This window comes from Schistocerca nitens, chromosome 1 (assembly GCF_023898315.1).
Source record: "Schistocerca nitens isolate TAMUIC-IGC-003100 chromosome 1, iqSchNite1.1, whole genome shotgun sequence".
Classification (NCBI taxonomy): Eukaryota; Metazoa; Arthropoda; class Insecta; order Orthoptera; family Acrididae; genus Schistocerca; species Schistocerca nitens.
This window is the reverse complement of record NC_064614.1, coordinates 1270085150-1270157238: the sequence shown is the minus strand read 5'-3', so window position 1 is coordinate 1270157238 and position 72089 is coordinate 1270085150. Positions and strand designations below refer to the sequence as shown.

The window sequence follows — 72089 nt, the reverse complement described above, 5'->3', positions numbered from 1 at the left end:
TTCATGCCTTTTGCCACTTCTGCCGACGTAAGCGGCCCACCATTCTCCAGCGCTGCAGTGTACACCCGTTCAGTGCCGGTTTCCGTTTGTTTCCTCGGTTTTGTTGTGTGCTAAGGATATATACCGCATGCAAAAATAAGCGTCTCTGTAAACAGGCACTTCCACCAAATCTGTCTCTCTCCCCCACTCATTTACACCAGAGCAAGAAATCGGTACTGGGTTTCAAGTACTACGAGAACTCTGCTCGCCTCTCTACTGCCAGCCCGTTACTTTCTCCGCGGCGGTCGTTGTCCTCCTCCATCCGCACCGCACGATTACCTCCGCTCAGGGAACGAAGTGATATGAACACATTTTAGTAGTACGTGCTCCTACAGGAATGTTGCAACAAACTTCTGGGGGAGGCGCGGCACATCATACGGACTGAGAACTGTATAGCAACCCATGGCCACGAACGTCAGGGGTAAGTGATGGCAGAGATCGAATATCGGAAAGGGAACAAGACAGTGATTCATTTGAAACATTTGATGGGCATAATGAGTACACGAGTTGTACGAGACGAATACAGCTCTAATGTTACAACAGATGCTCGAAGTTTGCACCACCAGAAGCCATGCTTACCTGATGTAGACGGACCATGACTGCCAAACACACCAGGAGTTCCTTTTGTCGTGGCAGCCGAGAAGACGATTCTTGCAACGGGATCCATATAACAGTCCACACGATCGCGATACATGCGAGATTTTATAGCTCCCCGCAAGAAGAAACCGAGGCTCGATAAATACTGCGAACGTGGGGGCCTGGGAACCGGTTCTGCGCGCCCAGTCCGTCGATGCGGGAGTGAGGGACCTGTTCGGACGCCGACCAACAGCCACTGCAAAATGAGTACGGGCCCCGTCATTTTGGAACCACACACTCGTCCTCACATTTGCTGAACACCTTCAAGCAAGCCGGGAATAACCTGTTCCACAAAGGTCTGGATCGAGATCGTAAAAGGTACGACCCGACTGAGCAGCCGCGACCAAACCCGCCCCACAGTAACTGTGAAGCGAAACTGTACTGCGTGGTACCGCTCACCGTTGGAGTCTTCTGATGCTCACAAATGCTAATTTTGGTGACTGAATACACCATCCCTACTCAGTGCGGCCTCATCAGTGAACAACTCATAAGCTGGGAAATGCACATCGCGGTCACTTTGTTGCAGAAACCATTGCGCGAAACGCACACGTGCAGGATGGTCATCGGTGTGCAATAGCTGCATCGTTTAGAGATGAAAGGCGTGTAGGGGACTCGGTGCTCAAAACATTCTTAACTCCGAGCCAACGGCACACATGCTGGTGCTTGGAGAAATCTCCACGGCATCCAACACAGTTTCTTCTCTAACGAGCAAACGCGCCGATTTAAATGACCACAGTAGCAAGTGTCTTGTTAAGTGCGACGAAAAAGCTTTTCTGCCCGGAATCGAACCGGAGACCTTCTGCGTGTTAGGCAGACGTGATAACCACGACACCACGGAAACTGCAACGCTCTGCGCTGCACCTCTAGTAGAACTTGTAAGACGGTCACCATTTTAAAGTAAAAATCACTTTGCGGAAACGCACAATGCAGGTATTTCGCATTCGTATCCAACAATACACAGCACCCTTTACTGTCTGAATGCCGTCACGAATAAGAGCTCAAGAAATCTTTGGAAATGCTCGCGGGCGAGTCCTCAGTAGCATCAGCTGTTCTTTCTTTCCGTACGAGGTACTTCGTTAGCGGCACGGAGCCGCACCATAACAGCGAAGGACAGCGCAAAGTATCTGGGGAGCAGCCTAGACAAATACATGTCATGGGAGCCACATGGAAAGGACATCAAGACAAAGGCTAAAACGAGGCTAAAACCACTCCGCCTACTTAGAAGCAGGACAAACGGGGAAAAATACCGAAACAATGATATACACATACAAAGCTTTTGTTCGGTCCGTACTAGAACATGCTGCACCAGTATGGAAGGCAAACAAAACTGCAGCAGGAAAGATAATGGCAACAGAAAGGAAAATATTAATAATAGCAGCCCAAATGAATCCCAGGACCTGAAACGAATTAGTCTACCAAAATATAAAAGTGCAACCCTTAAGGAAAACATGGCTCCAACTAACCGCCAAAATTGCTGCCAACCGTCTTCAGAACTTTACAGCAACAACAGAGCTCCTACAAAGAAATTACATAGTCCTAAGGTACTCAAAAACAAAAACCCCTATCCACCCATAATAATTAAAACTAGCATAAAGGCAATAAAACAGCAACAAATTTTACCGACACTGACGTACAAGAAGACATGATAAAACACCTTCAATATGACGAACCTGAAGACGAAGACGACACTTAAAAACAAGAAAGTAAAAACATTGACCACACGCCGAACAGACGCTGAAGAAGACAAATAACAGAGACACAAGATACAGAAGACGCAACAGATCGTTGCTGAGGTTTTAGGGAGGTTTCCCTCACCACTCGGGCAGGTGCCAGGATCTTTCCACCCCCCCCCCCCCCCCCACCACGCGATAGAAAGCGATTAGATATGAGTAGATGCTCGTAATAACAGGAGAAAAATCAAATATCATAATCCTATTATAAATAAAATGTGTGAAAACAGCATTTTAGATTAGATTAGATTAGATTTACTTTCATTCCAATTGATCCGTAGTGAGGAGGTCCTCCAGGATGTGGAACATGTCAGAAAAACAACAATACACGACAAATATTTACAACTAAAACAAGTAAGCTAATGTACCATTCCACAGGTCCCAAGTGGAATGATCGTCATTTTTTAATGAACACTAAGAGTCATTTTACAAATACTAATGCACTGAATTTAAAATAAAAAAGTTTATTTATTTATTTATAAGGTAATAAACATGTAATACAACTACTGTAATACTTATTTACAATGAACACATTACTGCACTGAAATGCTGCAGAAGTTAGACTATACTTACACACACACACACACACACACACACAAATTTTCAATGAACACATTACTGCACTGAAATTGTGCAGAAGTTATGTTGTACTTATATACAAATCAGTTGGTTTTACTAAGAAATTCATCAATGGAGTAGAAGGAGTTGCCCACCAATAAATCCTTTAGGCTTCTCTTAAACTGAATTTCATTGGTTGTTAAGCTTTTTATGGCCGCTGGCAAGTTATTGAAAATGTGTGTTCCTGAATAAGGCACACGTTTTTGTACAAGACTAAGTGACTTTAAATCCTTGTGAAGATTATTCTTATTTCCAATATTGATTCCATGAATTGAGCTGTTGGTTTGAAAAAGTGATATATTTTTAATGACAAATTCCATTAAAGAATAAATATATTGGGAAGCAGTAGTTAGTATCCCTAGTTCCCTAAACAGGCTTCTGCATGATGTTCTTGAGTTCACACCACATATAACTCTTACTGCACGTTTTTGTGCCCGGAAAACTTTAGCTTGGCTTGATGAATTACCCCAAAAAATAATCCCATATGACATTATGGAATGAAAGTAAACATAGTATGCCAGCTTTTTCATTTTTATATCCCCTATGTCTGACAAAATTCGCATTGCAAACAGAGATTTGTTAAGACGCTTCAGCAGTTCTGTGGTGTGCTCCTCCCAGTTGAATTTATTATCAAGCTGTAATCCCAAGAATTTAACACTGTCCACTTCTTCTATCTTCTTGTCGTCCTATGTTAGACATATACTCTTGGGACACCCCTTACAAGTTCTGAACTGCATGTAGTGTGTTTTTTCAAAGTTTAGTGACAAAGAATTGGCTAGGAACCAGTGATTAATGTCCACAAATATTTTATTGGCTGATCTTTCTAAGACTACACTTGATTTGCTATTTATTGCAATGTTTGTATCATCGGCAAACAAAACAAACTTGGCATCTGGTAATGTTACTGATGAAAGGTCATTGATATACACAAGAAAAAGTAAGGGCCCCAAAATGGAACCTTGTGGGACCCCACATGTAATTAGTTCCCAGTTGGATGATGCCTGATAGCTTGATACATGTCTTTTTCCTAATAACACCCTTTGTTTCCTGCCAGAGATATAAGATTTGAGCCATTTTGCAGCATTTCCCGTTACACTATAATATTCTAGTTTACTTAAAAGGATATTGTGATTTACACAGTCAAATGCCTTTGACAGATCACAAAATATACCAGTTGCCTGCAATTTTTTGTCTAATGAATTAAGCACATTTTCACTGTAAGTGAAGGCACCAAAGAGCAGTAAGCTCTCCATTTGACCGCCTGACCGCTTCTTGGAGAAGAATTAAAAAAAAAAAAGGTTGGGGCCCAACCATTTCTTAATGACCCGTACTCGCACGCATTTCGGTGCTGAAGTGCAAACGAACTGTCGTGCGGTTGATGTCCGTCTAGGAAGCGTTCTAGACATATGCCTCAGTTATTCGATACATTAAGCACACGTTTGGAAGCTCACCGTTCGTATTGCGTTCCACGCTCCTCGTATGCTCTCCAGCGCTCGATTGAGGAAATCCTCAAATTCCTATCCAGCACTCTCGTGTGCAGCAACTTTGCCTGCTCTGCACACAGAAAACTCTCCAGGTTTGTTGGCTCAGAGGCAGAGTTGCTAGCATGCTTTCAATCATTACTGTCCTATAGCATGACCGGGCCAATGCATCTATCATAAAAAGTACTTATTATAGAGAAGCATGCAGTATGAATATTCACGAATGAGATTTTCACTCTGCAGCGGAGTGTGCGCTGATATGAAACTTCCTGGCAGATTAAAAGTGTGTGCCCGAGTTCGAGTCTCGGTCGGGCACACAGTTTTAATCTGCCAGGAAGTTTCAGTATGAATATTGTTTATACAGTATGTATGTCTATTTACGATTCAGAATGAAGTTTTATATTCTTGTGCAAATGAGTATTACAGATTGACGCGCAGACATCAGGCACAAGATTTAAAATTCCTGTACATTCAAAAATGATGTAAATCCATGTACAATATTTCATGATATTTGTACTTACGAATGTAAATTCTGCATAATTCTAAGCTGTACATCAGGCAGCTCTTGATAGAGCTAGTGTGTGGAGAGCTGACAATGTTCTGTGTAAAGTTACATGAGCGCTTTGTTTGAAGTACTATATTAGCTAAGAGCGGCTGCGTAGTGGAACGGGAGGAGCACTACCTTTTTCTAGAACAGACATAAGTATATATAAAGTAATTTAGAAGTTATTGCCATAAATATCAGTATGAGTAGATTAGCAGCAGTCACAATTTGATGCCAGAAATGTCCTGTAGGGTCTGGTTCTGCCTGTTAATGTATAACGTGAGTCGTTCCACATCCTGAAGTCTCTCCTTCGTGATGGCATTTATGATACACGAACCGATAATGAAAGGATTGGAGTTGCACTTCCTTAGGGTTCTTCTAATAAAATTCAGCCTGTGGTCTTTATTGCCCTGGATGCAGTTATGTGATAGTTCCACCTTACACCGATACTCTTGCTAGCTAACGGCTCTGAATGATGCAAATACCTGACGGTTTATATATGCACGTCGCACTGTGCCTTCTAATAGTAATGGTCAGCGGCCGGTCTTTGTCACCTTGCGAAACACAAACTGACTGGATTGGCACGGTGGCTAAGAAATTGGACCGGCATTCCAGCCGACCGATCTTCCTACCTCCGCCTGGCCATCCAGATTGGGCCTACCTGTTCACCTGCGCTTACGGTTTGCAAGATGCCGGGTGTGAATAAGCTTAAAGATGACGTGCGCTCCTTTCCAGTGGCGCGAGGCCTTTCGCTGCGCAACAGATTCTCCATAAATTTGAGCCAGGAAAGGAGAAAGGAGAAAACTCCGTGGTATATTCTGTGTAAAATTTAATCGGAACTCCGTCAGGGCCTGGTGCATCGTTCACCTTAATTAGTCTTAACTGTCTTTCAAAGCTGGGAATGATTATGTCTATATCTCCCGTCTTTGATGCTAGGGGGCTGTCACACACCGCTATGACAGAACTCTCACACGTAAATACATTTTTAAATGGTGAAGTTGATATTTTTGCTGTCTGTCTGTTGTTCTCTGTTTTAAAATCAGATGGATCAACGAGGGTTGAAAGGGCAGACTTGGATCCGGTCATTGACCCTGCACATGACCTGACCTCCTTAGGATTTTCTATCTGTTAAGAAGTCTTGTATCCAGTTACAACTTCCTCAGATATTTCGTAAGCGTGAATTTGTTCACTACATGACGACGCGGAACTGCCATCTGCAGCTCTACTGACGGCAGTTAAACTTCATTTAATTGGCCAGTGTTGACAATCAACCGCCAAAATGCCCCCTGCCCTATTCCTTCGTGACGTTACGAGTCCCAACATGAGTTCCATGATGCCGTGTGGCAATAGAGCCATGCAGAAATAGTTGGTGTATACGGAATTGTGTTTACAATGGATCAGTGGTGTACAACACCATACTCACGAAGTTCACTTGCAGTAAAGGTCTTTAAACCATAAATCAGTCACGCTTCTAGAAGACTTTACCCAAACTCAATGGTGCCGTAAAAGCCTGAACCCATACAGATTCACAATTTCTAGTAATAGAAATGCGTTTTTGGTCTCGTGTATTTAGTTCCGCATCGACGGCATAGTCATTAGACACGGAGCACTATAGGATATCAAATTCAGCTGTCTAGTTTCAAAACGTTTTTTATTTGGCTACCAGTTTCAGCGTTTTACTACGCCATCTTCAGGCACCAGACCGACAGCTATAGAAACAATCTACTAATACCAGTATTGGTGGCCCCTGTTTTGATCAGAACCGAGGCAGAATGTTCCTATACGTGGGTCAGGAGCCTGAAGAAGGCGTAGTAAAACGCTGAAACTGGTAGCCGATTAGAATGCTGAAAGGTATTTAATTTGACATCCTGTATAGAACAGCCGAGTCCCCAATCATCTCTGAAAAGATGGACGTACAGAGTAAGGAGCACCATCTCTGATTACTCGAGGGCAAGGATAGAAATTGCCTGCCTTCTTTAAAGAGTATGGGCTAAGCACGGAAAAACTGAATCTGGATCGTCGGACGGGAATTTTAATGTCACGATTCCCGAATAAAAGTTCAATGACTTCAGTAGCTAGCCACTTTGATTGGTAAGTGATGCTAAGTACCGCGCAGAGCACGCGCATACGTCCTTGAGAAACAGCTGAAATCACAATTACTACTTTGCCGTCCGCACGTGTCGTACAAATTTATTCGCTTGGCGCAGGCAGAGCTAATTCGGATTACTTAGCTTGTCGCCGACCACTTGTCACCTTTCCTTTGATGACTAGCTTCAAACACATTGACTTTTGGTCGTTTGATTTTCCGGAAACCCTCTATTTTGCTGTGTCGTTCCACAAACTTGAATTTTCTTTCCAAGTAACTTCTCTGCAAGTTCTACACTGTTATAATAATTATCCATGTAGAGGTGATGCCACTTCCCATCAGAAGGTGTCAACAGTTCCATCACTGTATTTGCTAAAGGCTGTCCAGCGCCGGAATATATTTTGAATGAGGAAATGTATCCCGTACTCGAATCACACAGCATCCAAATGAGTACGCCATATTTCGTAATTTTCGACGGATTGTTGTAAACTTTAAAATTTAACCGTCCACGCCACGGTATCATTCCTTCATCAATTGAGATGCTTCGACTTCGATTAAACGTTTCTTTAAACTTTTTGGAAAAATAATCAATTACGAATTGCATATCCGGTTTATTGTTGCTGTCGGAAAAATGTAAAAATGAATCGGTTGCGAAACATCGTTTTGCGAAATATCGGTGCGTCTGTCAACGGATTCGTTGACTAATATCACCGATCCTTGCTTTTTTTACAATTCCCATAAGGATAGCAAGCCCAAACCATTTTCTAAGTTCGGGTCCCGTAACGTTGACAAATTTGATATTTTTTTAATCCAGTTTCCTTCTATTGCAATTTTGACTGTAGTACTTGTTGGTTTCTTTGCTAATATATTCAAATAGATCGTTCTCAATATATAATTCTACGATATCCTAGATGCTCTGTGTATCTTTGGGAAATGTGTTTGGACCCAGGATCCTTCAGATTTATTATTGGCCCTCGGTAAATCAAAGTCTGTGCACTGTCTTCTTCGTCTGATTCAGCCGAATAAGTTGGCAACCGCAGTGTTCGCCGAATTCTTCTTGGACGTATTTCACTACCTTCCTACGATTCTGCTTCACTTTCATTTTTTTGATATCCATTGTCTTCTTCCCAATCGGCCAAGTCGTCCGGAACGTCAGGCAAGAGGTCCGCGCATTCATCGTAAATAATCCTATTGTCTCTTCCGTCCGCCTTGATGAAAGGGCACAACTTCTTATAAAAACAAAAAACTTGTTGACGTGTGTAACTTATTGCTACTTAAACAAAAACCAAGAGAATGCAAAAGATACTACGCGCTGTCGCCGGCCACTGAGCGATACAATGCAGACGACACCACTGTGGTGTCACCAGACGGCATAGTGTTTAGTCATAAGAGCACCCTTCGAAGACGTAGACAAATGTTCAACTTTCGGATCGTCCGATTGATAACTCACGATCCAAGTGTCACAGAGACTTAGTTTCGATTCCATGTTGGACACCCAGTGTGAAACTGATACAAGTTATAGTCATCGCATAATATATTTGGTACAGAGTAAAATATTTCATTTTCAACAAGAAATTCCTGGATGCTACAAGGTTTCCAGCGTTCAAATTAATTTGGTATTAACCGCATTGCCTAACACCAAATAGACGAAATCAGGTAATTTAATGAGAATTCATACCGTGTTCCACATAATCAGCTTCATATCATCACATAAGTGATTTTATTCTTCATCACGATTCGTGAGATAATCAACTAGCGGCATGACAGACGCACACCAGCAGCATAAACCAGTTGGCGACGTAAATATGTCTACGCTCATATTAGTTTCAGAGTTAATACAAGACTTTTTCTAAGATTGATTTCTTTTGATTTTCACACTGATTATTAATATTGATAAATTTTAGACATCACGTGGAGAATTCGCTTAGACTCTTTGATTAAGCTGCTACAAACCATCAGAGTGCGTGCTCAGCTCGCTCATTTTCTTGGAGATCATTCCGCTTTTACTTCTCTGATTACAAACTTATCTGCTGATAGTAATAATGAAGAACTGAACTAATAAAATTTAATCCATAGATATCATAACAATGGATTTATGTATCTGTGAATGCGTGTCGAGACATGATGTCATGAACAATGAGATGTTTGAAAAACTGCCGGATCATGCATAACGTTTAAATTTATTACTTCTTTGCTACTAACTCTTTTCGCAATAAATTCCGCCGAGAGCATCCACATATGCCGCTATGTCATGGAACTCCACCTAGTTCAGGAGATATGACGTTATAAAAAACGAGATGTGTGAAAAACTGCCGCGTTGTGTATAACGTTTAAATTTATTTCTTCTTTGGTACTAACTTTATTCGCAACACATTTTGCCGACAGTATCCAACACATGCCGCTGAATTTACCTATAAAATTACGTCTATGTATGACACACAGTTCACGAGATATGGTGTTATAAACATGGAGATGCGTGAAAAAATGCAGCGTCACGCGTGAAGTTTTAACACATTCATTCTTTGCTACTAACACGCTCCAACAGTTGAGTCAGCGTAAGGGAATCCCAACACCCGGCATTGCTTTTGACTGATTTCAGTGGTGAAGCGCAAACGGCTGTAGGCGAAGGGAGTGGCCGTCTGTAGAGCTATGAAGCTGCGGAGACGTTTGGTACACACACGAAGCAGCTGAGCTCAGCGCACAGAAACTGCCCGAGAGCATCCCATACCGAGTCTACCGCATAATTTCAAAGATGTTTTCACGAATACATGAAAATTAATTTTTTTCGAGATAACACTACAAAGAGAGTCCATTTTTTGCATTCGTTTGTAATAGAAAATTACCAAAATGATTACTCGGGCAATGCCGGGTTTGTCTCCTAGTTATTCACATAAAATTCGCATTCTTTAGACATGATAAATTAGGTTTTGTAACTAACAACTAAGTGAAATAAGCTGTTTCCTGTGGCAGCAAATTTCAACTCCTTAAGAGGCCTTTAATAGCTGTAAGGAGGTCTTCACCTAAGTTCACAGTATTCCTATTTACAGAAATAACATCTTTAACGATTTTTCGCTGGTTGAAAAAAGCCACATAAAAAAATTTCACTGCCTTTGCTTGGTTTTTAGGCATATTTTCAGAAGTTGTTTCGTTGTAATAAAGACAGTAAAAGTGCTGTCCCATTACGCACAACAGTGTGCTAGAACGGGAGAACTCTACGAGACTAAGGCGCCGCGATGTGGGATCAAATATTGTTAATCATTGTTTGGGTGTCATTGTCGGCTATGCGCTGGGGAATGAGAGCAGTGAAGCGCCGTGATTCTTTGTTCGTAACACAGTTTGTCCATCACTGGTCACTGGCGAAGCGCGCGATATTTTGCGGCGAAGAGCAATTGCAATTTATTAGTCGACATGCTCTGAGATTTATAATAAAATAAGGATTATGTCATAAACGTAACAGTTCTCCACGTAGCACGTCGATCTGGTTTCGATTATTGGCGACAGCACCCATTTAAACTGATACACCCCTCACTGAAAAAATGGTGTCACCTACGTTTACGCGACGTCACTGCAATTCATACTTAAGTGCCTGGCAGAGGGTTTCTATTTCTCTACCGTTCCACTCTCGAACAACGCGCAGGAAAAACGAACACTTAGATCAGTCGGTGCGAGCTCTTGGTTCTCTTATTTTATTGGTTGGTTTGGGGAGAGGGGACCAAACAGCGAGGTCATCGGTCCCATCGGATTAGGGAAGGACGGGGAAGGAAGTCGGCCGTGCCCTTTCAAAGGAACCATCCTGGCATTCGCCTAAAGATATTTAGGGAAATCACAGAAAATCTAAATCAGGACGGCCGGACGCGGGTTTGAACCGTCGTCCTCCCGAATGAGATTCCAGTGTGCTGACCACTGCGTCATCTCGGTCGGTCACTTTTATTTCATTACAGTGATCATTTCTCCGTATGTAGGTGTGTGTCAACAAAATATTTTCACACTCAGTGGAAAACGATAGAGATTGAAATTTCGCGAAAAGGTCTCGCCGCAAAGAAAAACCTCTGTTTTAATGACCGCAACTCGGGTGTCAGATGAAAATCTTTGGGTCAACCTGTGAGCCACTCGAGATTTTTTATCTAGAAACATTTTGCTAAAAAAGAATGTTTTATATATACAGATTGAATCATCACCAATAGCGAAAACTGGCATTCTGAAAGTATAGAAACAGAGCCCAATTAGACGGGGACGTAATAGAACACTTTACACTTCAAATACATTTGTACTAACTAGGAGAATATTTGATACTGAAATTAGTGGCGGCTCTTAACTTTTCTGCTTCTACTATCGGATTTTCGCTACACCCTGTATGTATACGAGTTTTGCACATCGGCGCTCCGTAGCTTGACGCCTCGTCTTGGCTGTATACCGGCCCTGATTGCGGGAGAGAAGGGCAAGAACACACGTAGATATACCGTTGACGCTCTCCATTCTCACTGTCACGATCTCAGTGAAGGTATGCACACTAAGCGACAAAGTAGCGCGTCGTCGTGTACGAACAGTCCTGATAGATGGTATCGCGACAGTCACTACTCGTGTGTTAGGTCGCGCGTGCACACCTTCACAGTCGGCTGCGCACCAGGAGTCAGAACGTAATGTCCCAAGAAACTGCTCGCTGTGCTTATTAAAAAAAGGAAACGTAGACGTCACTGGAGGGGAACTCTATTTTCGGGACACATTGCTGTTGCTATGAACCTTCTCCAAACTTAAAAAAAAAACTAGACGATGGTATAGATTTCAGATTTTTTTTAAAGAATGTGCCCTGCCTATTTTTAAACATTTCTGCAGGTGGTGGGAGAAAAGACTTAGAAATATTCCACTGTACTTCCAGCCTCAGTCCAGCTAGCTGTCACTCCGGTTCCTTTAAGGTATTGAATCAATCACCAGGCTGATGTTTGCATTTAGAACGTCAAAAGAAGCGTTCTCATGCATCATCCAAGCAACTTGTTAATTCGCAATTAATTCTCTGAAAGGCTTTGTAAAAGTAAGAAATAATACTATTCTTATTGGTAGTATATTTTATTTTAACAATGATTTTTTAAAGAATACAACTTTGTCATCTATATTTATATTTATAAAATTCGTCTAATGGTATTAATATACAGACATCAAAAGAAGTTTTGCATCACCCCGGTTCCCAGAACTCCTGAAGATAGACATTCACTGGGGATGTTGTATCAAAGACACAGTCACTTTGACTGTTCAGAATGTCACTAAACACGCCCAAAGATGTAAACAACCAGCGCCCATTAGACGGAGAGGGTCCGACAGCCGATCAGTTCCAGTCATTCCACCAGGAAGGAGGTACACGGCTCGTGTTGTCTAATTCAACCATGCCTAGACGGACAATACTGCGGTTCGATCGCGTCCGCATTGTTATTTTGTGCCAGGAAGGGCTCTCAACATGGGAAGTGTCCAGGTGTCTCGGAGTGAACCAAAGCGATGTTGTTCAGAGATGGAGGAGATACAGAGAGAGACAGGAGATGTCTATAACAACCCTCGCTCAGGCCACCCAAGGGCTACCACTGCAGTGGATGACCGCTACCTACGGATTATGGCTCGGAGGAACCCTGACAGCAACGCCACCACGTTGAATAATGCTTTTCGTGCAGCCACAGGACGTCGTGTTACAACTGTGCGCAATAGGCTGCGTGATGCGCAACTACAGTCCTGCCGTATATGGTGAGGTCCAAATTTTTGGAAATTTGTGGTAAGTTCTTATAGCACCAAAGTGCTCAGGTTATCTGTCTCTAGGCTTACACACTACTTAATCTAACTTAAAATCACTTACGCTAAGGCAACACACACACCTATGCCGGAGGATTCGAACTTCCGAGGGGGGAGCCGTGCGAACCAGGGCAAGACGCCCCCTAGACCCCGCGACTACCCTGCGTGGCACGAGTTGCTCAAAATGGCTCTGAGCACTATGCGGCTTAATTTCTGAGGTCATCAGTCGCCTAGAACTCAGAATTCATTAAACCTAACTAACCTAAGGACATCACACACATCCATGTCCGAGGCAGGATTCGAACCTGCGACCGTAGCGGTCGCTCGGCTCCAGACTGTAGCGCCTAGAACCGCACGGCCACTCCGGCCGGCCACGAGTTGCGTCTTTGCAACTACTACACAATGCAGCGCGGTACAGATGCGCCCAAGAACATGCCGAATGGCTCGCTCAAGATTGGCATCACGTTCTCTTCACCGATGGGTGTCGCATATGCCTTCAACCAGACAATCGTCGGAGACGTGTTTGGAGCCGACCCGGTCAGGCTGAACGCCTTAGACGCACTGTCCAGCGAGTGCAGCAAGGTGGATGTTCCCTGCTGTTTTTGAGTGGCATTATGTGGGACCGACGTACGCCACTGGTGGTCGTGGAAGGCGCAGTAACGGTTGTACGATACGTGAATGCCATCCTCCGACCGATAGTGCAACCATATCGGCGGCATATTGGCGAGGCATTCGTCTTCGTGGACGACAATTCGCGCCCCAACGTGTGCATCTTCTGAATGACTTCTTTCAGGATAACGACATCTCTCGCCTAGAGTGGCCAGCATGTTCTCCACACATGAACCTTATCGAACTGGAATAGATTGAGAAGGGCGGTTTATGGACGACGTGACCCACCAACCGCTCTGTGGGATCTACGCCGAATCGCCGTTGAGGAGTGGGACAATCTGGACCAACAGTAGACTACAGGCATGCATCAATGCAAGAGGACGTGCTACTGGGTATTAGAGATACCGGTGTGTACAGCAATCTGGACCACCACCTCTGAAGGTCTCGCAGTATGGTGGTACAACATGCAATGTGTGGTTTTCGTGAGCAATAAAAATGGCGGAAATGATGTTTATGTTGATCTCTGTTCCAATTTTCTGTACAGGTTGTGGAACTCTCGGAACCGAGGTGATGCAAAACTTTTTTTGATGTGTGTAGTTTACTAATGAGTGGTCTCTGATTTTTGGACGGCAGTTTGACAGTGTTGCAGTATATAGAGAAAGGAAGAGCCGGAAGAGAATGAGTGATTGCTATTTGCCCTATAGGCTGTTGATTGCTAGGAATGGACTGGAGGTATTATTACCTCTGCACACTTGAATTCGCCAGCCTTCCATAATATCCCTGTTCTAATTTTAGAAAAACATCACCAATTTCTTTCTGAGCTAACGCAATTTCGGAGTGGGTTCTTCCGCTGCTTCTCAATTCATTCGCAGAATACTCTCCGTAAACTGTATATTCATCTCTACTCCGAACTGCCTCAGTTAACTCTTCTGTAGTTTATGCTTTCACTTGCGATAAAATTTTGATCTGTGTTTTCCCTCATTTTGATGTTGGTGGCCTTCTGAAATAGTTCGCAGTAATGTAGTATGTTTCCCGTTTCGATGGGGATCTGAGACTAGCGGCTTCTGTACCGCGACAGGCGCGGGAAGCGAGAAAAAACGACGTGAAGCAGTCCTGAAAACGGCGCCGCGACTTCCGCGTGTTCCGCCACTCTGCCGCTAGGCGTGTACTCGCCGCGGTCACGGGGCACTTGTATCAGTGGATTCCACCGGCGACAGGCGACCGACATCTTCCGGAGACGGCCGATCTTTTCAAATCATTACGTCACTACGCGTGCGGTCACAGTGTAGCCGATCCCATCACCCGAACGTACAGGTTTCTGACGACAGTCGGTGAAATTCAAATCAGTTTGCTTTTCTCGGTCATAACGGCCGACACGACACAAAACATGAACTGTGAGAAACTGATAAGTTCAGTCAGAGGAGTAGTTTCTGGCATCCTGAGGATGAAAAATATCGTAATCAGGATATATTTCGGAATCTATGGACTGAAATCGCAGGTTCACTGGAAACTTCAAGTAGGCAAAATCTTTATCACAAGTTTTAGATGTAGATTGGAAACTCGAAAAATAATTTGTTCAATTGACAGGAATTGTGTATCTTACGAGTAAAGTTACTGTAGTGGATCTTTTTGTGTTGTAGCAGGTGGGAATTAGCTGTCTACAAATTATTGTTAATATTTACTTCCGTTTTTATATCAGTAGGCTGTCACATACAGTGGTTTGTAAATGTGGTGTACGTACGTGTTTCCACTGTAGAGTGCTTTAGGTGTCGAAGTATCTTGATCCAGACTTTGTGTTTGTCTTTCACAGATGCCTGAATGACAGTGATTCAAGGTTAACTGACGTATGTCTGCACAACTTCATATATACTCCGCAAAACAGATTTCGAATGCTCGCCTACAGGTGCGATTTCAGCTCTGTTAAAAAATCCGATACTCACATTAAAGATGCAATCCTGTATCAAGTAAAACTAGTGATACATCAATATTTGACATCTGATAATTACATCTTTCCAGAGATTTACTGAAAAGTACAGTTTCAGAGTTTTTGTGTGATATATTAAATGCTACTTACGATGCCCTAAATACTAACTTAAAAGCTAATATGGTCACTTTTGCACCGCAAATATTACGAACTTTTTAATTTATTCTATACCGAGTTTTGCGTTTCGTACAAGTGCCCTAAACGACACAGTAATATATGTGATTTTCCTTATTAAACGCTACACTGAACCTGAGATAATACTGCCACCAGAAATCTTGTTATCTCCTTTCTCAAATCCACTGGGCGAGTGTTCAAAACGCAGCGAAGTTTCCAGTACTAGAATCTGATTATCTGAATACTTGCACAGCCAGGACTGCACCTGTTTTAGAATAAAGTGGGCTGTTGTGAAACCGCAAATCTACTTTTCGTTAATTAAATAATACTTGCTTACTTACACACGCATTTTGTCCAACAACAGGAACATTTACTTTCACCGCGTAAGTTAACCGTTATTTGCTAATAACTTCAGTGGTAAAAGCTTTATACACGGAAGTCGCCACTGTATCATATTAAACCATAAACCATACTCTGAACAGCGTGTTTTGGACAGATCCTTAGTGCTGTGTATCACTGAAATTACCAGTTCATATTTTCCTGAGACATGGGCATTTCATAAAAGTTGTCTGGGTGTTCCTATAACTGAAGACAGAGTGTACAGTACTCGAAACGTTCTTTTCGAGACATATTAGCTTATAGGCTCATTTCACACCTACCAGGCAGCCGACACCGCTTACACGGTTGTGAGCGTGAAGACCTTACGGCACTTCTTTACACAGTCACCTGTCCGACTCATGAAGTGGCCGACCGAACGACAGCCGACATTGGGATAACGGCGGGACGCGGCGGCCCCCACTTTGTAGCCCCGGTGTCGGCCGTCGTGGGGAACAAAAAATGGTTCAAATGGCTCTGAGCACTATGGAACTTAACTTCTGAGGTCACCAGTCCCCTAGAACTTAGAACTACTTAAACCTAACTAACCTAAGGACATCACACACATCCATGCCCGAGGCAGGATTCGAACCTGCGACCGTAGCGGTCTCGCGGTTCCAGACTGTACCGTCTAGAACCGCTCGGCCACTTCGGCCGGCTCGTGGGGAAGACAGGCGCGTGTAGTGGGGAGGGACACGCAACACAAGGTACTCGGCAACAGTCGTCTGCCGGTCTGTTGCGTCTTGCTTTGTTCTGCTGGATCGAAGTCTGCACAGATCTGAACAAAGGTTACGGACGGATGTGTGACAAGGATAGACACAACTATGGTAAGTATCTGTCTTTATTTTTTACATTAAAAACAAATCTTTTTTCGGTCAGTAGCACATTAAATTTTAGATAATTGCCATTTCACAGATCCCTCAGGTGTCATAAAATAGTCCGTCATCATTTTCCGTACACTGTTGCCAGAAATTCCCCCAAGTGCACGTTGTTGTAGCATTAGTGTTTAACAACAAAATGTGCAACACAACACGCGCTTTAGCAACGTCAAGAGCAAAATCGGGTTTTAAATTTACAGCTCTTTGGAAAATCTTCCATTTATTAGTCAGTATCCCAAATGAGCACTCTACGTACCTCCGGACTCTGGACAGGCGATAATTGATCACTCTTTTAGTAACTGTTACTTTGTGTCCAGAGACCGGTCGTAGAAGACTTTGATGCAGCCCAAACACTTTACTAGCGACAAAAAGAAATAAAGTACTTTCGAACTTACTCCTCTCGGAAGACACAGATCTTCAGGAATTACCAGCTTTTTTCCCATCAGTGATTTCCACAAAAAACATTCTTTAAGGTTAGTAGACTCACCCTCTTTTCCATAACAGCCGATATGTACGTAGATAAAATTACAGTCTGACGCTGCCACAGCCAACAGCACTATTGATGAACATCTTTTATGCATTGAGTTAGATGGATGAACGTTACGAATGTGCTTTCTCTCTACAGCTCCAATGCAGTGAAGAAAATTTACTCTTTGCTCAAATTTTGCAGCAATGTTTTCGAAGTCGTCTTTTGGTGGCTAGAAGCATACATTCACAACGTAGAGACCAAAAAGATTGACACGTACATCTGTCTATTTTGGTGGAAATGCCAAGTCTGTAACTATAGTGTAAATGTACAGCCACTAGTCAGATATCTGAAAAGAAAAGAGTTTCGGTAATAGTAGAATTTCTATGCAGGTTTCTGGAAAAGTAAAGTGGCCATTGTACGTACCGTAACGTAAACAATACTCGAAAAAATAAATGAACGATCTTACACTAAGCCCAATCCGTGCTCATTGATCTAAAATCGGAAAAAATTCCCACATGACCATCACGGAATTTGATGAAATTTTGTACGAATTTTTCCCCCCAATGATCAATGGAAATGTTTTACCTTCACCAAGCAAATACCTTTGGTAATATGCTCACTTGTTTGACCCTGTAGTGCAACTTTCCACAGCGCGCCCCTTGTTTTCAACGTTGAGACATATCTCTGGCAATATATTTGTGAAAGAAACAAATCTACGACGTATTGTACAACTTTTTGCGCTTTCTTATGCGAAATAATAAAAAAATGTCGTTACCAATTTTTATGTAGATCGTTTGATGCTAGACCGGCAAAAAAATTGCCGCTTGAAAAAGTGTGAAGTTTCGCTTTTCACATCTCGGGAAGAAATTGCGCTATAAAACTGTAACTTCGTGTGTAATAACTTATCAATAATGAAAAATTTCATTTTCCTACTGCTTTCCAATACTTTTCATATTGTGGGTAAAACTAGTTTTCTAAACACGTTAATTTCTAGACCACTAGACACTTTAATTTTGCGCCATTCATCACGCTATTGTTTAAGACAGGCTGAAAGACATGAAAGCCATTTTTGTAATGACATTAGTGTGATTTACCACTTCAGATAGTATTATGAAGAAATGAGCGAATATTTGCGATTCTTTACAACGAACATATGTACACAGCCAACAGCTTCAATTTTTGAAGAAAACCACAAAAGAAGCACGTCCGACTGCCGGCAGTTCCTCGCTCAATGAAAATGTTGAGACTACGGAAAGACCATTTTCCCATGACATTTGTTGGTCACTGACGATGCTCAGGATCCAGGAAATGGTTTTGTAATGAGGCGCTCACAGAGAACGTCCGTAGCTTTGAAACACGGAAATCACGCAGTAATAAGGAAAAGAAGTTTGACCCTGTAGAGGTAGAGCTGATTAACACAGTTTTGGAAATTTGTGGTAAGTTCTATGGGACCAAACTGCCGAGGTCATCGGTCCCTAGGCTTACACACTGCTTAATCTAACTTAAACTAACTTACGCTAACGACAACACACACGCCCATGCCCAAAGGGGGACTAGAACTTCCGACGGGGGGAGCCCCGCGAAGCTTGGCACGGTGCCCCAGACCGCACGGCTACCCCGCGCGGCTGATTTTGCAGAGAAAATCCAATCGCTATGTGTCTCTTTTTTTCCAGCGGGATAGTTCCATCTCTGGGAACATTTGACGACGATGAGGTAGCGGAGTTTCAGTTAAGGATTATGCAGATAAACTTGATACTGCCGCTCACCCTCGTACGTCACATGCATACGCCTCCTGTTTACCCCTTTATCAGGAACAACCACTTACAGATGCAGAAGTAAATAGTCGACCGCTCACTAACGACACACAGTGTTACGAAGAAGTAGTGGAGCAGTTTTGAGGGTCATGTTTCAGGTCCTATACGCCTTCTCTGAAAATTTATGTATTGGGTCGATCAATTTTTTACTTATGTTTCAATCTTTTAAGATGATTGCAAAAATGTACATCCTTTAGAATAATACGACAATATTTAAGCTATTGTTTTTCACACTAACCTGCCAACATTTGTATCAGTTGGACACATTTTCGGAAGAATGTGTTGCGGTGCTAAGTTGAACTGTTCATTCGTCCATGTAGATCATCAAAAGTCCGTAAACACGCCCGAAAATAATTAAAAAACTTATCTCCATCTCCCTTTAATTCCTCAAAAAGAATAAAGAATACACCCACTTCGTGTCTTCTAATATTGGGTGGATGAACCCAACGCAGCCTTTTTCTTTTCTTCAATCGAGTGTACAAGAGAAGCCACGCTAATTTAACTGGTGGTGCTCCATTTGTAGTGCGAAGGCATCTGCAGGCGGAAGGACGGGAAGGACGGCCCGGCACGGCGAGTAGGTCGAGTGTCAAGGCCGCACGCGAGACGCAGAGGCTTGGGAGCGTAGACCTACCTGCCTGCCGCAGGAGCGCCTCTGTAGGGAGAAGTGTTCCAGTTGCGAAGCATGGCTGCTGCGGCCGCTCTGCTGACCATCAGTAATCCTGTGTTTAAGGCATACCTTTTCCATGTAGCAGTACTTGCACTGAAGATGCTGATGATGTCTCCGCTCACAGCACGCCAGCGTTTTAAAAATAAGGTACGGTGGTAACGAAACACAAATTTATATCTTTTCTACAACTTCAATTTTGCGCTTGAGTTTCAAGACGAGAAATGAAATCTACATTCTGCTTAAGAAACTGAACTGGTTAATGGTGCCGGTATGTAGTTGTGTCTTGCGAATATTTTTTGCGCCCGTTGTGGATATTTCCTCACTGTCAGTGGAAAACTAGAGACGATCATTCAGTTTTTCTGTTATTTAGCCGCGTCGTGTACAAAAAAGGAAGAACTTAATCATTTCTCTTAGAAAAGTACTTGGTGCCAGATTATCCTTTTTCAACTTCTTCTGTAACATACCGCTCAACGGCGCACATTCTTTAGGGCATTGGCAATTGGACTCGCAGGTGCGTAACACATGTCGCAGGAGTGTATGTTTCAAATGAATAATATTTTGCTTCATCATAAATGTGTTTAACATCCTTTCTGCCAACCTTCTGACACTGACTGTTAATTATTACTCCATCATTTCTTTTCTAATTCTGACCTCGCAGTTAACATAAAGCTATATGGAAAATACAAAATCATACGGAGGACCGGCTGAGCGCGCTCAGGAAACGCATTGGCAACTTACTAGCCATTTCTCTTCCGCATTATGCGTCTTAATCGGCCAGGAAGAAACCGTGGACAAATTTTCCCTCCACTTAATCCACACCATAAATTACAAATCGAAAGGTGGGAGCATATGCTGACAAACGTAAAACTTTTCCATATTCTATGCCCAGTTGGAAGCCACAGATATTATTTTACCTCAGAAAGACTGGGTGAGTTGCAATAATTAACGGATGATTAAGTGCGTCCGTGTCACTGATAACTTCTCTATTACATACTTGCATCAAATTGTTCAACTTGCGGAATTTAATCGGCATTATTCATAACCCTTATATATGACACTAAATTGAGAAAAGAAATTGGTACATTTCTCGCATGAGGCGCTACCACAGTTCTTGTTTCCATTTGCCACTTTCCTTCCATTCGAACTGTTAATGAAATGTAATTGGGCGTAAAGTATTGCAAGGAACTTCATATATTTATTTGTATCGCCGACTAGTCATGGAGAATATTCCATTATTGGCAACAGCGTCCTTACAGTACATAAGCAATGCGTAGTGACAAATACTTTACCCGGTTTTTTTTTTTTTGTCTCATTTGATTACATTGTGTACAGAGTATGTGCTTGGGGCACGGGACAAATCAATTGAATCTAACGTGTTACAATATTTAGCATATGTACTACAAACTAAAACATTAAACCGGCTAGTACGACTTTAGAGCTGCACCCATTTTTCTTTCGATATACACTAAGGTTACAAAAGCCATGGGATAACGATATTCACACATACAGACAGCGGTAGGATCGCGTACAGAAGGTACAAAAGAGCAATGCATTGAAGGAGATGTCATTTGTACTCAAGTGATTCATGCCAAAAGATTTCCGACGTTATTATGGCCGCACGACGAGAACTGACAGACTTTGAACCCTAATTGGAAACTGGAGCTAGACGTATGGGACACTCCATTTCGGGAACCGTTAGGGAATTCAGCATTTCGAGATGCACAGTGTCAGAAGTGTGGCGAGAATACCAGATTCCAGGCATTACCTCTCACCACGTACAACGCAGTGGCCGACGGCCTTCACTAAACGACCGAGAGCAGCGGCGTTTGCGAAGAGTTTTGAGCGCTGACAGGCAAACATCACTGCGTGAAATAAGTGCAGAAATCAATGATGGACGCACGAGGAAAGTATCCCTTTGGATAGTGCAGGGAAATTTGGCGTTAATGGGTTATGGCAGCAGACGACCGAATCGAGTGCCTCTGCTAACAGCGCGACATCACCTGGGCTCGTGACTGTATTGGTCGGAGCCGAGACGACTGGAAAACCATGGCCTGGTCAGAGGAGTCCGATGTCAGTTGGTAAGAGCTAATGGTAGGGTTCGAATGTGGTGCAGAGCTCAGGAAGTCATGGATCCAAGTAGTCAACAAGGCACTGTGCAGGCTGGTTGTGGCTCTGTAATGGCGTGGGCTGTGTTTACACGGAATGGACTGGGTCCTGGTTAATTTCAGCTACTTCGAGACCATTTGCAACCATTCATGGATTTCATGTTCCCCACCAACGATGGAATTTTTGTGGATGACAATATGCCACATCACTAGGCCACAACTTCGTGATTGGATTGAAGAACATTCTGGACAATATGAACGAATGATTTGGCCACCCAAATTGCCCGACATGAATCTCATCGAACATTTATGGGACATAATCGAGAGATCAGTTCGTGCACAACATCCTGCAACGGCAACACTTTCGCAATTATGGACAGCTATAGAGGCAGCATGGCTCCGTATTTCTGCAGGGAACTTCTAGCGACTTGTTGAGTCCATGTTGCTCCCAGCCACTGCACTACACTGGGCAAAAGGAGGTCTGGTAAGATACCAGGAGGTATCCCATGACTTTTGCCTCCTCTGTGGACATTTAGGTCTTAACCCTTAAGTACTATGGACCATCTCACATATAGCTAAGATTTGTTGTCTCATCACATTTCACACACTTCAGTGAAGCAAAGTGGACTCTTCAGTGTACCTTCCCGTTGGTTGTCAAGCTACACGCGTCAAAACTCGTGCATTCTTACTGTGCTTTGTTATTTTTAGGCCTAGAGAATTCTCACAGACCTTTCATATAGTGTTTGCATGCCATATTCTCCTTGCACAGTACATTTCTCCACGACAAGGAAAATAGGACACGTTATCAACCATTCTGACGATAACATATGGCTTCTGGGCAATCTACCGACACACCTGAGGCAACTGGGTTTCAGTAATTCAAAACTACCCTCCAAAGTTGTGCGTTCAATTAATGACTCAACAATTAGAAATTTCAGAGAAAATCTTCAGCAGTTAGCCTGGGGTGATGTGTACAAGGAACCCGATGCTAATTTAAAATCTAACTTATTTCATGATACACTTGTAATAGAATTTGAAAACTGTTTCCCCAAGAAAGAAGTTAAATCTAATTATAAGAAACTATGCAAAAAACCTTGTCTTACTAAAGGAATAAAAATATCTTGTAACCACAAAAGGAAACTGTATCTAACAACAAGAAAGAGTAATGACCCAGAAACAGCCAAATATTATAAAAACTACTGTGCTACATTAAGAAAGGTTATTAAAAAATCCAGAAGCATGTGCATCATGTCTGAGATTGATACCTCTGATAACAAAATCAAAACAATTTGGAATATTATTACAAGGGAGACAGGACAACCAAGAGCACAAGATGACGGCATCACCATCAAAGCGAATGGAAACTTGATAAAACAACAAGCCGGAAGTCGAAAACATTTTAAATACTCATTTTTTAAATGTTGTAGAGAAAATAGGATCTAATTGTTCATCAGAAGAAGCAAGGCAGTTAATGGAAGAGGCCTTACCCACACCATTTGATACAATTGAAATTCCACCAACCTCTCCATCTGAAATTAGGAAGATAATAAACTCTCTGAAGAATAAAAGCTCACATGGGACTGATGGCATTTCCAGCAGGATAATAAAAGCTTTTTCCCAAGAAATAAGTGGGATTCTTAGCCACATATGTAATAGCTCTCTGAAGCAGGGTATTTTCCCAGATAGACTGAAGTATGCCATTGTTATACCACTGCATAAAAAAGGGGATACGTCTGATGTCAACAACTACCGCCCAATCTCTCTTCTGACAGCCTTATCCAAAATTCATGAAAAAGTAATGTATCGTAGAGAAGCTTCACACCTTTGTAAAAATAAAGTTTTAACAAAATGTCAGTTTGGTTTCCAGAAGGGTTTTTCAATGGAAAGTGCTATATATACTTTCATTAATGAAATATTAAATGCTCTGAGTAACCGGAAGTCACCTGTTGGGATTTTTTGTGATCTATCAAAGGCTTTTGATTGTGTAAATCATGGAATACTTCTAGATAAGCTCAAGTACTGTGGTATGAATGAGACAGTGCTCAAATGGTTTAAATCATACCTAACTGGAAGAGTGCTGAAAGTTGAAATAAACAGTTCGCATAAAATGCAAAAAACTGGTGATTTTGCAAACTGGGGAACAATCAAGAATGAGGTGCTGCAAGGTTCGGTCTTGGGTCCTCTGCTGTTCTTAATATATATTAATGACTTGCCATTCTATATTCACGAAGATGCAAAGCTGGTACTTTATGCCAATGATACAAGTATAGCTATCACACCTCACAGACAAGAATTAACTTGTGAAATTGTAAACGATGTTTTTCAGAAAATCATTAAGTGGTTCTCTGCAAATGGGCTCTCATTAAACTTTGACAAAACACAGTATATACAGTTCCACACAATAAATGGAATGACCCCATTAATAAATACAGACTTCGATCAGAAATCGCTAGCTAAGGTAGAATATTCAAAATTTCTAGGTGTATGCATTGATGAGGGGTTGAACTGGAAAAAACACACTGAGGACCTGCTGAAACGTTTGAGTTCAGCTACTTATGCTATTAGGGTCATTGCTAATTTTGGCGATATACATCTGAGTAAATTAGTTTACCACACCTATTTTCATTCTCTGCTTTCATATGGCATCATATTTTGGGTAACTCATCATTGAGTAAAAGAGTGTTCATTGCACAAAAGTGTGTAATTTGAATAATTGCTGGAGCTCATCCAACATCATCCTGCAGACACTTATTTAAAGAGTTAGAAATCTTCACTGTAGCCTCACAATATATATATTCACTTATGAAATTTGTTATTAACAATCTGAACAAATTCAAAAGTAATAGCAGTGTACACAGCTACAACACTAGGAGAAAGGATGATCTTCACTACTCAAGGTTAAATCTAACTTTGGCTCAGAAGGGGGTAAATTATGCTACCACAAAAGTCTTTGGTCACTTACCTAATAGCATCAAAAGTCTGACAGATAGACATATAGCATTTAAAAGGAAATTAAAAGAATTTCTTAATGGCGACTCCTTCTACTCATTAGATGAGTTTTTGGATATAGTAAATGGGTAATTTCCCAAACTCCACAAAATTAAAAAAAAAAAAATTGTTGAGTGTCATGTAATATTTTGCTAATGTAATATCTTGTATAGACAACTTTTATTAACCTGACACGTTCATTCATGATCTATCGAACAAGTACTAATCTAATCTAATCTTAATTTCAAGCCCAAGATACAACCCGATGCTGGTCACATGATCGACCATGCCTGTAGGGCATTTGTGTATGATACAGTCAAGGTCAATATATAACCTGCAGCTTGTGCAATTGCGTGACAAAATTGGTGTGAAAATGTAAGTCACCCTCCTCCTCCCCTTTCTATCAGCATCAACAGAAAAACTTTTTCTGGACCAATAGGCATCAAGTTCTCACTCCTCTCACCTTTGTTAATATAAACATCCAACTGCATGACCCCTGTCATTTAAGCTCGGTACACAATAGTGAATGGATTGCTGTGAAATGCTAGTAGCAGCAGCAGGGATCATCCAGTACCCTGAGGTAGAATAAGAAGGAGAAAACTGTCAGATTTGAAATTAAGTATTTGTCCATCCATTATTATTAGTCTTAGTATTATTGTTTTATTCATTTATTAATATATTTGTTTATACTTATGTTTTGTTATCTGTTTCCAACGCTGCAATGCACCCCTGATGTTGTACTAGCACAACTGCTGGACTAGGATACTCGTGTGTTCAACATACCATTGTCTGCATTAACACAGCAGCCTCCTGGTGGCCTTCCTGATTAATCAGATTATTCTGTACTGCCACCATAGCCACAGCAGCAGAAGCTACTGCTGCAACTTCCACAACTCGCCAAGCAACTATTTGCCAACACATATAATTTGACTACCAGTGAATGTAAATGAGTGAATGTGAGTCTAGCACGTAACAGTAACTTTGACGTAGCAATTGAAATTGAGAAAGTGTGCCATGTAGGTGCTACAATGCAGTATTTTTGTTAAAACTGGGACTATCTATGCAGTGTGATGTAGTACAATGATAACACAATGATGACTATATGAAGATGGTACCTGTTCCCGAAAGAACAGGTAAGCTTCTCTAGAATGAAATGCTAATTAAACCGAAACCCTTAGCTGCTGACAGGTGTTGTTGATATACATCAATGGGGACAGCTGAAAATGTATGCCCCATCTGGGACTCAAACCGGGGATCTCCTGCTTACATGGCAGACGCTCTATCAATCTGAGCCACCGAGGGCACAGAGGATAGTGTGACTGCAGGGACCTATCCCTTTCATGCTTCCTGTGAGACCCACATTCCCAACTGTCCACAACCTACATATGTAGTGTTCCTAATAGATATTTGCCCATTCACTCATTACTTGCACCAGATTAAGCTGACGTGTCCCGTAAGAGTTCACACAAAGTGTGTACATTCACGCAGAAGAAGGTCAATGTCCGGGTAGCCTTTAACTATATGAAGATGTATAGAGTGTCTGCCACGTAAGCAGGAGATCCCCACTTCGAGTCCCAGTCAGGGCATACATTTTCAGCTGTCGCCATTGATGTATATCAACAACACCTGTCAGCAGCTGAGGGTTTCGCTTTAATTATCATTAAAATGATGAATGATTACAACTCATCCCATACATCTATTGACATCTAAATGTTTGGAAGGAAAGTATCAGTAGTCGATATGTATGGAGAAGCAATGGTGGAATAAACTTCAGACGTCACGTGCATTCACATAAAATATTGTAATTTTCTTAATTTTCACATCCTATACTGTGCATTAAAAATTGTTACAGGCAGAGTGAGCTGACGGAATCGATATGTTAGAGTTGCATACTATGACTTTGTGAACTATCTGTGCGAGCATATTGTAAATATGAAACAATGGGAACAGGTTATAAATGCTTGTGTTCATGTGGTACCAAAGCCTACATCTGTAGATCATACAAGTATAAGGTCCATAGAAGCTAAATTTAAGGATGGAGTACCTGCTTGTCTAGTTGCTCCTATAGGGTTGAATGTTATACAAGCCTAATTTAAGGTATATACAAAGCAATTATTTGCAAAAAATTGCAGAACAGAATGACTAAAAAATTTTAACAATTTATATATGCACTTGTAAATAAAAAATAGTATTTTCTACTCAACTGTTCTTATTTTCCACTCCATCCCTATTGTGTCATTGAAATGCTTTATAGCCACTGCTCACTGGAGAGCAATGATATTGATTTTTATCTAAAGAATAAGCATGGGTATGAACTATCAGTACTTACCAAGAGTCAGCTCTCACAGCCACGAGTCTCCAGCTGCTGCTGCTGCTGCTAAACACTATTGCAGCCACAGAAGTTGCTCCTGCCTCAGCCACCACCGATGTGGACACCACTGCCCCTCTAGCATACGTATAACAGTGGTCAACCACAGAGAGAAGAAGATACAGGTAAGCGTAAGTCTCAAAACACTGACAATGGTCATGAGGGAGCACTGCCCACGTATGCATACTTTCGCAATGGCCAAGGCGTACCACTTGCCTCACATTTGAATGAGGCACAGACACAGTGACAGTGCTTTTTTAGTCTCCAACAGCAGCGAGCATTCAAATGTGGAAAAAGAGTTGATCAATACTTGTAATAGCTTAGTGGGTAAGGTGTTGGATTTCTAAATTGAAATGTTTCCCCATACCATAATCCAACCAGCTGGCTAAGCTGCCATTGGGGAATGGGTAAGCACTGAAACTGTGTGTGTGTGTTTCAAATGTGAAGTGTTACAAAGGTATGCTGACACAGGTGGTGTCACTTCATGAACATTGTTAGCTTATTGATGCATAAGCATGGTTGTATCTCTTTCTCTCTAAAGATGGGCACTACCCTACTTATGCTAGAGAGACACTGGTGGCACTTTGGAGCAGGTGTAGTGGTGGCAGAGGTGGAGATGCCTGCAACGACTGTGGCGAATGCAACAGCATTGTTGGCAGCAGCTGGAGGCTGGTTTGTGTGAGTACTGTCTCTCAGTATGTAGTAATAGTTTACATCTGTGCTTATTCTTTGGAGAAAAATGAGCATCATTGCTCTCCAGTGAGCTGTAGCTATAAAGCATTTGTATGATACAATAGCAACAGGGTGGAAAATAAGAACAATTTTGTTGGAAATATTATTTTTTATTTATATATATGTAAATACATTGTCACAAATTTTGCAGTCATTATATCCTGCAATATTTTGCAAATAATTACTTTTGATACGTCTCAGATTTGGCCTGTATAGTAATGAGTGCTATAGGAGCAACTAGACACACAGGTATTCTACCCATAAAGTTGGCTTCTACAGACTTTATACTTATCGGATCTACATTTTTAGGCTTTGGTATGGGATGAATACGTGCATTTATGCACCACTGTAATTAGCTGATATTTACAATATGTTCACACAAATAGTTCACAAAATCATAGTATGTACCTAAAACATATGGACGCCTGCAGCTCTGTCTGTCTGTAACAATCATTAACACACACTATAGATTACATAAATTAAGAATGCTACAATGATTTATGTAAATGTGTGTGTCCCTGAAGCTAATTACAGACTTGCTTCTTCATACATATTAACTATTGTTACCTTCCTCCAAAACATATGGATTTCAATAGGTGTATGGGATGGATCACACTGAGTCTTCAACTTTTCTCAGTGTACTCTGTCACACTGCACAGACAGTCCCATTCGTACCACAAATACTGCACTCTAGCATCAACATATTTGACATTCTAAATTTTAGTTACCACATCAAAGTCACTGTCAGGTGCTAAACCTGCCACTTGTAGTCAAATTATTGTCAAATAGCACTGTTCTGGTGACACTTAACTGAGTTTCATTAAGTTGAGAAAGTTGCAACAGTGGCTGCTGCTGCTGTGGCTGTGATGGCAGTGCAGAATAGCTCAGTGAACCAGGAAGATCACCAGGGGACTGTGGTGGTGCAGACAGTGGTAGGTCCAGCACATGAGTATACTGGTAGAGTTCTGCTAATACCACATCAGGGGCACATTGATTTGTTGGAAATAAATAACAAAACACAAGGATAAATGAATGTATTAATAAATGAATAATAATAATCCAAAATGAGATTTTAACTCTGCAGCAGAGTGTGCACTGATATGGAACTTCCTGGCAGATTAAAACTGTGTGCCGGACCGAGGCTCAAACTCGGGGCCTTTACCTTTCGCGAGCAAGTGCTCTGCCATCTGAGCCACCCGAGCACAACTCATGCCTCGTCCTCGCAGGAGAGCTTCTCTTAAGTTTGGAAGGTAGGAGACGAGGTACTGGCCAAAGTAAAGCTGTCAGGATGGGGCGTGAGTCGTGCTCGGGTAGCTCAGACGGTAGAGCACTTGCCCGTGAAAGGCAAAGATCCTGAGCTCGAGTCTCAGACCGGCACACAAGTTTAATAATAACAATAATAATTTCAAATCTGACAGTCTTCTTCTTATGCTACCTGGGAGTGCTGACTGATCCTTGCTGCTGCTGCTGCTACTGCTGCTGCTTCTGACACTTCATGGCAATCCATTAAATATGGTGTACAGAGCCCAAATGACAAGGTTCATGGATTGTTATAATAAAAAAGGTGAATGAAGAGAAAACTTATTCCTATTGGTCCAGAAATTTTGAGCCTTTTTTTTAAAAAAAGAAAAAAAAACTTCCTGTTGATCCTGGTAACATTTTTGGTGGTGATGGGGAAGTGGGGAGGGGAAGTGGAGGGCAACTTACATTTTCCTACCAATTTCATAACTGCCCAAGATGCATTGATGGTGCATCAGGTTACATACCAACCCTAACTGAAACACACACAGGGCTCTACAGGGATGGATGGTCACGTGACTAGTATCAGGTTCCATCATGACATCAAGCCTTATCTTATCACCAGAAGTGACTGTGAGATAAGATCATTATCTGTGCTCATACCGGCCATGTCCTACTTTTCACACCATCTTCTTACAGCTGTCTGGAATGTGACAGATGGCAAAATGTCTCAGAGAAAACCCTTCTGTTTTGGATGTAATGGATGGTGTGACGATTGCACATTCTAACCTTGTATTCCAGTAACACAACCATTCTGTAGTTGCAACACTTCTTTATTGATTACACATACACATGAATTCATCAGCATTAATAATCAATTAACAACATTTGCATATCAAGGCCCTATCCACAATTAGTATTTAAAATATTAACCATCACAATTGTGACAATGGCCCCTTTAGGTGCTGGTAACAACAACCAAAATAATAGATGAAATAGATAACCAAATGTTTACAATGTCAGCTATCACCTTTCTCACTCAGTTTTACACTCACTGAAAAGGTAAAATTAATATGATGCTATTTGACCTGAAGGGTACTATTAATTGTTCTAATTACACTTAGCATTCTACTACACTCAACATACAGAAGATTCTAGACTTTGTGCAAGCTTAAGGCAAAACATCAATTTGATGAACATGTGATGGACGTGAGCAAACATTAATCTATTACGATTTCACAAACACATGATCCAAAGGGTGAACTTATACTCAACTTAAGGCAGTAGGAAATCTTCTGCCTAAAACAAGCCTCTCGTTGAATGGAATAGATAAATCACATGTTAACAGGGTCCAGCCGGCCCTGAGTTCAAATCCTGAAATTTCCGTCACACTGCAAGCTCGCGGGGCGAGATTTGCTCTTGTCAACCACTATACACGTTTCTGAAAACAGGAAAACACGAGTGGCAGACACACTGTAGTATATACAAATTACAAAGCAATACCTTAATATAAACATATTACAAGTTAACCAATGAACAGAATTAAGGTTCCTTAAAAAAAAAAAAAAAAAAAAAAAAAAAAAAAAAAAAAAAAGGGGGGGGGGGGGGAATCTAGATACTACCTGACTTAAGGTTAACCTTACAAGATAATCTGTCTTTGCTGAATGGCTGATACCACATAAATCAAATATGCAGTACCCAACATGACAATCAACCTTCAGATAGGTATTTGAAATTGCAATAAAAAACTAATGCCACTTCAATAGGTCACTAATGCAATAAGCACGGCCCCTATGGCCACAGACCAGAATACACACGGCCTATATCTGACCATAACACACAATGTGACCTATATTGATCATGGCCACTTGCCTTCCATACAAACAAGAAATTATTAAGAAACAACAACTACCACTAATTCATAAAACCAGAAAATTCTAAATCTATAACTAAATTAGGAAATGATGTTCAAGTGAACCAGCTACCTTCAGTGTGCCACTAAGCACCAAATCCAAACTTACAAATGTGAGGCACTATTTCTAGCCACTTTAGTAACATAATTTCATGGCCATTCCAGAACATAACTCACCTCGCAACCACTGCAGTGAATGTTTTGCTGGCCACTAGCACAAGCAACCTCAACAGTCAACAGTCCTTCACAATAATATTCACTATATATAGAAGGAGGAACCCACCATGAAAGCTTGGCGATTAATTTTTTCTTCTTCATGTGAAATTTACATGGCATCCATCCACATAGCTCTTGAGGTATTAGCAAATCCTGGTTTCCACTGGCCAGCCATGTCAATACAACTTTAATACTTTCCGGCAGTGGCCCATGCTTCTTCGTTGCTCCAACTCAACTGGTCCTCACGGCATATAGCCATGCCACGTGACATCGAAAGCACGTCACGTCACAGACTGGCTCAGCTCATGCGCAGACCCACTCTCCTCGACTTGCGCACATGCACCAACATAAGTAGCCTTCATCAAAGACGCAAAGAGAACAAGGCACAGGGACAATGATCAAAGATGGAATTAAGAATCGATATTGCTTAGTGCCAGAAAACCACCGGCTCAATGGAATCTGTTTTTTACGCAAGATACTTTAGATGAAATCATTTTATGAACATACATGGAAATATCTAAGCTTAGAACACTGTACGCTAATGAATCCTGTCTACAAAATATTGATATCATTGAATTGAAGGCACTAACTGGACTACAGTACAGTATATTCAGTCATTTTCAGATCAGGAAATGAATTGGTTTACAGCTTGTTTGCAACCGATGGAACGGGCTGTGATGCTTTCAGATGCACTGTCAGTAAATAAAGATTTTTATTTTTCTTATCTGCATTGTGATTTGATAACCAAGTCTATTGGGATGAAAAAAGAGACAAACAGCAAGCAATCACACAGATATTTCTGCATTTCACTGAAAACAGTCAACTTTATTAATCTGTAGTTCCTAGAGTCTGTGTTGATGAAATGCTTGTACCTTTCTGTGGAATGTGTCACTTTAGAATGTATAAGCTAAACAAACCAGTAAAATATGGCTTGAAAATTCATTGCTTTGTACTGTTATTTTAGTGGCAAATTTTTCTGTGTTCTAGTTGTGCAAGTGTTTTAAATGTTGCAGTGTTTAAAAAGTCAAAAATATCCATAAAGTCTACTTCCAAGAAGTGTTATAGAGAACAGAAAGTAATGAAAACATATATTCACCAAAAGAATGGTTTTATATATAAAAAATAAAAATATAGTATCTGAGACCCCTTCATAGTAATTGTGTTCCTGTCAAGATCCATAGTGCTTAAGGGTAATAAAGACATTCCTCATTATTTACACATGTACTCCTATGCACTATAAAATTCCTTTCTGTAAAACAATTCTTATGGAACTTCCTAGTAGATTAAAACTCTATGCTGGACCAATACATGACCTTGAGACCTTCGCCTTTTGTGAACTAGTGTGCCACCGGCTGGGCTACCCAAACACAACCCATCCACACAGCTCTACTTCCGCCAGTACTTCATCTCCTACCTTCCAAACTTCACAGTTCTCCTGAAAAACTTGCAGGACTGGCACTCCTAGAAGAAATGATATTGTGGAAATATGACTTAGCCACAGCCTGGGAAATGTTTTCAGAATGCTTTGTAGCTCAGTTTGTAGCATTTGTGTGGAAGGGGAGAGAGCAAGAGGGGCTACTCGGGTCCTTCTGGAGTCTTCATACAGACTTTTTTTCATTACAGGATTCCCTTGAATTTCCAGTAATCGTTGTCTGGAATTACAGATTTAACGCTGCTGACACGGACAAAAAATGTTGCAGTTTTGACGATCACTATAAATTATGAATTTTTTTCATTGTTCCACTATTCATGAGGAATATACCAATTCCTTGGTGCTGGTGCTGGTGCAGTTTCAGAGCAAATGTGGAGTCATGAGAGTACAAAAGTTTATATAACCATACCAGAATAATGTCTTCGATCCTTTTTTTGTTGCTTCCTAGTTCAACGCTAAATGGGCTGCAGAAATTAGCTGGACTATCACACTGGCAAACAGATTCCACTGCCAATTCCCAACACATAAACATGGCAGCAATATACATCATAGTCATCCAGCCCAAATTTCCATAATGATGCCCATCCCACTGATGCACAGTGAAATCAAACAAGGAGCTTATCATTTGCTTGATGAAACAGAAAATCCATGATGAAGGCTTGCTACATAGCAGAGGTCTTGTAGTACAGTCAGGAGAAGATAAACATGGTGTAGGTGTGTACATCCATGCTTAGTCCCAAACACACAAGTAGAAGAAAGGGAAGATCATTCTCCATGCTAGAAGAACTAGAAGAAGGGAAAAATGTATGAAATTTCAAAGCTGAAAAAATGCGCTTACCAGGATTAGAAACTTTTCGAAGTTTATGGGTGCAACGAAGTGCTGTCATTGTCCATAAAATTCTTGAGGAACTTAGCATAATAGACAATGTGGTCACATTCCCTGAGAATTTTGTGGACTATTGTTTAACTATGCCAGTCAGTAATAAAAAATAGTAACCATGAAATCAATAAACACTTTGGATACTCTGAATTTAATCATTGAGAATGTAATTTCCTATCTTTGACTTGAAAAAGGAGGCATCCATATTCATATTAAGAACATAAAAAGGTGTGCTTGGTATATACTATTGAAATCTGCTTAGGTACCAAAGTGTTCTACCTTAAAAATACTAAGTAGATAATTATCAGTGTTGTGAGATACAGTAAGTTCTTGTCAAATTTAGTTATTGGGGTACAACATGTTTTGAAACTCACTGAATCAGTTACATCAAAGCAGGCAAGTTTTGAATCTTGCCCCCTCCTGGAAAAATTTCTGTGGACACCCTTGGTAGTTAGAACACTTACCCACAAAAGATAAAGGTCTGACACACAGTTTTAACCTGCAAGGAAGTTTCATATCAGTGTACAATCTGCTGCAGAGTGTTCATTCTGAATTCTTTAAGACATTCCTGCACTGTCTTTTCATTCATGCCATCCTGTAATCAGCAGGTCAAATCAAACCAAAAAAATTTGTAATCCAGTGGTGTTTCTTAATTTATTATAGCAATTGGTGTAATGGTTCCTAATACTTGGTGTTATCTAATAATATATGTGGCTAAAATAAAATCTCCAGATGTTATGGGGATGTAGCACCTATAAGGCATCATCACCATCAGTGATGCTGGGATGGTTCCTTCGAAAAGGCATGACCATTTTCCTTCACCATCCTTCCCTAATTTGAACTTGAACTCCGTTTGTAATGACCTCAATAAAGGGAGCTTCCAGTCTTCTTTGGTATCTACAGCTGGATAAAGTCCCCTCTATAATTATGCACAGTCTCAAGCTACATGCAACCTTTTGCTGACTGCATTTTCTGCTGTCATATTTCAATCCCAAAAGTGCAAGTGCTTTATGAAAATGACCAGGTTTGTTACAAGTTTTGAAAATGAGTCATCCTGTGAAGTAATCGTAAATTAGACTGTTTATGAAAAATGTTTCAGGAGAAGAAGAAGATGGAAAATTTGTCATTTGCTCTTCCCCTATTAAATGTGGAAAAAGTATATATGTGGCACATAGCATCTGACATGCCACTAATGATCTGAGTGTCAATCATTCAGTTGGGAGGGCACAGTGGAACCTAAAGCGATTTTTTAGTACAGGCTCGAATTAGGGAAGGATGGAGAAGAAAAATGGTCATGCCCTCTCAAAGGAACCATCACAGCATCACTGATGGTAATGATGCATTAAAGGTGCTAGATGTCCATTCATAAATGATTTACACTGAATGAATGTTGTCTAATATGTGTACGATGCTAGCATTTTTCATTAAAATACCAAATCAGAATTCTGGATATTTAATGCTCGGAAAGTGTTTAACAGTATGCCATGTAAAAAAATTATCTCAGCAGCAGTAACGTCCCTAGACAAAATTCTTCATGTGATTCTACATGCTTAAGTCACAGCATACCAATTGATATTTTGTAGCTTTTGTACTCAGATTCTAGGTATTCCCTAACACCATACTGATTAGCAAAAAATTTTTAAAAAGTTTAAATTTAGTTCTCAACTTTCAAATCACGCAATGATCACCATTCAAAGATAAGGGAAATAAGAGCTCGTACTGAGGCATTCAGACAGTCATTTTTCCCTCGCGCAATCCATGAGTGGAACAGAGGGTGGGAAATATGACTTTGGCGCGAATTGTGCCCTCCGCCACACACCACTTGGTGGCTAGCAGAGTATATAAGTAGATGTAGATGTAGATGTACTTTCTTTGTGGTAGTCAGAGATTGAGGCAGCTTGCTGGACGGAATTTTGACGATCACTATTATAGTATTCTTATCCATTAGTTGTATCTGTTCACTATCATTCCCTTTCCTTCACACATGTGACTTGAGTGTGAACTAACATCATAATGCAGCAAACCCCTTCTGGTGAGGCTGTTGTTAAGGTTTCAGTTCATCATGACATCAGCCCAGGGAGGTCAACTGTTGATATCATATTTGCAGTGATGCAGCTCCAGGGGCACTACTATAAATTTAGGGGAGACCTTGCGAGGACTTCCTTGTTATAGAAAAGGCAAGTGTAGAAGAAAGATCTAGGAAGCACTAGAAAAGAAGGGAGCAGAAAAAAGAGTAATAAGCAGAGTGATGATGATATACTGAAGAAGTCTGAATTGTTTGAAAGTGGGAAATGAAAGGGCAGATTGATTCCAGCAAAGATGAGATAATAACTAAAGTGGCAGGAGAAACTGGAGAAGACAAGATGAAAGGAATGGTGTGCATGGAGGACTTGAAGATCTGGGGAAATAGGGATGAAGAGACTCAGCAACAACTGAATGCTTGGGGAGAAACTGTGAGACAGTATGGAACCAAATTTAATGTCATCAAATGTGAGATCCTGTTCACAACTAGAAAGATAGATAGATCAATTAGTAGATGAAGACAAACAACTAAAGAAGGTGGAAAGTACAAGATATTGGGAAGGGTGACAGAGGAAAATGGAAGAAATGAGAGAGATCATTGAATGTGGTATACAGGCAGAAGCATTCCTGCAAAGTGTCAGGGGCTTGGTTTGGAACAAAGACATTCCACAGAAAATCAAAGAAGTAATACATAGAAGTTACTACATCTCAGTACTGACCTTTGCGTCTGAAACATGGATAGTGAATAAAGAGATGTAAGCAGATTACAGGAATATGAAAAGGAGTTCTTCACAAGTAGGGTGGGAGTAACAAGAAGAGACAGGATAAATAATAAAAGGCTAAGGGAAATACTGAAAAAGCAACCATTGCAGAGCAGGATAGAAACATCAAAACTAAGATGATATGGACACTTAAAAAGAATGAAAAATCAGAGAATCCCTGGAAGATACACAAAATGGAGATGAAAAGGAAATGACCAAGAGGAAGACCAAGGGATGGAGGACTGAGAGGTGTGGAGGGTGTGTTGATAAAAGAGGTGAGGGCTGGACCAGAGTAAAGACAGAAAGATGGTGAGAATACAAGACTAGATGACAAGGCTTATGTTCCAAACAGACCCAACCTGGGGCTGTAAGCTGTTCAAAATGATGCTGATGGTGATGATGATGTTGTTGATGCTGATGATGATGATAATGACAATGATCATGTCCATCTCTAGAGAACCCATTAAGGTACGTTCTGCACTCGTCACCCAAATGAGGCATTAAGAATTGAAATATAATTTCTTGCTTTAATATTTTCAGTGTAACAGGACTAAACTGCTTCAACATTCCTTATAATGAAAAACATTTTCTGTCAACATGTGCCTTTAACTTCACCACAGTTTACAAAGATTTTTAGACTGGATACAAAGTTAACATTTTATGTATATGATCTGTTTCCTAACAGCAGTTGCACTCATATACTGTAATTACTTAGGGCCTGGTTTAGGCAGTTGTAGAGCTAATCATGGCATTTGATATGAAAGATTCATGGAAGCTGTAGTAAACCAAAATGTAAATGGCCTAATTATGAGGTCAGGAAAGAAGGAAGAGGATGAAAGCCAGTGTCATTCCCTAGCCTATTCCTCTCAAGGAGCACCAAGGGGCCCATCAAGTTTAGTGTTTCTGTCTGACCAACAGGTTACCACCAACAGTGCAATATGCCCCACATCATGATTTATTCAGAGAGGTGTGGAAATTAATCAAGGATATTGGCACAAAGATTGGTGATCAGAAACTTTAATCCACACGTCTCTTCTCCTTACCAGCCCAGGACTGGTAGTGAAAGTTCATCCACTGCCAGTATTTGAATCGGCTTATCACAGAGTCAAAGGCCACCACAGAGTCATGCATTAGCAACCTCAGCTACTGATGTGGGTATCTCTGGCACTGCTTATGACAGATAGTTGTGAGGATGTTGACTCTTGGGTGAGTTTAAGTTTTGAATTATATGTCAAATGACACACTATGTCAATCATTACACAAGAGGATAATTCATACCAAAAGTGGAAGTTGGTTGTAATGTAGCTGTTATCAGATGTAGACCTGCAAAACCATAGCCAAGGTCACAAGCTAGAGCAGCTAGACAAGTCCAAAAAATAACAGAAGCAAATAACACAGCAGGATTATAAACAGATAACTTATATGGCATGTCTCATATCACTTCATCCATTAAATAACAGCTTGCCCATGGTCATGGTGTGATAATATTAACTCATTGAACATATGTGTCATGAGCATTGTGAGCAGGTTGAATTCCAGAGTTGTTAGCCTGTGTTTTAACACAATCTTTGCTGCTTGTACTGATGTCATCTTCCAGCAATACCTGACTGTTAAGTGAGCTGTTTGCTTGTTACTGCCTCTGATGTCATGTGGTGTGTGTGTGAAGCGGTGAGTAATTTGATATAAGACACATGAAATAGCACATGTCAGGAAATACCCCAAAAACAGATGACAGATAATGAACATATCACTAAATGATGCACCTCACTGCACGTTCAGTGGTTGTCAATATTACCATTGCTGGTAGGGAGGCAGTGTGTTACTCATTGCTCTGCTAAGGTACTCTGTATTCATTCTGCATTATCTAATGTGATATGATAATGCACGTGGTAGTGGTTATCCAATACTTATAAGAATTGGTTTACATTTACAAAAACAAATAGCTTATTGGAGTAATGTGTAGCTGTGCCCCTACTAGCAAGAATAGGATTGATAATCCCAATTGCTGCATGTGTGATGAGGTAAGTCATCAGATGATGTCAAATGCTCAACATCTGCTATCCACTTTTGGGATATTTCTTGAGCATTTGTGACTCCATGTGTCTCACATCAAATTACCCATCTCAGTGTTATTTCTATTGCCACTGGGGTTTTTAAATGTTATCTATTAGAAGGCTGAGGCTGGGTGGGAGCCTGGTCTTATGCCTGGTGGCAGATCAGTTTAGTGGGCTGTTCCAGTCCTGAGTGATTGTTTCTGGCAGAGGATGCTCTTCCTAGTGTCATTACCAGAGCTGATTCCCATGGCAGACAAGCTGGTCATGATGGGCTGCAGCTGAAACAACTGAGGAGCTCTATTGCTACTGATGGCATTTTGCATCCACCTGGAGTACTACTGCACTCACATGATGCTGCAGCTTATCTATAATTTGTGGGAAAGTTTATCAAAGTGTTATCAGATCATGTCACTGTTAAAATGTTAATTTGACTCTTAAAAGAAACATCTGTTTAACAGGCACATCCATTATTTTGGCATACAGTGTAACCATCCCAGCTGAATTGATTGCTAAAGCCGTGAGGTAGAGTATCTTGCTTCTTATATTGATCTATGTTGCAGGAAGCAAAGGGAAACTGATGGAATGTCAGTCACAAGTTCTCATTTATTTGGAAACATAGGGCCTTTTGTGTGTCAAAACATTATTGTGTCATATGAGTAAGGAGGCAACTTGCATCTGTAGGCCTGCTGAGAGTTGGGCTATTACTGAATACCATAAGGAAAATGACTGCACTTCATTGCAGTTGCTGCTTCATTCTCTGTGGAATTTGGACCAGAAATCAAACACATTAATTAGAGGCTTACAGTCCATAATCGAGTGGGACTTGGTACTATAGAGGTATACACAGAACTTTTTACCCCCATAAATAATAGTCTCTGGAAATAATTTTTTGAGGTGCACAAAACTGGTTCATTGATGATGTCAGCATTAGGCTATTCAAAGATTGCACAAAACTGGTTCATTGATGATGTCAGCATTAGACTATTCAAAGATTGAGCTGTTAGTACAGTGTATTATCTATTTGGAGATTGTTATGTATAACATTGCCAAAGTGCATCACATTATCCAAAAATGACTGCAGTTCTTTTAGAATTTTAAGAGCTGAAAGGTTATCAGTTGCATCTTTGTTTGGCTGTGTTAGGACACATCTTCAGGAAAACACAAGTAAGACTTAATTCTGGAAGATGTGGCATAGAAATTTAATACTAAGCTAAAAAACAACTTCTACATCTGTCCAATCAGATTCATGTACTATTTGATCAGATTCTAAAGAAAAGAGGCTCCACATTTTTCTAGTATTGCTTTCCTGTTGCCCCCATCACTATCATGTCAGCCAAGTAGTTCACACATTGTGGGAACCCTCAGATGAGATGTTCCAAATATTGGAATATGGTTAGTACACTTAATATTCCAAATGCTACCCAATTATGGCTATGCATTCCGTAAGGCATGTTTAAGAGTATGGTCTAATGTATTTCCATGTCCAGTGAGTATCCCCTAGGGTGCCACAGCTAATCAGTTGAAGCTATAAAGTCTATAAATGACTCTGCATTCATATTTGGCACTTTATTCATGCTTGTCCACCTTGGCCTCACATCTCTCTCTCTCTCTCTCTCTCTCTCTCTCTCTCTTGATTCTCTCGATATGTGTATGTCCAGGATCTCCTCCCAAGCCCCTGGATCCATTTCAGTAAAAACTTGGCACACTACCACTACCAGCAAACTTCATGTGTATCTGCATTGAGAGGTTTATAACATCCTAGCTTCAATAGGAGTGGAGATATGGGCAAAGCTGTGTTTTATCAGCCCCTGCCAGACTGGCTACTCTGCATGACATACATGTTGTGTGGGATTAGTATCAGCCTGCCTTATCATCATACTTCACAGGGCAGCCTACATGTCAAGGAAGAGAAACGGTTTTACAGCCTACGAATTGTAGGTTGCTTTGTATGACAGGTGTGTTGTGTTCGAGTGGTGTTATTGAACTGCTTTGTATGTCAGTCCATAAGTCAGGTACAAAAAAGGATTTTTAAGCTCCTGATGTGTAGGCTGCCCTGCACAATAGGCATATTGTGAGAGTAGTATCAATCTGCTTTATTGATCTATTCTGCTGGGGTCATGAGTGCAGATGGGCATGGCTGTGGGAAGATTGAGATGGACAGAGAGATGAGGGGCAAGAGGGAGTGAACAGAGAGAGGAAGCAGGAATAGGTCAACAGAGAGAGGGGGATGGGGGTGAGGGACAGAGAGAGGAGAGGAGGAGGTGGATAGGGAGAGGGGGAGGAGTGGGCAGGAGTGGATGAAAAGAGAAAGGGAGATGGAGGGGAGGGACAGAGAGAGGGAAGGAGGAGGTGGATAGGAAGAGGGGGAGCAGGAGATGAACAGGAAGAGAAGGGGAGGAGGGGATGGACAGATAGAGGTGGAAGTAGGAGATGGGGACACAAAGTGGAAGTAGGAGACAGAGACACAAAGTGGAAGCAGGAGATGGACAAATAGAGGTGGGAAGATAAGGTGGACAAAGAGGCAGATTGACAAATAGGTAAACACTGAGAGAGGGAGGAGGAGATGTGTCTTTATATTGAATGCATTCGCAAGTGAAGCCCTGGGGAAGAGCCTAATGTGTGTGCACGTTTGTGTGTGTGTGTGCGTGTGTGTGTGTGTGTGTGTGTGTGTGTGTGTGTGTGTGTGTGTGTGTGTGTGTAGAGCAGCACGTATGTATATCCAGGGTCTCCTCCTAAACCTGTGGAGCAATATCAACCAAATTTGTAACACAAACAGCAAAATTGGTGAGTATCACTACCTTGGGGTCTGTAACCTCCTAGCTCCAAGAGGACCAAAGATATGGGCAAAACTTGTTTTTACAGTCCTTTTCATATAGGTTACCTTGTGTGACAGGCATTTTGTGTGGGAATGATTTGGCTTGCCTTATCGACCTACTTTACAGGACAGTCTACACACCAGGGGCATGTAGCCTATCCTTGCTTATCAGGTATTTGGTGTGGAAGTAATATCAGCCTGCTTTTTCACAGGGGCTGTATGTGCAGATGGGCACAGCTGAGCAGAGTGAAGGAGAGGGAGGAGATCAGTAGTGTGAGAGGGGGGAGGAGGAGATTGGTGGTGAGAGAGGGAAGAGAATGACCTAAACAGAGAAAGGGGCAAGAGCAGGACATAAAGGACACAGGTGGAAGATGTAGATGGGTAGAGGGGCTGATGGAAAAGGAAGAAGGGGAGGAAGACATGGCCAGAGGGATGGGAGTAAAATATGGTCAGAGACTGGAGATAGAGGACACGCAAAAAGAGAGTGGGGAGGAGGAGGAGTAGGAGATACAGAGAGAGTGTGAAGGAGGAAATGGACAGATACAGATGTGAGGATGAGGAGCTGGACAGACTGATGGAAGTTATAGTAACACTTCTCACACTGATGTCTGTGGTAGATAGTATAAACTAAGAAGGTGGCTAAAAACAAGGCAATTACAATTAAATTGACTGACTGAATTAATTGTTGTATTATAAGTATGTCTAAATACCTGAATACTCTCAGTAGTGTGTTGTAAAAGGAAAATGGATGTTTCTCAGTGAGTTCTCCTGTTTATTTACATTATAATCTAGTGTGTGTGTGTGTGTGTGTGTGTGTGTGTGTGTGTGTGTGTGTGTGTGAGTGTGCATCTTTGATTCCATGATGTTTTGCTAATAATGATGGCAAGTATTGCAAAAGGCTAGTGAGCTAAAAGCTTCTGCTAATAAATGGAGCCTGTTATATCATGGAACGATATTATGGTTAGCTAAAAAAATTTTAAAAATTGTTGGGACTAAATGCATAACCAAGAAAGGACTGAACAATTTCACAATCTCATATACTCTATTTGTTGCCTTGTGAAGTAGTTTCTTTATTTGTAGTTTTCTAGTAACATATGCCATTCCTCTGTTGCATGTCATTGACATAATCTGATATAAAATAATAATTTGCTATTATTGCTTTCATGTTTCATCAGAGTTTTTCAAATCCTGAAGACACTATATTTGTGAAAGGTAGCAAAGTGAAATACGATCAGCCTGATGTTGAACGAGTCAGGAGGTAGGTACATGAAAGAAAGAAATTTATTTGTGGATAGAAGCCTTCTCAGTTCAATTCAGAAATGCAAGATAATTTAATTTGAATTTTTTCTTCTAGCTAAAACTGATCATCACATAAATATCTAAAATTGCAACAATTATAATAATCTACCTCTGTGAATTTTTGTTGCTTGATGTTGTTACACAAATTACTAAATCATTTGAGTCATGAATAGAGCTACAGTAAAATATGAGATAAAACTCCATCACTATGAAAGTACATCTTGTGATGTGCTAGTAACATTAACTTTATACAGTACATGGATCAGAGTAATAAATGATTGACAGCCAACAATTTATACAACAGCTACCACATCAACAATAAAGCAGAGGATGAGCTTTGTCATGCCTTCTCTTATTTTAAGTTTTCCATCATTGCCATATCATACTGCTACTCAGGTGCCATTTACTACAGATTGTGCTTGTAGCTGGTAACCTAATTGTTGTGATTTTTATCATTGTCTCTCTGTGTAGTATGTATGAAGCTAGTAATTAAAGTATACACAAAAGTGATAAGGCTATTACAAACTTCCAAAAGGAATTCAATTATGTTTATTGACAGAGGATCATCGAGGGGGGTAGCGCAGTGGTTAGCACATGGGACTTGCATTTGAAAGGGTGATGGTTCAGACCCATGTCTGGCCATCCTGATTTAGGCTTCCCGTGATTTCCCTAAATTGCTTAAGGCAAATCCTGGGATAGTTCCTTCAAAAGGGTATGACCACTTTCCTTCCACATCCTTCCCTAATCCAAGCTTGTGTTCCATCTCTAATGACCTCATTGTTGATGGGACATTAAACACTAATCTCCTCCTCCTCAACAGAGGATCATGCAAATGTATCTGGGAAGGAACCACACAGCAGTAGTTACCACAGACACGTTGTGTCACACAGACAATGGTGAACTGATATCACAACCCTTTCCATCCTCAATGGTGTTGAAATATTAATCACTTTATTATTCTGATCAAGGTATAAGATAATTCTATTGTGGAAAAACAATGACTTAAAATATCTGACCCTAATTTACAGACTAACTCAGATGATCATTTCATGAAATATCAATTCTTGCATCGAATTTTAGTATTTTTGCAGTATACCTTTCTTTTTTACAGAAATAAAGGTGCAGCAAGTGTGTCTTTGATCCTTAATTTGTTATGGAGCTTTATTTCCATATTCTGAAATGTCTGGATAACTTAATAGACAACTTTTTGACTGTACAGTATGCATGCAACTGACAATTCTTAAGTGAGGTTTTAGTATCAAAGCTGTTTAAAGGGTGCAATTTTCTGCTTTTGGCTGCAGAAGTTTTTATATATAACTTCTACAGCCATAAGTGGAAAATGACACGCTTTAAACAATTCATACAGACTACAAACCATACTACAAGAAGTTAATTTACAAGAAATGCTCTTTGAGATCCCTTAAGAAAAATACTGCTGTGTATGGTGTCAAATTTCATGTACTCCTAAACTTACTGCATTGTGTGGTTTTGCCACAAATTACTTCTTTGTTATGATGCCCTCAGTACCATTCAGGCTATCCAGCAGTAGCACACAGCTGACTGGAACACTCAAAATACACAAACTGCCAATGCCCGCAAGTGAAGACAGCAGAAAAATCTCATTTTGCTACATACTTAGGCATACAGGAAACACAGGCAATGAGTTATTGTGACATAGTGTTCATTTTCTTTGTGTGCTCCTATCACAGTGTTGATCAAGTGAGTGTGTTTAGTGGTGTGGCTTCATAATCAGGAGATATGAGGTTCAAATCTCTGTTCAGCTGTTCTGATTTACAAGAACAAAGTAGAAGCAGTTTTGTTTGTAAGACATTTGTTGCACAGGTTGCATAGCAAAGCTGCACCCTCGCCCTCACTGTTCTTTAGCTGATCTAGTGCTCCATTTCCTTAACAGATACTAAACTCTGTCTACCTTGGTGTTGAAACACTAGTAGAGTGAATGAAGGTGTACAATATGTTATACTTTATCAGAACCATTAGATGACTCATGGATTATTGCACATCTACTTGTACCTTATTAAAAAGGTAAGGAAGTTGCTGGTGTCTGTTGCTTATAGAGCTCAGCCAGGTGGCTGAATTTCACATACAAGCATCCAAACTATTCCTCACTAATTTAACATAATTCACTCAATCTGTATCTCCAGGTCATCACAAATTGCAAAAGCATGTATTTCTACATTACAACCCTAAAACAAGCAGAAGACATGATGCACTGAGATGCCTATTTGATCATTGACAGAATAGTTCTTCACTCAGTAGCTTTCTGTGGCAATTTCCATTGCTGTTTATATATTTTTAATGTTTTAAATGTAATGTAATAATTTTAATAGATAAATATATGTGGTGATTTTTATGCATACTTCTAATCTAAAATTGCAATATTCTTTTCAGGGCTCATTTAAATGACTTGGAGAATATTACAGTGTTCTTTATTGTAGCCTTAGCATACCTACTAACAAAGCCATCTCCAGGCCTTGCCATCAATCTGTTCCGAGCATTTACTGCAGCACGAATTGGCCACACAGTTGTATACTGCGTCATACCAATTGCACAACCTTCTCGGTTCTTATTTTGTTTCGTTGGTTGGGCTGTCACAATTTTCATGGCTGGCAGTGTAATACTTTACTGCCTTTGATACGGAAAATAACAAATGTAGTTCTTAATGTCATGGTAAATAGATTTTGTTTCAAACAAATTTGTTATTAATTCTGTATGAATTGTGGTAAATGATAGTTTTTATCTGACATCTGAGATTTATTTCTATGAATGTTTTGCTCATATTGCCTTGTGTTTTTGCTGTGTCAAGATGTAAACAGACATAAACAAAGAAATAAACACTGTTTGACAAGCAATGCAGTTTTCTTTGCTGGCATATTCTGTGATTTTCATTATAAGCAAATCAATATTTTATGCCTTATTTTTTGAAGTATTAAAAGAATTTCCTTGATGTAAACATATTTCATAAAGTGAAAGTTAATTGGATTCCTTGTGCACCTCTGCCCCAAAACCCTTTATCTCTTTGCCCTGTATTGAGATGAAAATTCAGTTGTAGAAACTTGCAAGGTTATGTGAAACTTATCATTTGTTTTGTCAATGTACTTTATCTTTTTCATATCCTATCACTTTTTTCTTTGCATAACTGAATGCATGTGATGTCAAAACCACAGAAGAAAACTTAGCTTGTGTTATATGTGTACAGTAAGTTACTGAAAAATGCCCTACAACTTGAGTGGCTTCCATATTAGAAGGCTTCTCCTGTCAAAGTGAGTATACCTTCCTTTAATGTTATACCTGAGGAGCAGATGTCTTACTGTCACCATTTCCATTTTTATATAGGTCTTACATCTGACAACTTTCATAACCCACCATCCAAATTTAGGTGTTGCTATATTGTTTATGTCACATTCCTATATCATTTAAATCAAATATCAGGATGATTCCTTTTAAAGGATGAAATTCAGTTTCTTATCCAATTTGAGCTTATACTCTGTCTTTAATCACCTTATCATTGACTGAAAATAAACCTTAAACTTCTGTCTTTCCTCACAAACCACACCTTAAAAAATGCTGCCATTTGTTCTTCCTAAGTCTAGAATCCAGATCTCACGAACATTCATCGCCAAACACTAGACATATTTTTATTTATTTATTTACTTAGCATCCTTGTATCTCATCATTATAAAAATGATACAGGAATTGACATACATTGCCTTACATAGAAAATAGGACATGAAAAGATTTACAATTATGTGTCTATAAATAAAATATTATTACATATAACATGAAATCATATGCATAACAACATTCATAATGTACTAAATTGGAATAATAAATTAATACAATTTAGTTTTCAATGAGCATTTTGGGTCATTATGATGAAGGAAATAAGGTACAGTATATTGAATGCTGGTGATTTAAGTATTCCTTGACATTATAAAAACTCTTGATAATTAATATTTTTTTAAGTTCTTTTTTGAACATTTGGAAATTATGGTATTTCCTTTGGTAGTGCATTAAATAAAATTTTTGGCTTATAAAGAACACTTCTTTGATACACAGCTTTTGTGTGACTTTCTCTATGAAAGTTGTCTCTATTTCTTGTTTTGTAGTTATGAACTTGACTGTTTAACAAAGAATGTTCCTGGTGTGCCTTCATAACACATATACTTTCATAAATATTGATACATGGTAGGGCCATGACCTGTAGTTCCTTGAAAACTTTTTTACATGGTTCTCTGTGTGTCATATCTCTGAATATCCTTATAAGCCCTCTTTTGAAGCACAAACAAGTATTTGCCCAAACTGGTATTCCCCAAAATATGATACCATATCTTAGTGTGCTATGTATGAGTACAAAGTATGAACATAACACTGCATCAACACTACAGGAATTTTTTGGTATTCTAAGAACATATCAATACCAGCTTAATTTTTTGTTTAACCTTTCTGCGTGTTTCTTCCACATTAAGTATTCATCTAGTCACAATCCTAAAAATTTAGTATGGGGGTTTGCTCTGTCTTACACTGTCATAGTTCTACAGTTAGGTCAGATTTTACTTTGTTTGTTATATGTCTGAAGTTCATCCAAACTTTTTTTTTTTTTTTTTTGTCATTCACAATTAATTTGTTGTTTGTAAACCACATGTTTGCTTCTTCTGTGGCAAACAATACTGTATCTGCTGTTGATATATGGCTTGGCATATCATTTATAAATATTAAGAACACCAATGGCCCCAGTACAGAGCTCTGCGGCATGCCAGACCTGACTCTTTTGTATTCCAATGAGTAGACTTTACCCACATGCTGTATCTCTGTCTTCTGATACCTATTAGAAAGATAGGATTTGAACCAATCATGTGCTACTCCACAAACCCCATAGCAATATAGTTTCCTGAGCAGTAAATTATGGTCATTGACATCAAATGCCTTAGACAGGTCCAAAAACAGGCCACAGTTTAGTTCATTTTTGTCAACAGAATTTATGAACAGTTTTAAAAAGTTATAAATTGCTGTGTCAGTTGACCATTTTGCCCATTAACTAGAATTTGATTTTTGTTAAGAAAATGAGACAGTCTTTCATGCATTACCCTTCCAATTACTTTTGAAAATCCAGATAACAGTGATATAGGCCAGTAATTGATACCATCAGACTGGTCACCCTTCCCCTAAATAGGCTTGACAACTGATTTCTTTAGTTTTTCTGGGAAGACTCCTGTGTTAAATGACATGTTAATCATGTCAGTAAGTGGGGAACCTATGTATCTTGCACTGTTCTTTATTACTTTGTTTGGAATCCCATCACAACCACATGACATTTTATTTTTTAACTGATTAAGGCATTTTATACCTCTACTCTAATGCAGTAACAGGGTACAGAAACATGGTTTTATCATTCATTTGTAGTTGCACTCTGGAGCTGAAATCACATCTTCCTTGAATTAGTTTTATTGCAATATTTGTGTAATGTGTGTTGAATATGTTGGCTATCTGTAGTGAGTCCTCAGCTTTTTCCCTTCACTTTTAATTACAAGAATGCTGTTTTTACTTTTTTGTTTACCTATGCTCCTACTTATTACCTCCCAGGTTGATTTTATTTTGTTAGTACCTTTCCTGATATATGAGTCAGTATTTAGTTTCTTAGCTGCTATTATAACCTTTTTACATACTTTCCTGTAAATTTTCACATATGGTTTTAATGTAACAGTATTTTTTGCACATTTTTTTAACTTTCGCCAAGTGTCTGCAGATTTTTTTTTATTCCCTGTGTTACCCATGTCTTTGTTTTGGTTTTAATTTTGACTTGTTTAATAGTAAATGTGAGATCATAACAATGCCAGTAACTTGCTAGGAATGACAGATTTTTTATCTACTTCACAGGTTGATTCTATGTCCCAAGTTATATTTTTTAACATGTGATTAAAAACCATTATGCTGACTTCATTTACAAATCTTTTCTCTCTGTATTTTTCATATACCACTGGATCCTTGATGGATGTATCATATAATGTTAATGTGACTGCCTTATGATCTGAGAATCCCGTATCTATTACTTCAGTGATATGCTCACACCTATTCTTACTGACAAATACTTGATCAATTATTGTTTCAGAACAATTTAAACATCTGGTGTCCTCTGTTACTGTTGCTGTCCTATTATAAGATAAGAACAGATTGGTCAGTTGTTGTTGTTTACTGCAGTTAGTTTTAAAATTAACATTAAAATCTCCAAGAACAATTGTATTTGTTAATTGCTGTTTGAGCTGATTTAGCAGCATTTCAAGGTTGTAGAGAAAAGAAGTAAAATTTTCTGATGGTGATCTATATATGCATACAATAAACATTTTCAGTTTTTTTAACTCACATACACAGAATTCAAAGTCTTTTTCTTTGCATTTTACATTACTGTATAAAATTTCTTTTATGTCAAAAGCTGTCCTAACATATATGAACATACCACCACCTTTACTATTAACTCTACAAAACATACTTATCATTTCAAATTCATGAATAACAGCAGTACTTTCAGGAAACTTTACTGAATCATAGCTGTTGCTGTTAGAGGCTGAAGTCTGCTACTTTTTTATTAAAATTATTTTTTGCTTGAACTACTCTACCTCTTACTTTGTTGCTGCTTACATTTCCAGTAATCTTGCTTTGTTAAGTAAATGGTTCAATTTGTTCAGGTAGCTCATCAACTACACCTATTAATACTTTGTCACCGGCCATCAACTTTGCTTTAGATTTATTAATTTTCATGTGTTTTCTTATTATATAATGTTTTATTTTACGTAACATTGTTATCTAGTAGAGATTAGGGGAGAGTAAGGTTAACTGGACAGGTCAGATCAACTTGTCCTTGCTTGTAAATTGTAGTGTAAGTTGTTCCCTGTGTCTTCCACCAGATGGCTCAATGAACTCCTCAGATCAGATAACTTCTGCTATTAGAAACTGTTGAAAAGCAGCAAGCAGTGGTTTTGTTTGTTTCCAGAGGTCATAAATTTTTTCCCACTCATTTTGTTTATTGTTCATTAGTTATTTCAATAAGACTATTGGAGAAGCCAAATACACAACACCAAATTTAAGTGTTTACTCTTTATAGCAGATTGTTTTGTTTCCCATTAACTCTAGTTAAACAACTGTTTTACTGTCTTAATTGAAAAAAGGACAGTTAGATAAATTGAGCATCAACGGAGTTAGGTTACGTTCTCTGGTCCATTTAACCCCATATATGATTTACAGATCTTTTTTTAAATTTCAAAAATGTTTTACTTCACACAAACTGCACAAATTGCGATAACATGTAATTTAGAACTGTTGTTGTTGTGGTCTGCAGTCCTGAGACTGGTTTGTTGCAGCTCTCCATGCTACTCTATACTGTGCAAGCTTCTTCATCTCCCAGTACCTACTGCAACTTACATCCTCCTGAATCTGCTTAGTGTATTCACTCTTGGTCTCCCTCTACGATTTTTACCCTCCACCCTGCCCTCCAATACTAAATTGGTGATCCCTTGATGCCTCAGAACATGTCCTACCAACCGATCCCTTCTTCTTGTCAAGTTGTGCCACAAACTTCTCTTCTCCCCAATCCTATTCAGTACCTCCTCATTAGTTATGTGATCTACCCCTCTAATCTTCAGCATTCTTCTGGAGCACCACATTTCAAAAGCTTCTATTCTCGTCTTGTCCAAACTATTTATCGTCCATGTTTCACTTCCATACATGGCTACACTCCATATAAATACTTTCAGAAGCGACTTCCTCACACTTAAATCTATACACGATGTTAACAAATTTCTCTTCTTCAGAAACGCTTTCCTTGCCATTGCCAGTCTACATTTTATATCCTCTCTACTTCGACCATCATCAGTTATTTTGCTCCACAAATAGCAAAACTCCTTCACTACTTTAAGTGTCTCATTTCCTAATCTAATTCCCTCAGCATTACCTGACTTAATTCGACTACATTCCATTATCCTCATTTTGCTTTTGTTGATGTTCATCTTATACCCTCCTTTTAAGACACTGTCCATTCCGTTCAACTGCTCTTCCAAGTCCTTTGCTGTCTCTGACAGAATTACAATGTCATCGGCAAATCTCAAAGTTTTTATTTCTTCTCCATGGATTTTAATACCTACTCCAATTTTTTCTTTTGTTTCCTTCACTGCTTGCTCAATATACAGATTGAATAACATCGGGGAGAGGCTACAACCCTGTCTCACTCCCTATCCAACCAATGCTTCCCTTTTGTGTCCCTTGACTCCTTAACTACCATCTGGTCTCTGTACAAATTGTAAATAGCCTTTCGCTCCCTGTATTTTACCCCTGCCACCTTCAGAATTAGAAAGAGAGTATTCCAGTCAACGTAGTCAAAAGCTTTCTCTAAGTCGACAAATGCTAGAAACGTAGGTTTGCCTTTCCTTAATCTAACTTCTAAGATAAGTCGTAGGGTCAGTATTGCCTCACATGTTCCAACATTTCTATGGAATCCAAACTGATCTTCCCCGAGGTCCGCTTCTACCAGTTTTTCCATTCGTCTGTAAAGAATTCATGTTAGTATTTTGCAGCCATGACTTATTAAACTGATAGTTCTGTAATTTTCACATCTGTCAACACCTGCTTTCTTTGGGATTGGAATTATTATATTCTTCTTGAAGTCTGAGGGTGTTTCGCCTCTCTCATATATCTTGCTCACCAGATGGTAGAGTTTTGTCAGGACTGGCTCTCCCAAGGCTGTCAGTAGTTCTAATGGAATGTTGTCTACTCCGGAGGCCTTGTTTCGACTCAGGTCTTTCAGTGCTCTGTCAAACTCTTCATGCAGTATCGTATCTCCCATTTCATCTTCATCTACATCCTCTTCCATTTCCATAATATTGTCCTCAAGTACATCGCCCTTGTATAGACCCTCTATATACTCCTTCCACCTTTCTGCTTTCCCTTCTTTGCTTAGAACTAGGTTTCTATCTGAGCTCTTGATATTCATACAAGTGGCTCTCTTTACTCCAAAGGTCTCTTTAATTTTCCTGTAGGCAGTATCTATCTTACCCCTGGTGAGACAAGCCTCTACATCCTTACATTTGTCCTCTAGCCATCCCTGCTTAGCCATTTTGCACTTCTTGTCGATCTCATTTTTGAGACATTTGTATTCCTTTTTGCCTGCTTCATTTACTGCATTTTTATATTTTCTTCTGTTACCCAAGGATTTCTAGCAACCCTCGTCTTTTCATCTACTTTATCCTCTGCTGCCTTCACTACTTCATCCCTCAAAGCTACCCAGTCTTCTTCTACTGTATTTCTTTCCCCCATTCCTGTCAATTGTTCCCTTATGCTCTCCTTGAAACTCTGTACAACCTCTGGTTCTTTCAGTTTATCCAGGTCCCATCTCCTTAAATTCCCACCTTTTTGCAGTTTCTTCAGTTTTAATCTACAGTTCATAACCAATAGATTGTGGTCAGAGTCCACATCTGCCCCTGATACAATTTAAAACCTGGTTCCTAAATCTTTGTCTTACCATTGTATAATTATTAGAAATTTAGAACTATTTTAATTGAATTGTAAGTTTTTACTTTCAGATACCACATGTGAAACATGAATGACCAAGCAAGGAAAAGCCTAGAGTGCTTATCATTGACAACCATGAAAGTCACATGTCAGTAAAGGCAAAAACATTTGTCAAAGAAAATGGCATAGTTTCATTAACGATACCACCACACTGCAGCCATAAACTGCAACCTTCGGATGTTGCCATTGATGGGCCTTTGAAGTCCTATCACAACAAAGCTTTTGACATGCGCCTACTAAATCATCCTGGTCAGACACTTCATATCCATGACATAGTGGGCTTAGTGGGTGAAGCATTCCCATCTGCTATCACTCCCTCTAATATCAGCAAAGGTTTCAAAGCTGCAGGAATAATGCCTTCCAATGACGGAACATTTGGCAAAGCAGATTTTCTGTGTTCATCTGTGACAGGCCAGCCTTTTGAGTGACCTGAGAATGAGAGAGTTGTTTCAGGAAGTACTAATGTCCCTACTACAGGTCCAGGTCCAGTTCCTCCACCTTCACTGGCATCTGCTAGTGATCCAATTCCTTCAACTTCTGGTACCTCTGCTGGTTGCAATTTTATAGCTGTTATGAAGAAGTCACTTCATTCTGATGTTTAAATGACTTTCAATGAGCAGCACACACCTTCCATTAGATTTTCCATAATGGATGAAAACGTATTTGTTGCTACTACTGATATTATTACAAAACTTCCTCATCCACTTTTAGACTCACATCAAAGATTTGAAGACATGATTTATTCTAATGTTGATTTATATCAACACAGTATTTGCTAAGACTGTCTTCATTTAAAATTTTCATCATTTATATTTGATTTATCAAAACTAACAATGAAATAGAACTTCGGGACAGAGTTCTTGAAAGTGTTGACAGCACTAAATTTCTGGGACTCTGGCTCCAGAACAACACAAAATGGGCGGTACATATTGAATATTTGCAAAGAAAACTAAGCAAAACCTGTTACATGATACGGATCTTAAAAACTTGTTGCAGCAAAGCCAGCCTGTTAAATGTATACTACTCCTATGTGCATTCTGTAATTAAATATGGCATAATCTTCTGGGGCAATACAACAACAAATATTAAACTTTTCAGGATGCAAAAGAGAATACTAAGAATTATTGAAGGGGTAAACAATACGAAATCGTGCAGACCCATATTCAAAAAACTGTCAGTTCTTCCTCTTCCTTGCATTTTTATCTATGAAACATCAGCTTTCATCAAACAATATATCAATAGACACCCAGATATCTTATTAAAAATGAAGATATACATGCACACAGTACAAGGCAAAAATCTGACCTTCATGTGAAACGGGTGAGAACATCATTGTGCCAAAAAGGCACACGACATACTGGGATAAAGATTTTCAATAATCTACCTAAACATATTAAATCAATAGGTAAACTCTGTAGTTTTAAGGCTGAAGTAAAGGCATATTTAATTGATCATTGCTTTTACAGTCTGACAGAATATATAAAAGCCAAACAACAAAAATAAAGATGCATTATTAATATTCTAATTTGTATGTTGCCTGTAATGTTTGTTGTATTTATGAATCTGTGCTAAATTACTTCAATATCTAGTCCTTAGGATTGCAATACAAACTGTATTTTATCTTGTAAATACCTAACCATGTCCAATATCCTTGTATATATTCTATACATATAGGATTTGAAGGACTAAATAAATAAATAAAATGTTGTTGCAGTGCACCTGTAAAATGTTTTGAAGCTAAAATTTAATTTCTTCAATGCATTTCAACTGATTTTACTTGTTGGACCACTTAACCTCACTAGCTCAGACCAATTAATCTTACTGGTTAGGTTAAGTGACCACATTGTGAATGAATGAATTAGCTCAGATTTCACAAAAATTGAAAGTAATGCAGAGTCCTTGGACATGTCATTGTAAAAAAGAGCATGTAACCCAGACTTCCTATAATATTCAATGAAGGTAAAATACGTAGAAAATTATTCAGACTATATTTTTTTTAAAAAAGTGGCCTAATTAACCTAACTCTCCCCTAGAAATGGAGTGTGTATGAGTCCAATGTCACGGCTTTCATACACTAGAAATCAAGGTGCTTTCATTATATCAGTGCTATACCGACTTCCTTCCTTCCCACTATAACACTGTGAGTGTGATAAGTGACAGAATGGTGGCACTGCAGTCACTTACTAGTTGTTGACTCATCCCTTTGTAATGAAGCATGTGGGAGTGTAAGACTACCTGTGACACAGTGTGGAAGCTGAATGCATGATATTGCTATTATTGTAGAATAGACAGGATGAAAATGACCGCCTTTCGGAGTCAGATGTCCTCTTATGTTGGTTTTTGTGAGACTGTGAAGGGTGTAAGATGAAAACTAACTGACAGAGTGTATACAATTGCAAATGTGTTCAAAAACAAGAAGAAACTGGAAGGAGCTGGATGTTATAGTTAATGCTTCAGACAGAAAACATATAAAGTTTGTCCAATGCAAATAAAAAGGTTGTAATTATGTTTATTCCACCTCAACTACGTGAAAGTGTTTTGTGATGTGTCAGACAAAAACAGGGCACAGAGCAACATCACTGTTATGTCCCTGTCACCAAAAAGTGTCCTATTTATAATTCAGTAGCACTCGTGAACTGCAAACATTTTAGATCATTCAGTTTGCTTCATGGCTCTGGTCTCAAAAAGGTTGTTCAAACACTCACATGTATAGGAACTGATGTGGGTTGTGAAGTTGATCTGTATTGTGTCAGCTACTGTGGGAGCCACACTGACACAAAGAAGAAAAGAGAAAAGTTGTTATGCCCAATGCCAGAAATTCAAAATCATCTGTACAAAACACTTTCTAATTAATAGAAAACTTTATTTTTATTAAGGGAAGAAACAATACTTAACTTCCTGTGCTTTCTATGCCTCATAAAAGCAATTACATTGCCAAAAAACAGGCTAAGTAACATCTTCCTATTACTCAGTACTGATGCTCTCTCCCAGCACCTGGTGTGACAGAAACGCTGAGAAGAATAGAACCATTAGGTGCAAAGCGATACTTGCAGAGTGTGGGAGGCACCCTGCGCTGCTTTGGGTGCAGCAACTGGAGCAGCATGCAGTGGCACCAGCCCATCCAACTGGGCTAACCACAATTAAACTAGCTGACCAGCATAGGCAGCTGGTTAAATCAGCATTGACAGGGAGCACCGAACTCTATCTACCTAGAGGTGTGGCACAGTCCACTCTTTCCATTGGCATGTGCCTTCTTGATGCCATTTCACAGTGCTGTGCTGGTTGGTGTGAAGTCTTGCTTTAGGACTGCTCCTCCCCCCCCCTCCCCCCCCTCCCCAAATGCTGCACCATTGTCTTGTATGGGGCCATCTTAAAATAACAGTGGGAGGCAGGAAACTAGCTGGTGTGAGGAGCCGGGCACTGAAGCTGGGACTGATAAGGCACCCACCCTCTTCCTGAGCCTATCCAACAAAAAACAGAGAGGGTGGCAATGACGATGGCAATGATGCCGGATGAGTGATGAGAAACTGAGCTGCTATGCCAGTGAAGGTGATGAGTTCAGTTCCATTTGTTCTGCAGGTGGTGCTAAAGAGACACCTGGGGCCAGCCATGCCAGCTGCAGATCCTGGTAGGAGGTGAATCTGGGGACAGAAAATCTGTGGAAGAAAGTTGCAATTGTCAAATATGAATCTGGTTCTGATGGCAGTGCAGCAACTCAGCAGGACCTCAAATTAAATATATGTAGGTGCCCAAATTTCAAAGAATCATTCCTCTCTCCCAGCACCTAGTGTGACAGAAACTCTGAGAAGAATAGAACCATGGGTGCAAAGCGATACTTGCAGAGTGTGGGAGGCACCGTTCGCTGCTTTGGGTGCAGCAACTGGAGCAGCATGCAGTGGCACCAGCCATGTAGAAGCTCCTCTGGTTAGGGACTGTCATGGGGCTGGGAATGGTATGTTGTGAGGAAGAGAAGTAGCGCTTGCCCCCATGTGTGGGAGGCACATAGTTTGTTCATCTGTTGCTTGACCATAAGCACAGATTGTTCAGCTTTTCCATTCACTTGAGGATGAAACAGAGCACTGGTAATGTGGGTGATACCATTGCCTGTACAAAATGTTCAAAGTCCTGAACCATAAACTGTGGTCTGTTGTCTGTAACCAGCACTTCAGGCAAACCTTCCAAGCAAAAAATAGTGGACAAAACCTGAATGGTACTATACGATGTAGTCAAGTTCATGGGCCCTGCAAAAAGAGTCGACAACAATAAGCCAATGAGCATTCCAAAAGAGACAAGCAAAGTCAATATGCGCTCATTGTCATGGCAATTGAGACATTGGTCAAACCGAAAATGTTTGTGGTGGGGCCAATAGATTCTCACCACAATCACAACATTGTGACATTGTCTGTTCAATGTGGACATCCATGCCTGGCCAAGTAAAGTGCCAATACGCTAACTGTTTTGTTCATACAATTCCCCAATGTCCTTGGTGGAGCAAATACAACACATCTTTTGCAGAGGCTATGCCAATGAGCAAAATATTGGCATACAAAAGAATTCTGAATGTTTTTCACTGAATGAGGCCAAGCAGTATGGAGTAGTGCAACAAAAAGTTCAAGTCAGAGTTTGTTTCCATGGCCTGAGCAATTTTTCATTAGTTCAGTGGAAAAGTCTGTAAAATTTCAGTGTCCTACATGTTGATATGGCAACAAAATGCGCATTAGCATCAAATTTAGAATCAGGACCAACAGGAAGGTGAGAAAGGACATCAGCATTGCATGCTTTGACTTGGGCCAGTACAATATTTTGTACTGATGATGTGACAATAATAAAGCCCAACACTGCAGCTTCTGAGCCATGTGTGGTGGAACAGGTTTGGACAGGGGAAACAAAGACTGAAATCACTTACAGTGATTAGGTAAAACTTCTCACCAAACAGGTAATGGTGCAACTTTGTGACACCATAGATAATAGTGAGTGCCTCCTTCTTGATTTGGGAACAGTTACCTTGAGTCTTGGTCAGTATCTTGGAAGCAAAAGCAATCGGCCTGTCCTGTGAACCAGACCGGTGTGAGTGCACAGTTCTGATTCCATATGTAGCTTCAATTTCTATCTCAGTGGATTTTAGTTTCATGTCTGCTGGTACAAATACACCACCTCCATTTCCCATTAGCCTATCCTTTTGATATACGGTTAAAGTTTCACCAAGAATCTCTCTACTATCAATATCAGCTTTCAACCAGCTTTCTTCATCTAGTATTGTGTGAACTTCACTGTTTTTCAGGAGCACTTTGATCTCTGGCACTTTGTTGTGACTGCTTTGACAGTAAACCACTACGATTTTAATACTCACCTGTGGGAGTCATTTCTTTCCATCTTAGACTGATACTTCTGCGTTTTCTACAGATATCATTATCTTGACTGAATGGAGAGCTGGCTAATCTAAAAAAAAACTCATGTGCATAACCAACACACAGTCAGCTACCTAGGTAGCAGAAACCGATTTGTAGTGCACACCTGACCTGTTTAGAGGCACTCTACAATTCTCAGCTCTATGATGCAAGTCCAGGAAGCCACTGCCTAGCTTGTCATAGAACTTTTCAAGTCTCTGGTTCACTTCTTCCACTCGACTCAGAACCAAAGGGCCATGATCTCTTCTGGGGACAATGCTGCAAATTGTGAGCTTCTTTGAAACTCCATATTCAAGGCTGTTCTCAACCTGATCTGCCATTTACCAGAATGGTCCAAGTCTGACCTCAGAGCCCAGATGGCAGGCACCATTTTTTTCAACATGTACCACAATCTCCAGTTGCTTTCACCCTGTTCCCTTAATAGTTGGTGGGATAGCCTCTTCAGTATGTCAAATGAGGCCACCAGACACACACACACTGAGTTCACCTGGTATCCTTTTCTGTCCCTTGCTGGCATTTCCCTAAGGGGTACCATCATCTGCCATATCTTTGAACTGTCACTGATTAATAGACCCCTGCCCATTTTCATTTGGCTCCTCTTGACACTGGACAAAACAGGTTTCCCCAAAGCAGGTTTTCACTACACTTTTGTGAACATTGTAGTCAATGTCAGTGATGGAACAAGCTGTCTAGTAAATTGTTGTATTTCTTGTGAGCAGTCATTTCTGATGATGGTGATAGCTGTCAAACTCTACATAAACAAGTGAGAGATAGCATTCATAGGATTACACTCTTTCTTCAAGCATGAAGCAGACATTGGTTTTTGGCAGATACCAGGAATGCTCAGCAGAAGAGATGGGCATCAGCTTGAGATCTGTTCAACAGGTTGCCATTGAAGGTAATTTATCTGTCCACATTTGTGGAATTTTTCCAATTGTCAAGAAAAGTCACAGTCAACAGCAGCCCATAACAAAAATAGATGATTTTGTTAAAGGTGTTATGAGATGCTTTGTGCCCAACATATGTAAAAGAGGCAAATTTCCTACTGTCAAAAAAATTATGTTGAAAATACATCAAAACAATAAAATTTAAAGGCATTATTACCTCAATGCCAGTAATACTTAAAAACATTGAATTCAAATATATACAGTCTTAGACATAACACCTGGCTGCCAACCAGCTGTCACTAGACTAAGTCCAAATTGTTCACTTAAGGTGCCAATAAAATTGTCCTCACCTCAAAATTCTAAGTGTGGCCATATGTATGATCTGGCAACACTGCTGGATGTAGAAGTTCTGGAGTAAGTGCTGTCTTCAATTCGAGCTGTTACAGTGCTGTATTTGCTCATGGTCTAACAGTAAATATCATGTAATGTTAACACAAAGATACAAGTTTGAATTCACTCCTTCTGTTATTTTTTTAAACTCCATTTCAGCTGTCTGCTAATGGTATTGGTCTGATGGAACCTCAAAGATTATTCACTTCACTTTCTAATCCACCAGTAAGACAAAAACTTCAAGAAACAGTTCTACAAAATAACTCATGGCTACATTAAGATCAGAACAGTTTTCACTTGAAAGTTTCCTTGGACTTCAACAGCTACCAGCCACAGCCGGGACCTTTGCCTTTCGCGGGCAAGTGCTCTACCATCTGAGCTACCGAAGCATGACACATGCCCGGCACTCACAGCTTCACTTCTGCCAGTATCTTGTCTCCTACCTTCCAAACTTTACAGAAGGTCTCCTGCGAACCTTTTTTCTTTCTTTCTTTCTTTCTTTCTTTCAGGAGTGCTAGTTCTGCTTGGTTCGCAGGAGAGCTTCTGTAAAGTTTGGAAGGTAGGAGACGAGATACTGGCAGAAGTAAAGCTGTGAGTACCGGGCGTGAGTCGTGCTTCGGTAGCTCAGATGGTAGAGCACTTGCCCGCGAAAGGCAAAGGTCCCGAGTTCGAGTCTCGGTCGGGCACATAGTTTTAATCTGCCAGGAAGTTTCATATCAGCGCATGCTCCGCTGCAGAGTGAAAATCTCATTCTGGAAACATCCCCCAGGCTGTGGCTAAGCCATGTCTCCGCAGTAGCCTTTCTTTCACAAGTGCTAGTTCTGCTTGGTTCGCAGGAGAGCTTCTGTAAAGTTTGGAAGGTAGGAGACGAGATACTGGCAGAAGTAAAGCTGTGAGTACCGGGCGTGAGTCGTGCTTCGGTAGCTCAGATGGTAGAGCACTTGCCCACGAAAGGCAAAGGTCCCGAGTTCGAGTCTTGGTTGGGCACACAGTTTTAATCTTCTTTGAGAGTACTTATCAGTTATCGAACTATAGTAAAAGGTGTACAACTTTGCTTCCACCATTTTTTCCCCAACATTTCGGGCTTTAATGAAACAAATTCTTTACACATGTATCATTCAAAGTACTTTCCGTCACTGGCCACTATTTTCTCCCCTCTTTTGGGCCGTGTACGAATACCGTGTCAAAAAAATTGTTCATCTTTTGAAGCGATCCACAAATCAATCTAATTTGTGATTTCTTCATGAGATCGGAAGTGTTGGTCAGACAGGCGATGCGCCATTTATCTAAAGAGGGAGCAATGTCTGGAGAATATGGCTGGTGGGGTAGGACTTCCCATTTTAATGTTTACAAGTACATTTTGACCTCTTTTGCAATGTGGGGTCGAGCCTATGTTAAGGATTCTATTAGCAAAAGAACGTGTCGTGAGTGGTTTCAACACTTCAAGAACAGTGATTTGAACGTCGTAGACTGGCATAACAGTGGAAGAGAGAATGTTTTCGGAAGGGTCTATGACACTCCAACAAATTAGTAATGAAGTCACAAATATGAGTTAAAAGGTTTACTTACCTTTGTGACTTGTTGAATAATGAAGTCTGTAACACTGCTTGTAATATAGCACAAAAAAGGCCCTCATTGCCTAAGTGCAAATAATCATAGATAAACTTCACAGTACATAACAAATGCAATTTACAACAACTGGCTGTTCACATCTAAGAGTTCACTAGACAACTTTCCCTAAGTCAGCCCCGGACAATCGTCTATCACCGAATGTGCTAGAGCTGCTCTTCTGTCTTCTGAGTAGGCTTCTGTACATTGTGATTGGCAGGTTGTACCCGGCCAGCAATTGGCTGAGGTGAAGTCGATATCTTCATCCTCAGCAGTGCCCGTGGCACTGGTGGAACCAGCACAAGTGGCACATCTCTACGGCACCGGAGCCAGCTCGCGTCTCACGCCTTTGGTGCTTTTTCCCTGGCTGTGTCTTGTTCAGATGACACAGCACATTGTGTCACCCACATTTCTACTTTCTTATTCATTATTAGACCTACTCTGTGTACCCCTATTCAATTTTGTTTCAGTAACACTTTACTCACCTAACCTGAAATCCTGTTCTTTTAACGGCACTTTACTGATTCTAGCTATATCTGATGTCTGTTTTCAAATTCTCCAACCTACCTACAACATTAAAGGGATCTAATTTTTCACTCTCCAGCCTGCAGAATTTCAAATTTGTCATTTTCTGATGACAACATACTTCTCATACATAAGTGCTTGCAGATGCATACGGGAATTATTGTGCCTGCAGAATCTGTTATCCAAGAGAATGCTATTATCATTAAATCATGAAATAGCTTCATGACGTCAAACAATGTGATGGCTGTAGTTTCCCTTGCTTTCAGATGTTCACAGTATCAACATGGAGTGGATATTGACCAAAGTAATCTGCCAATCTCTCAAATTGTTGCTTGTGAAACTAATGAAAATATTGACCCCTCTCTTGAGGAATCTTATGTTAGTATTCATTTCTTTTAATTTACTTCTTTGTTTATTACATTGTATCCTGTTGACTAAAATTTGTGTCTGATGGTTCCCTTGTTGCAGAGATGGCTCTCCTGTTCCAAGCAGGCATGGGTACAGGATGAAGAAGAGAGGGATCATGGTTCATTACTGCTCCCCCACCCCCTCCCACCAATCCAATTGTAACTTGTATAGCAATGAAAATAATCACTTACTGATAATATAATGGGAATGGATATAGAAAAAATCTACTCACCAAGCAGTGGGAGGGGAACACACACACAAAAGGATTTAACTTTTACAAGCTTTTGGAGGCAGTGGCTCCTTCTTCTGGCAGAAGAGTTGAAGAGAAAGGAAGAGGAGTGAAGGAAAAGGACTGGAGAGGTTTAGTGAAAGGGATACAGTTCAGAAAAGTCACCCAGAACCTCGGGTCAGGGGAGACTTACCAGATGGGATGAAAAGGAAGAAAAGAGTCTTTTCTTCCTTCTTGCTGCTGCTTCAATGTGACTTCTGTGTAGTTTGTAATGTAGCAGATGAGGTACTGGCAGAAGCAAACCTGTGAGGACAGGTTGTGAGTCGCACTTGGATATCTCAGTTGGCAGAGCACTTGCACATGAAAGATAAAGGTCCTCAGTTTGTCCAGCACACAGTTTTAATTTGCCAAGAAATTTCATATCAGTGTACATTCAGGTGCAGAGTGAAGATTCCTTCTGGATGGACAGTCTTGTTTCTCATGTTGGAGTGCCACAGTGAAAATGAAACACTCCTTAGCAAAAAGGATGTAAATAAGTTTACACCCACTGCAGAACTATTTTTGTGACAATATTATGGTGCAAAAATTTCTGACCTAGTGGACTGGCAACAATGATTAGAGAAGGGACACACTTATATATCATGTTGTAATATGGTAGTGGAACTTAAAATTTGTTCTGTTTGCTTGTAATGAATGAGATTACTATTCCATTTTCAATGTCAGCACACCCATATCCTTTTATTGTAAATTATACACAGCAGGCTTATGTTATCAAGATTGCAAGATGGCACATTCCATATACAATACTTCAAGAAGACAATATTAATGCTTACAGAATATTCTGTTGATATTTTTTTGTGAAGCCAGAGAAGATGTATTGTTTCAACCTCACCATTGTCAATCCAATCTCAGGCATCTTCAGTCTTGTGAGTGGGGGATTGTTTTGAAATATTGAATCCTCTTGTAGGGGCAAATCTTGTGGCACTGTATGAACACTAGTCCAAACTGGCATCTAAACCCACCTTCAGCAAAGGCTCACTTATTGGATAACATTATAAGTTTTTATTGGTTGGAGCACTAAGACTTGTGTTTATAGTGCTGCTGAAGCCGTCTTCTTGTATTCATCTGATATACCGGGTGATCAAAGAGTCAGTATAAATTTGAAAACTTAATAAATCACGGAATAATGTAGATAGAGAGGTACCAATTGACACACATGTTTGGAATGACATGGGGTTTTATTACAACCAAAAAAATACAAAAGTTCAAAAAATGTCCGACAGATGGCGCTTCAACTGATCAGAATAGTAATAAGTAGCATAACAAAGTAAGACAAAGCAAAGATGATGTTCTTTACAGGAAATGCTCAATATGTCCAATCATCCCTCAACAAAAGCTGTAGTCAGGGAATAATGTTCTGAACAGCACTGTAGAGCATGTCCGGAGTTATGGTGAGGCATTGGTGTCGGATGTTGTCTTTCAGCATCCCTAGAGATGTCGGTCGATCACGATACACTTGCGACTTCAGGTAACCCCAAAGCCAATAATCGCACGGACTGAGGTCTGGGGACCTGGGAGGCCAAGCATGACGAAAGTGGCGGCTGAGCAGACGCTCATCATCTTTCACGCATCAAGCAATATGGGGTGGAGCGCCATCCTGCATAAACATCATACATTCCAGCAGGTGTTTATCAGCCAGGCTGGGGATGATGCAATTCTGTAACATATCGGCGTACCTCTCACCTGTCACGGTAGCAGTTCCAAAACCAGAATCATGCATTTCCTCGAAGAAAAAAGGCCCGATAACTTCTTTTTTTTCCCCCTAATACAACCCCAAGTCATTCCAAGCATGTGTGTCAATTTTTACCTCTCTATATACATTATTTCGTGGTTTATTAAGTTTTCAAATTTATACTGACTTTTTGATCACCCGGTATAATGGGTCTGACAATATCAGCACCATCATGAATGTAAGCTTTGTGCAAGTCCTGTCCAACTGTTTTCATTCACACTGTTCTCTAGACACAGTTTAAGTGTAGCCATCACCTTTGTGGTGAAGTGGTCTGGGGGTACCAGACCACTTGTGTATGGAGTTGGCTTTTGGTGGAGTAGCTTAGACAAACCATATCAAAAGGCAAAGCTTTTTTTTAAACACACATGTGACTACATTCATAGCAAGTCGATGGAGGTGGCAGCCACTCCCTCTCACTGCACGTGGCGATGACTGCGTGTGACACTGGCAAGCTGACAACTACCGAGCCGTGATGTCACCCGTGAATACCGACTCCGGAAGCTTACGCAGAGGCTTGTGGTACCGTTAGCAGAATACAGCCACTTGCCACAGTGAAGACTGCTGACTGCTGCAGAGACAGTGGCACTGAACACTGCTGGATTGCTTGCAGGGGATATTGGCCCTCCAGTGGTAGATCTCAACCTTGCTAGTGACGGTGAGTGGCCTAGGCATCTACACCAGCACGGAAAGGTGTACAGCTGTACTGCTCCGGTCCCAAGCCACTTCCCTCCAGGGCAGGGGCCTGGCTGTTGCTGGCGTGGGGCAGGGGTGCAGCTGCTGCTGGGGTGGGGCAGGAGGCAGCCCGCTGCTAGAGAAGCACCGATCAAGAGGGAATGAGGGCACTTGGCACTAGCAGAAAGTGCAGCAGTGGAGTCCCAGACTTGTTGCTTGGTCATCCTATGTAGCCCTTTCATCCCTGGAGGTGCTGCTGACGCCTCTGCCAAAATTAACATTTATTTACACTGCTTCGTGACCCACTTGTTGTTTACACTCGTACTAAGAGCGACAAATCCGTGGGCTGGTGGTGTGGAAATGTCTTGGCTCTCCTTAAAAGAGCTCCATTTTCCGGCTGTGTTGCGTTATTGTTGTGTTTTGCCTAGTTTGTGGCGTCCCGCATTCCAACCGCGTGCTGATATTGTCGACGCCGTAGAGCGGCTACTGCCACAGCTCTCGCAGTGGAGTTGAGACACGATGCGCGATGACGTAGGTCTCCGTTGGTGAACGGGAGACAGAAATGCGAACTCGTACGATGGATGCTTCTTCTGATTTAAGATTGAATGATTCATTGCCCGGATATGCAGTTGTTGTTAAATCTTATCTCATCAGCATCGTACACACCACCAATTGCGAGGAACCTTTGTAATTATCAGTCTTCTCGTACGTTTTTGGCTCGTTGCTATGGAGTTGTTGAACCTGTATGAAGCGAGATCCACAAATACTCTTTGATCACGTCTGAGTGATCCTACGCCGTAATGTTAAAAAAAGAAGTTCAAAAGTTCTCTTTTCAATTAATGAAGTAGGTATTTTGATATTCAGATTAAGTTGTCCCTGCTGAACAGTCGTTGGTTACCTATCATTGATTAAATCACTTAATAAGATTGATATTTCACTTGGAACGAACAGTTTATTGTTCCTTGGCCACTAAATACTTTATAACTTTCGCACCACACGCACACGCAGTTGGTTGGTAAAGTCAGTTCTACTCAAATTAAGTTGCTTGATAATTATGACAACTTGACTCTTTAGCATAATTGTATTATCTTCGTGTAATTGTGTCCTAATTGAGACTAATTGAGTATAGTCCTTTGATATACTAACCACTCTTCTTTTAGTTCCAACTATTTGAAAGTCAAGTCCAATATTCACTAGTTTCGTCAATAAAGTTCAATTAACCCGTTATGCACGGTTAAACGCGTCTATCAGTTCCTGTCTCTGCTTAGAAAATCAGTTTCCGAAGTTCGTGAATCACGTGTAATTGCGTAGGCTTCCGCGGACAGAGTCAGTCGACATAAAAGACCCAGAAGAAGGCCACTGCGATCGTGGCCGAAACGTTGACTTTTCTATAGCAGCAGTAGTTTTTACATTATGTTCGTGAATCATGTCACGCAAGAATCACTTCTGAACGCAAAACAATCTCGTTGCGTTCCGTACTCTCAATAACTAAGATAAGAATTGTTCTCGCACGTCTTTACAGGACGAGAGCCAGCAAGTGACTTCTTCTGTGAAAGAGTATTGTAGGCGCATTGAATTTCTTCGTTGCGCTTACAACTCTCTTCCACATAAAAGTTATCTCTGACTAACATCACCTTGGACTTAGCTTTCAAGATATTAATTACAATTATCACTTGGATATTTGTCCATTAATTAAATCTGAGGTTCAGTGATGTATAATGCTGTTGTTATCAAAACTTCTTGGTGTTAGCTTATCGGGAAAGATGTCGTATTTGCCAAGATAACTCTTCCCTACTTCATATTATGATATTCTGTCCTAATTGACTTTAAGGGGGGGGGGGGGGGGGGGTGTTATACTAGTCAAGCTCGTGATGCATAAACAGCCTCAAAGCTGTAACTGGTGTGCCAGCATTTTAACGCCGTATGGTTGCTTCCAGCTGCTCTGTCTGAACTGCTGGTTTCTGCACAAAACATAGTGGCGATGCTACGGCGATATAGATTCGTCACAGTCTTCTCCAACTCCATCCTGTGTCTATAACTGAATTATTACATTTAGTTGATGAAGCTTCCCCATGAACCACATACACTGGTGTAACACTAGACACTATACCTCTATATGCCTATAGTAGATTTGCGGTGATTGCCTCCTCTTTACTGACGGTTTGCCCTTGTTCAAAGTCTGTTAACTCCAACATTATGGTTTATTAACACCCCGTTGACGTTGAGGCGTGCACTGACAGCTACAGGCAGTCACAGGACCAAGTCTGTGCCAAAAAGGTAATCTAAATTATGCTCCAGAGAAGAGGTATTTACATCATATAATTGGTATCACCTATTATCTTACCCATTCTATGTAACCATGCGTGAAACTTCCAGCTTCGTAGCTATAACGATTTTGAGCCTGTGAAAAAAATGGATAGATTCAGTCAGCGCTAGGCACGCGTTTCTCTACTCACTTGTTTGCCAGTTATTGCGAGAGAGCACCAGGAACAAGTGTCCTAGTTATTGGCATTAGTACAGTATCTACAACATCGTATTAGGTCCAGACCTCAAACGCCACTGATTCCTTACCCAACGTTTTTCAAACAGGCGGGGAACTGAGGCAGCAACATTTCCACACCTACATTAATGGTACCTTCTTTTTCACACAGTCTGTGGCTGACGCAGCCTAGCGTTAATTTTTATAAGTGTATTCTCTTATTTTGTTTTTATTTGAACATAATGAACTACATCAGACAATGATCTAACCTCTCACTTCGTTAAGGACATCCTTCCTTAGGTATAGTGCGAAGTCTTTCCTGCGGAACGTTTACTCAAACTGCATAATGCTATGAAGTGGGAACTGACGTGGTAGATGAAGACTGGAAAAGAAAACAGCCACGGTAGATCACGATCGGAGAAGAAAGCAGTCGCCTGGCAACGCGAGGAATAACTTCGGAAGTGCCTGACTCGGCGATTCGGACTAATTACTGGCAGCTACAACGGGAATGGCATAAGTGATTAGACCCACATTTTCCTGCAGAAGAATCCATAGTCACAAAGCTAGGCTGGTATGCTCCATGTAATAATCCTACGCCATCATGTGTAGTGTGGAGGAAGTCGTAACACGTTAAGTTCTGCACACTGAGTGGGATTCTTCCATTCAAAGGTTGCTAATTTAACTTACGATAAATGTAACTCTTGTAGCAAAGGAACACGACAATACCAGACTGGAAGCTACAGAATGACTGCTCTGTTTTAACTCTGTGGAAGTCTGGAATCGTGAAACCTATGACGTTGCAGGTATTAATATCGGACGTAGGAGAACCGTTAGGTGTTCACATTCCAGACTACATGGGCTACCAAATCTGCAGAGATGTCATCGCATTGCTGACGAGTGCTTTGCCCTGGAAATAGCCACTACGCGACTTAACGCATAGTTAGTTTGCCTGCAAATACGGCGTGCGTTTCGACCGACCGGTGGCACGGCAGCGGGGCGGGTGGCCTGTAAGGTTATCGTCTGACGTTATTTGGCCTCGCAGCGGCCTGAAGGAGAGAAATTCGTATGTTTGACGGGGGTGCGATGCAGCGGTCAGCGCAGCGACCTCGCTGCTAGCGGGCTTAAGCCGATGCGGCGTTTCTGACCCGGCAAATGTCAAGAAGTGTCTACAGTTCGTTGATGTCGCTGACACGAATTGCAAGGATAAATGTGTCAGCAACCCACTTCATAAATTTGTTCACTGGGTTTCCTGTCTACAGGGGTAAACTAATACAGTGCGACAGTATGGAGCGAATGATTTGTCCACCTGTTCTAGTGAAACTACACAATGGCGCGTATTATGAATCGAAACTTGCAGGTATGCTCTATCCACTGATATTTTTCTGTATGTTTCTGCACAGCCATCTTCAGAACCCCTTGAGGTACTTAAGGTGTTTGGGAAGAAGCTGTAGGTGCACCTCGCGGTTTGGTCATCATCCCATCATTTCTGCTACAGATGGCTCAACTTTTGTGAATTTGTTGCTTGCTTCTGACCCTTATTCCTATTGTATTCTGCATTTCATTATGTAAATCGCTCCCCTTTTCTTCGTCTCTGGAAATCAGGTAGAAACATCACTCCAACACCACAACTGGCAGCATCAGAACGTAACATCAACGTAATAAGTACCCTATGTAGCACCGTTTAATACTCGTGATGGTGCGTGTATGCGTCCAGCCACTGGCACTGTATCCCACGACCGGAATTAGGATAGTATCGCGGTGCGTTCTTATTGGTCACATTGGTAGTTTTATAATCGTACCTGGTTAAGTTAATGTTCCTGCCTCTCGTGCTCGTTCCTCCAGTATGTTCTCTGTAACTCGGTCACTCGTCCAAAAGGGTCCCTAGGCATTTAGCGACGGCTTTTCTCCTTATGGACCTGATGTTTAATTTGATGGGCAGGTTTCTTAAAGGATTCCCTTTTAATGACATGTACACGGTCGTCTGAGACGCAACAGATGATTTAACTCCTTCGTACCCTTGATGTAATTCTCTAAACACTGTGTTACATCCTCTTACAGATTACATCTGGAGCTTCCCCTCACGAGAAGCACCAGCCCGTCGGCATGCGCCACCACTCCTACGACTGCTTCGTTGTCCTGCAGCTTTCCTAATGCAGGGTCAAGTACCGGATCCCAGAAGACTGGGCAACTTATGTATTCCCATCGAGAGGCTTTGGAAATATCTTTTGTGAGGGTCTCCTCTGAGCACAACAGCGTTCCTTCTGAGTTTTGGTAATAGTTCTTAAAACAGTTTATAACGTTCATGGACAGTCCTAGTTCCTCAGGAGGTCAAAAAGTGCTGGCCACCATATGTCGTCGATCGCCCTCGCGACGCCTACCATTACGGCTGCAACGCGTTTATGCGGAGCGCTTTTTTCCCCTCCAAGGTTCATCCCCTTCATTTACGGCATCATGGTGACTTCCAACTTCTGAACACATATTATTTGGAATCCATTTCACGAACAAGTCTTTTTTCCTGGAATTTACCGGCTAGTAGTTCCCCAGCAATTATCCCCAGGTGTTGAGAAAGCAGATTGGTCTACAGGACTTTTGAGTCAGAGTTCTTTGTCTTCATCATTTTTCAAGGTAATCACATTTTCTTCTCACCGAACATCTATTCTTTCCAACAATAAAATATGCTACAGAGCTGGCACAAGTATGAACCTATGCGAATATGAAGGATATGTAAATCTTCAGCAGAGATGCCATCAGGAGCGGCTGATTCACTCCTTTTCAGTTTCAGGACTTACTTTCTCAGATGTTCTTGCCTAGTTGTGTTTCGCAGCTCTCTGTATTTACGTAATGCAGTTCTTCCAGTGTCGTCTGTGAAGAGAGCGAGCGTCGGCAGTTCTGCTGATAGCTGACAGTTTGCTGTTATGCTGCCGTCAGCTTGTTTTAGATTTGATAACACTGTCAGAGACTTAATCTTTAGGCAGGCGATTTAATCATCGTGGCCCATGGGTCAAGATGCAGTTTGTGTGCCGTGAAGTCGTCCAGGTTCTCCACTCTTGCCTGCCTGAGGCGGCCTTCAAATCGCTGCTTAAGCCAACGTGCCCTGCGAGCTCTTTCTTCCAGTGTGCGGCCTTCCTGGTAGAATCTCCTTGCCCTTCTGACTTCTGGTCTGACTCTCTGAGACCCTCATTCCCTGGCACTTGTAAACTTCCTCATATACATCCAAGAGCTCTGGACAGTGGCAAATATTTCCCAGATGGCTTCAATTGGCTTTCCTTATTTTCTAGAGTGTTTTAACGTGTTTAATATATCGTCATCTCTGAGTTCATTTCTACAGAAATCAATCATAAAGTTATAACGTGGTGGTCGGTCGTGGTTCAGCTTTGCAGGGTCTAATCGTGTTGACCGCATGTTGGTTAAATACTGTAATCTCTACACAATCTGTTGACCACTACTTGTCACGAGGGGCTGACACGCCGGCAGACGAGAGCGTTGTAACCTGGAACACTTTCTAGATTTCCGCATCCAGCTAGCCCTGTAGCAGAAGTTTAACATGCTTTCTTATTCCATTTTTAAATGATGGCATTCGCTTTTCATGTGCTGCTGTCAATTTTTTTAAATTACAAAAATACTCCAGGAAATTAAGATTTTTCCAAATGTGAAAACATGTTCCAAGATACATCACGTTTATGTATCTAGGAACAAATATTCCACAGAAATTCATAAGCGTTGCAGTCGAGAAAATCTCGTCAGTACTATATTTAATCGTCTATCTGTTGCACTGTTACTCTACTACACGCCAGTAATCAATACGTGAAATCAAATTCAACAGAAGTGTTATCAAAAATTATTTACAAGTTAAATACATACTGAAAACTGAACCTACTGGAAACTAGCACAAATTTTCATTTTCAAAACAGGTAAAACTGTTAAGAAGATGTTAAAGAAACAGTTCAGTGGCGAGTATCATAGGTTCTATGGTAAAAGAGATTCTTCTTTTTCAAGATATAAGATGGTGCGGTGTTGCAGGGTACTTGGTACTGAGAAATAACAGTTAAGAGAAAAATTCGATGCGCCGTTTCTGAGTTAATCAGCACTGAAGTTAGCCGTCCAGCCCTCTGCACGCTGCTGGTCTCATAGTGTAGATGGCAGCGCACGAGACTGCTCAGACTTTGCCTCGGGTTCAATCCTTACCGCCGTCCCAGGTACAATTTTTGTATCGCTCTCTTGTTCGGTTTTAGGAAACCAAACGAAGACCAAGTTTAGCGTCACCTTCTCTGGCGGACCACTGGAAACTGTACTTGCAACGGCCTGATTAACTAACGGATCGATTTTTTTTTCTTAAAAATTATTCCTCAGAACAACCTACCCTCCAACACCCTCACAAGCTTCTCAGACTGTTTGTGACCATAATACTCTATACCTCAAAAATTAACAATATATTCGAAACATATCTCCTCCATTATACGGAACTTAAATGTGTATGACGCTAAATGTTTGTAAACGTTGCACAAAATGTAACTTTATGTCTGACAATAACAAAAAACCGTAGAAAATGGCGGAAACCGCTTATGGCGGTCTCTAGTGCGCATTCCTTAATGTGATTCTAAAATTAGTCGCAAGAATGAAGTACTGCCCAAAAAACATCATGCATTCCTAGGTACTCTATCCTCCAACAAAAATGAGGCGGGGAGTATTGTGTTGTCAATACACACTGATCATCCAGAACATTATGACCACCGATCTAATATCTACATGAATCTGTGTACACGATAGCAGCGTCACCTGGCGAGGAATGACTGCTAGTGCATGAGCGTGCTGTCCGTGTGTAGAATAGGTAAGGCGCGCGATATGAGTTTGACCAAGAGCAGATAGTAATGGCCCAGAGGCTTGGCACGAACATTTCGGAAACTACACGACTTGTCGGGTGTTTGAGTTGTGCTGTGGTGAATGTCTGCAACGAGAGGGAAGCGAAGCGAAGTTGAAACCACGTCCAGACGTCGTGGGGTTGGTCGACCACCCATCATTACAGACGTCTGACGTCGTAGGCTGGTCAGACTACGTGGAACTTGCATCAGACTTTAATACTGGGCAGAGTACAAGTGTTTCTCAACACGCAGTGCACTGAACACCCCTAGCGATGGGCCACTGCAGCCAATGACCTACGCACGTGGCAATGTTGACACCACGTCATCGGTAACTACGACTGAAATGGGTATGTGACCATCAGCGCTGGAGTTGCCACACAGGCACAGTGGTGCAATCCCGATACCTTATTCATCATTCCGACGGGAGGGCGCAAATCCCTCATCTTCCAGGAGAACAGCTCCCTGTCACCTGTACTGTGGGACAGTGACAAACTGGCAGCAGCTCCAGGGATCATTCGGTTGGACATCCACGCGTCCAGTGGAGCACGTGCACGGCCAACGAGTATCGTACACTTTGCAGACGACATACACCCCTTCATGACGATCACGTTACCCGA

The 72089-nt window shown here is 40.7% G+C and overlaps 1 protein-coding gene across 1 annotated transcript; it reads left to right on the top strand.

Annotated features, from left to right (window-relative positions):
* Nucleotides 1-19786: 19786 nt before the first annotated feature.
* On the top strand, nt 19787-45484 carry LOC126239936 (microsomal glutathione S-transferase 1-like). Its single transcript, XM_049947896.1, has 3 exons — nt 19787-19963; nt 42516-42598; nt 45049-45484. Exons 1-3 carry the CDS (start codon nt 19832-19834, stop codon nt 45290-45292), a joined length of 459 nt encoding a protein of 152 aa, XP_049803853.1. The 5' UTR covers nt 19787-19831; the 3' UTR covers nt 45293-45484.
* Nucleotides 45485-72089: the final 26605 nt, after the last annotated feature.

What these genes read in the sequence shown, in the direction of transcription:
- LOC126239936 (XM_049947896.1), top strand. Translation starts at nt 19,832, where the DNA reads ATGGCTGCTGCGGCCGCTCTGCTGACCATCAGTAATCCTGTGTTTAAG. An exon ending in GCCAGCGTTTTAAAAATAAG is followed by an intron (nt 19,964 to 42,515) that starts GTACGGTGGTAA and finishes ATGTTTCATCAG; the next exon opens with AGTTTTTCAAATCCTGAAGA. An exon ending in GATGTTGAACGAGTCAGGAG is followed by an intron (nt 42,599 to 45,048) that starts GTAGGTACATGA and finishes TATTCTTTTCAG; the next exon opens with GGCTCATTTAAATGACTTGG.